The sequence below is a fragment of the Hyperolius riggenbachi genome, chromosome 4 (genome assembly GCF_040937935.1).
Source record: "Hyperolius riggenbachi isolate aHypRig1 chromosome 4, aHypRig1.pri, whole genome shotgun sequence".
Taxonomy (NCBI): Eukaryota; Metazoa; Chordata; class Amphibia; order Anura; family Hyperoliidae; genus Hyperolius; species Hyperolius riggenbachi.
In genome coordinates, this window is record NC_090649.1 from 393,548,473 (window position 1) to 393,620,561 (window position 72,089).

The 72,089-nt window shown below is 46.7% G+C and overlaps 1 protein-coding gene across 2 annotated transcripts; it reads left to right on the plus strand.

Moving 5' to 3' along the window:
• The first annotated feature begins 18,021 nt into the window (after positions 1–18,021).
• On the plus strand, positions 18,022–50,257 carry LOC137570869 (cystatin-2-like). 2 transcript variants are annotated; one of them, XM_068279576.1, is made up of 4 exons: positions 18,022–18,176; positions 35,830–36,041; positions 37,900–38,007; positions 50,124–50,257. In XM_068279576.1, the coding sequence occupies exons 2-4, from the start codon at positions 35,838–35,840 to the stop codon at positions 50,199–50,201; spliced, it is 390 nt and encodes a 129-aa protein (XP_068135677.1). In that variant the 5' UTR covers positions 18,022–18,176; positions 35,830–35,837; the 3' UTR covers positions 50,202–50,257. The 2 variants fall into 2 exon arrangements, with proteins under 2 accessions (XP_068135677.1, XP_068135676.1); XM_068279575.1 differs by lacking the exon at positions 18,022–18,176 and adding an exon at positions 27,541–27,656.
• Positions 50,258–72,089: the final 21,832 nt, after the last annotated feature.

The following is a 72,089-nucleotide window of genomic DNA, read 5'->3' on the forward strand; positions in this document are numbered from 1 at the left end:
TAGGTAGTGACAAGTGCACCACAGTTTAGGTAGTGACTGGAGCCCCCCAGTTTAGGTAGTCACAGGTACCCCCTAGTTTAGGTAGTGACAGGTGCCCCCTAGTTTAGGTAGTGAAAGGTGCCCTCTAGTTCAGGTAGTGACAGGTGCCCCCCAGTGTATATAGCGACAGTTGCCCCCTAGTTTCGGAAGTAACAGTAGCCCCCCAGTTTAGGTAGTGACAGGACCCCCCAGTTTAGGTAGTGACAGGTGCCCCCCAGTTTAGGAAGTGACAGGTGCCCCCCAGTTTAGATAGTGAAAGGTGCCCCCCAGTTTAGGTAGTGGCAGGTGCCCTCCAGTGTATGTAGCGAATGGTGCCCCCAGTTTAGGTAGTGACAGGTGCCCCCCAGTTTAGGTAGTGACAGGTGCCCCTGAGTGTATGTAGTGACAGGGACCCCCAGTTTAGGTAGTGACAGGTGCCCCTGAGTGTATGTTGTGACAGGGACCCCCAGTTTATGTAGTGATAAGGACCCCCAGTTTAGGTAGTGACAGGGACCCCCAGTTTACGTAGTAATACATGACATAGGTTTAAGTAGCGACAGGAGCCCACAGTGTAGTGATAGACCTCAAAATCAGCCGGTGACCAGTTAGAGCGGGCGCACGGTACTCTGTGGACACTGCTATGCATATGCGGAAGTGATGTCATTTCCGCATATCAGTGCGGCATCTGCGAGGTCCTTGTGCCTGCACTCACTGGCTGCCGGCTCATCAGAGGTCTGATGCTGGGCTGCCTGCTGTGACTAAGCAGCAGGGGGAGTGGCAGCTGGTGGCCTCACCCCTCCCATTTTGCCCAACGTGCGGATGCCCATGGGTAAATCGTTTATTGGTTGGGGGGCTTGCATACACCTGATAACTGGCCACATACACCTGATAACTGGCTGAGGTGGTCGTTATTGGCTGCCTCAGCCGCTGGAGAGATACGTAGAGGGCGCACTTCTCTTAAGCAGACTGTCCGCAACTGGAGGAAGTTACAGGACCCGGTACCAGAGCTGCAGGCAGCAGAGGATGGCGGCGTAGGAGCAATCTGTGCACATAGGGCTGGCGAAAGCCCAAGGTACGTATAAAACTTTTTTTTTCCTGTCTCTGGTACACATTAAGTTAGGTGTGTGTAGGCCTTTAAGCCCCATCTACACCATACAATTTTTTGTCCGATTCGATTCATTGATTCAATTTGATTCAAGCCGACATGTCCGATTGAGATTCAATTCAATTTGCCATTGTTTAGCAACAGCAAATTGAATCGAATCGAATACCGATCGGACATGTCGGATTGAAGCGAATCGAATCAATGAATCGAATCAGGCAAAAAATGTATGGTGTAGATGGGCCTTTAGAGTTCTTTCAGAACACCTGATCTGCATATGTCTTCTGTGTCAAGGACTCACAAGACATTACATGCAGAAGATAAACCAGGCAATTAACAATTCTCAAAAGGCAGAAATGGTGCTTTTCATAGTTATTTTACTTTAGGTATTATTAAAAATGTATAACTCCAGCCAAGGAATTTTCTCAAGATTTTCTCTAAAGGAGGCCAATAGGCCATACTTAAAGTTATCGATTTTTCCCATCGTTATCTGGCTGAATTGTTCATTAAGCCAAATCTGCTGGAAATCGATGCTGCGGCCAGCCTGATTGGTCGATAATTACATTTTTGGCCAAAATCGAATGAACCGGTCGATCACTTTAGATGGAACATTTTGATCATCAATGGGCAAATCCAACAACCATCACGTGCCCAAGGCCAAATGTATACTTTTTCCTCCCCTACACCAACCTTTTTGTTAGTCCCCTTCCATGTGCAGTAGCGCGCCTCTTCAATGAGAATATATCTGTCCAGCAGCCCTTCTCTTGTTTATTTATTTCTCTTCCATATATGTGCCTTGGACTGCAACACCCCTCCTTCATGTTTTTACTCCACATTTGCAGCCTCCTTCATTCTCTTCCAGATAGAGCAACCCTTCCTCCATTGCCAGCTGCCCAAGGGCTGGGGTTTTGGTGGCCTTTCCAGAAATCCCACCTGTGTGTGCCATAGCCATGCACCCTCTCAAAGGAAAAAATAAGAGCAAATGAGTGCTTCTAAAAAACAAGTCCTGGCTTCCATTTCCAACAGCAGTAGAATGGCAGTGAGTGGCAGCATGCGGAAGTTGTCATCACTGAACCTTTAGGCTGGGTGCACACATAGCAGAAATGCTATCGTTGCAGAAAATGCTGCGTTTTTGCCGCTAATGGAAGTCTCTGCGCTGCAGGAAAAATGCATATAAAAATGCATATGCGTTTTCAAACCTGCGTTTTTAACCCTCCTCTTATGTTAGGATCAGAACCGACCCGTTTTCAGGTTTTGAATGTCTATAAGTATCACATAAATTTGTTTATTGCATCAATATTTTTTTACTTTGTCAGGAACCTCTATTTAAACAATGTAATAGAAAAATAATCCTTTTCACTAAATTAGAAAATACTGTGGTGAAAATTATGACGTTTATGGTGTTAGGGTCAATTCTGACCCAGTTATGATATAGGATTATAGAACACTAATAAGTGCCAAAACAGAGATACTAGAGCAAAATCTGACAAGCTTGCTCCCATAAGGGATGTCTGGGAGAAATGGGTTCAGCTCCTTCCACTAATGTTTCACCCTGGGCCTCAGGTAACAGTAGATGAACGTTTGATCCCTCTCCGTGGAAATTGCCCCTTCCGGCAGTATATGCCCAGTAAGCCAGGCAAATACGGCATGAAAATCTGGGCAGCCTGTGATGCAAAAACAAGCTATGCATGGAACCTACAGATTTACACCGGCAAACCCCAGAGCCGGATTAAGGCCAAATGGGGCCCTAAGCAATGTGGCAGATTTGGGCCCCCCCTCCCTCAACCCCCCCATCCCCCCGCCTCTTTGTAGTAAACCCAAGGGAACGCCTTTAGCTGCTCATGGAAGAATAACCTTATGCTGGGAATACACGGCTTGATTCTGAGCCATTCAGATGGCTCGATAGATAATTTCCGACATGTCCGATTTCCCGCCCGATCGTTTCCGGGCTCCATTCTGCATTGGGGACAATGGAAAAAGATAAGAAAAACGAGCGGAAGATAAGAGAATCGCCTGCAGAATTGAGCGCGGAAAACGGTCGAGCACAGAATTGAGCAGCATAATCAAGCCGTGTATTCCCAGCATTAGTCTGTGAAGCACCAATGTGCTACATACACATGATATATATATATATATATATATATATGTATATATATATATATATATATATATATATATATATATATATATTTTGTGTATATAATCTATACATATTTATATTTTACACATATACATATATTTCCACATCAGTCACATTATAAGTTTGATTGAAATTATTTGACACCTGCTGACTGTGGCTGTTGTGTTGCCTGTCTCCTCTCACACTGACCTGCGCTGTGCTCTACACCGAGCTGAGGCTGAGCGCTAACTGAGAGGAGGGAGGGCGAGGGGCAATGACGTCAACAGCAGCTGACATGATGAAGAAGAGGGTGGTATGTACGTACAGGGAGGCGCACGCTGATTCGCTGAGGACTTGACTGGAGTGGAGAGCGTCTGTTTGCCATAGCAACAGCGATGCTCAGCCAGCAGGGTCGGTCTGGGACCTTTGGGGCCCACCAGAGGAATTTCAGTCTAGGGCCCACCCAGCCCATGACTCGGAGGTGAAGCACACATACCCAACCTTAAGCATCAGAACACTGTAACGTGCTGCAGAAGCTGCCAGAGCTATAGAAATACATAAAAGGGTGGGACATTAGACTGCGCCTATTGTAGGGATTAGATTGTGAGGACAGTCAGTGACATGACTATGTACGCTGTAATGTGCTGCAGAAGATGTCAGTGCTATATACATTAATAATAATTATATGGTAGGACATTAGACTATGACTATGGTAGGATTAGAGTGTGAGCCCCTCTGAGGACAATCGGTGACATGAATATGTACTCTGTAATGTGCTGCAGAAGATGTCAGTGCTATATAAATACATAATAATAATATGGTAGGACATTAGACTATGACTATGGTAGGATTAGATTGTGAGCTCCTCTGAGGACAGTCAGTGACATGACTATGTACTCTGTAATGTGCTGCAGAAGATGTCAGTGCTATATAAATACATAATAATAATATGGTAGGGCATTAGCCTATGACTATGGTAGGATTAGATTGTGAGCTCCTCTGAGGACAGTCAGTGACATGACTATGTACTCTGTAATGTGCTGCAGAAGATGTCAGTGCTATATAAATACATAATAATAATATGGTAGGACATTAGACTATGACTATGGTAGGATTAGAGTGTGAGCCCCTCTGAGGACAGTCAGTGACATGACTATGTATTCTGTAATGTGCTGCAGAAGATGTCAGTGCTATATACATACATAATAATAATATGGTAGGACATTAGACGATGACTATGGTAGGATTAGAGTGTGAGCTCCTCTGAGGACAGTCAGTGACATGACTATGTACTCTGTACAGTGCTGCAGAAAATGTCAGTGCTACATAAGTACATAATAATTAATACATTCAGAGAGGGAAGTTTGGCACAAGATGAGGGTTGGTGGACATAAATATATATTTATTTTATTGTATTTATAAAGCGCCAACATATTTGGCAGCGCTGAGAGTATAGAGTGAGAGAAAGAGAAATGGTGAGCAAAAAGTCCAAGAGTAGATGGAAAGTTTGGTGGACACAGGGAGCTAGAGCAAGAGGTTGCCAATAGCAAGAAAGGAGGACAGCAGGGGTTGGGTCTAATCTCAGCTAGGGCACTACCTGCATGGAGTTTGTATGTTCTCCTTGTGTCTGTGTGGGTTATCTTCCGGGCACTCTGGTTTCCTCCCATATCCCAAAAACAAACAGATGAGTTAATTGGCTTCCCCCCTGAAAAAAATTGGCCCTAGACTATGATACATACACTATATGATACATACATAGACATTAGATTGTGAGCACCTCTGAGGGACCGATAAGTGACAAAACAATATACGCTGTACAGCGCTGCAGAAGATGTTGGTGCTATATAAATACTAAATAATAATAAGAGAAGGTTAGAGAGGGACAAAATGTAGAGGGAACACAAGAGAGTGTGAGAAGAGAGCAGGAGGTAAAGTGGAAAAAGACAGAGAGTGGACTAAGAGCAAAGAAGGCTAGAGAGTATACTTTTATATACTGTCTGTAGGGCTAATACAATACTATACCAGGCACAATGCTGCAGAGTATAACAAGCCTGCTTCCCACCAAATCAACTCCCTTTGCCATTACACTGTGTGGAAGAGCAGGGTGCTGGACATGACTGCACATTCCACACATTCCATCAGAGCAGAGGCTGTGATAAAACAATTAAGAGCACACAGAACTCTTATTTACCTGACTTGGCAGCCAAGTCTGCAAGTCTGCTCACTCTCTCCCTGTCTGTCACATAAGGAGCTGTCACTGCAAGCTGCCTTCCTTCTCTTCCTCCTCCAGTGACTGCTTCTCATCCCACGCAGCACAGAGGTCTGCTCCAGAGTATGAACACTGCACACAGTGGGCAGCATGTGCAGTCAGTGATGAGCAGGCACATAGGAATCATTATGGACAGAGGATCAGCAGGCATGGCAAGACAGCATTCAGCTGTACACACTGCTCCACACACTTCTCTACAACGCAGAGCGTAGCTCCTCCCTCCTGTGTGATAGGCTGGAAACAGCAGCACAGTATTGGCTAGAGGGAAGCTAGCGCTGTTTCTATTGGCTAAATTCTCCTGCTCTTTGTCTAGGGCAGGACAATTAGTTCCCTGGGAAGTTCCCCGCCGCTCAGTACCAGCCTGTCAGCCAGTCAGCCTCAGTATTCCCCCGGTAACTGAGGCCCGATGATGCAGCAGAGCAGAGCGGGCAGCCGGGCAGGATTAATGCACATACAATTGCCGAGGCCACTTAGCCACACACAGCGCAGTGACAGCCTGGGGGATTACATGCTGAGGGGCTCTCAAAGGGGGCCCTCTAGACCACGAATGGGGCCCCAATCGGGTGCTTGAGGTGCCTGGTTGATGGTCCGGCTCTGGCAAACCCGAATGTGGCATCCCTGAGAAAAAACAAAGACAACGTGTAGTCCTTGATATGACTACTGGACTGCGGGGTTACAATATCACATGTGACAATTTTTTTTACCAGCTATGACCTTGGACAAGAACTTCTCAGGAGGAAACTTACCATGGTAGGCACAATAAAAAAAATAAACCTGAGCTGCACACTGAAATTTTGCAAGTGAAGGACAGAGCTCCACTTTCTTCAAAATTTGCTTTTACAGACACCACCACTGTTTCATATTGTCCAAAAAAAATAAAAATGTGATACTTATGTAAACTTTTCACAAAGATGCAGCTGTGTCATCAAGAAGTGACAAAAAGCCCACAATTATCCTGGATTACAATAAAAACAAAGGGGGGATGGACAACCTGGACAAGCTGACTGCTACCTATACTTGTCAGCGAATGACCAGGAGATGGCCGATGGTTGTGTTTTATAACATCCTAGATGTGTCTGCATACAATACATTTGTGTTATGGACCCACATCCACCCAGGTTGGAACAAAAAAAAAGACTAACAAGCAGAGAATATTTCTCGAGGAGCTAGGAAGTTCCCTTGTCAAGGCACACATTGAGCAAAGGAAACGGGTGTCTCGAGATCCAATCGTTGCAGCCATGATCAGACAGATGCAGAGTTCATCAAGCACTCCATCCACACCATCAAAAACACAAAGAGAATCAGTGCCAGCATCCTCATCATCATCTAGCCTTACCACAACATCAAGCAGCACAGCCACAACTCCAGTGATGCCATCTGATTCTAAAAGAAAGAGGTGTCAGGTCTGCCCCAGCAATAAGGACAGAAAGACACACACATTATGCTTCCACTGTAAAAAATATATCTGCAAAGAACATGCTAAAAGTGTCAGCTTTTGCCACACATGCATCTAAAAACACCCACACAAACACATGCAAGTTCTTGCACAAAGATGCTTTGAAACTAGTACTTGATTTCTATTGGTTTGCCTTGCTTGATTGTGTGTTGTTTGTTTGACCTTGCAAGTCTACATTTTGTATTATTACTTGCTTTTCATTGTTTATGAATGTTTTATGTAAAAAAAAAAAAAAAAAAAAAAAAAAAAGACTTTTGGCTATATTCTTGAAGTAAATATATATGTGTCAAAATTGGCCCTAACACCATCAATGTTATTATAGTTAATGTTATTAAAATAAAAATATAAAAAAAATATTTAAGAGGTGTGTTCAAATACTCCTCAGCAACATTCTGGTGACATAACAACCTTTTATTTACTTATAATATTCTATTTAGGTTTATTTTACTATTTTTTAAATTTGAAAATGAGAAGTATGCTATCAAAAGAAGGGTTAAAGGGGATACACCAAAAATATTAAAACCAATCTTTTCAAGGATAAAGAAGCCTAACAAGGTAACCAAGAGGTAAGAAACAAATTGGATGATAAATATTTGTTCAGAGGGTATTTTATGGCTGATTTAAGACAGGGGTCAAAACCGACCCGTTAACATCATGGATAGTAACAGAAAGCTAACATAAGAGTAGGGTTAAAAACGCTGGTTTTGTTGCATAATATTCATGAACGCATCAAAAACGCACATAATGAAAGTCAATGGGAACGCAATGGTATGCGTTTTTTTCCCAAAAATATTTTTTTTGCTGTATTTCTGCTTCCTGTTGTCTTTCAAGTGATTTGTATATATGGAAATATAAAAATGCATGGAAAATGCATACAAAAGACATGCGTTTTGTATATGCGAACTGCAAACACATTAAAACGCACACAAAACGCATGAAAAAAGCATCGCAAACTCACCAAAAAAGCAGTAAAAACGCACAAAAAACGCACACAACATTACCCATCTAATACTTTTAGCATCAGTAAAAACTCTGCTTGAAGTGATCCCCCAAAGGAGCTCAATGTAGACGTATGTTTTTGAGTCCGGTGGATCTTTCTCTGTGACTGACTGTCCTTTGCCAGAACAGTGTTATAGAAATAATACACATACTGTATAGGCTGGTGCACACCAAATCGGTTCTGGAGTGTTTTCAAAAACGCTAGCAGTTTGAAAACCACTTGGCTAATGTATTGCAATGGGCTGGTGCACACCAGAGAGGCTCGTTTTTTCCACAAACACAAACTCAGGGGCTGCAGCATTTTTTAGATTTCGGAGGCGTTTCTGCCTCAATGTAAAATATAGGAAAGTGGAAAACAACTCTAAAAAAAATGCTAGAGTACAGCGGTTTTCCAAGTGTTTTTGTTACAGAAGCTGTTCAGTAACAGCCTTACTGGAACAATATATGAAATCTGCTACATAAAACGCTCCAAAAAATGCTAGGCATGTTTAGAGAATCTCTCTAAACATGCCTAGAATCGCTCTGATAATCTGCTTCAAAAACCTCTAGTGTTTTGCAGATCTGCTAGAGGTTTTTGGTGTGCACTGGCCCTAAATTAGATCTCCAACTTCTGGAAGAAATCTGCTCTACAAGAAAAGCAGACCACATGTGAATTTCTTCAGCAATGTATGGGCAGTACATTCAGCAGCAGTAGCAGATAATTTTCTAACCACTCTAATACAATATAAGATAAATATCCTGGGAACTTCTATTTCATTTTGGGAATAGATCAGCAATATCAAGGTCTTCAATACTACAGACCTTACACCATTTACAGTAATGTAAGCAGCTGAGGATCACCACCTTGTGGCTGCTAAACTAACTGAACAATTCCACATTATCTACAAAGTGGCACACGAGCTACCTTTGTTTCTGATGACATATCATGCTATTTAATTATTACACTGTCCGTGTCATGATGTGCCAGTTTCTCAAATACTATAAGGAAGCTTTATACGGATCCCCTGCAATTTGCATACAAGGCTAACCGGTCCGTGGAGGACACTATCAACATCAGTCTAGCACACATCATGGAACATCTGGATAAACCAAGCTCCTACGCCAGGATCCTGCTCCTAGACTTCAGCTCCGCTTTCAACACCATTTGTCCAACCATCCTGTATGAAAACCTGGCACGACTCGGTGTTGACCCTAATCTGCGCACCTGGATCAAGGATTTCCTGACCAACAGGTCGCAGTTAGTCAGGATCGGCGGCTACTCTTCCAGTGCTAGAATCACCAACTATGGCGCCCCGCAAGGGTGCGTGCTGTCCCCGATTCTCTTCTCACTGTACACGAATAGCTGTACCTCATCCGCAGACTCTGTCAAGGTCATCAAGTTTGCAGATGACACCACCATAATTGGCCTCATAGATGAAAACGGTGAGCACGAATATCGTAAGGAGATTGAGCGGATCCTCAGGTGGTGTGAGGAAAACAATCTCGTATTAAACACAGCAAAAACCGTGGAACTAATTGTGGACTTCAGAAGGAACGCTCCGTCTCCCAGTCCAGTCTCCATTAATGGTACAGAGGTCTCCAGGGTACACAGCGCTCGGTTCCTCGGTACCACCATCACAGACAACCTGAAGTGGGAGGCGAACTCCTCCGTAATTCAAAAGAAAGCCCAGCAGAGGCTGTTCTTTCTCAGGCAGCTGAAGAAGTTCGGGATGTCGCAAGAGCTAATGATCAGCTTCTACTCTGCCACCATCGAGTCTATCCTTTGCTCCTCCATCATTGTCTGGTATTCCGGGGCAAATGCAAGGGACAAACATAAACTCCAAAGGGTAATCAGTGCTGCTGAGAAGATCATCGGGTCACCCCTGCCGCCCCTGGACATCCTGCAGTCATCTAGAATGAGGTCCAGGGCAAACAGGATCATTCAGGACCCCTCCCACCCTGGCAGTCGCTTCTTCGTCCCCCTCCCTCTAGGTTGCCGTTATAGGACCATTCTCACCAAAACCACGAGGCACAAAAACACCTTCTTTCCCCAAGCGGTTGCTCTACTTAATTCTACTTAATCATACACTCTCCCAACTGATCTCCCTAATCTCTCCCAGCCACCCCCCTGCGGAATACGCGCACAGAAGGAACTGTCTCCAGCTGGCCACGCAGTACCACATGTCACCGTACAGTATGTCCACTTTGCATAAGATAGTCCTGCCAACCTGATCTTTGAACTGCTGCTGTCTGTTAAACTGACGTATGGGTGTCTCTGTAGCTAAGAATCTGTACCATGTGTGTTATTGCTGTCACTGTCTGTCAAACTGTGGTTATGTCTATGTAGCCATATATGTACCATGTTGATGTTGCTTTTTATGCCAATTGTTTTGATGCTTTTTATGCCAACTGCCGTGTGTTCACAAAAAATTCCGGGTGCGGCTTCGGCCGCACTTGGCGAATAAAGTTGATTCTGATTCTGATTCTGATTCTGGAGAAAAGTCTGTATTTGTCTGCTGTGCAAACTGAGCCTGCTAACCTGTTTTGAATGGATCAGGCCAAGGAAAAAAAAATAGGACAGTCCGAGGTAGTAAATGGGAGACAGTGCAAAGAGAGTGAACATAAGTGAGGCCCAGTGCACACCAAAACCGCTAGCAAATCCACAAAACGCTAGCGGTTTTGGGTGCGGATGACAGACATAAGGGCCAGTGCACACCGAGCGGATTTGGATGCGATCCGCCGGGCGCATCCGCCTGAGCATCCGCGTGGCTAATGTAATTGAATTGGGCTGGTGCACACTGGCGGTTTGAGGTTTTTAGCAAACCGCAAACGTGCAGCAAGAGGCACGTTTGCAGTTTGCTAAAAACCTCAAACCGCCGGTGTGCACCAGCCCATTCAATTACATTAACCACGCGGATTTTCAGGCGGATGCGGCCGGCGGATCCGCTCGGTGTACACTGGGTCTTAAAAAAGTAGAGAAGATGGTAAAAGATGTTAATGTAGAGAGGACATAGTAAAAAAAAAAATTGACCCACAAAAGAAATAGTTAAAGGGAAGGATGCAGAGCAGCCAGAGATTATCAAAGTTGGGAATTGATGTTACATGTCATAGGCAAACGCAGGGGGGAGGGGGGGGTGTGGAGATCTTCAATCAATGTATCTATGCAAGATAGAGGATATTGGCGTGGGACCTTTTTAGAGGATATTGGCATGGGAACTTTTTTTAAAGGTACAGGTAAGTAGAGATGTCCCGAACGGATCGCCGGCGAATGGTTCCAGGCGAACTTTGGGTGGTTCGTATTCGCCTGCGAAGGCGAACTTTTGCGGAAGTTCGATTCGCCCCATAATGCTCCATTAGGGTCAACTTTGACCCTCTACATCACAGTCAGCAGGCACATTGTAGCCAATCAGGCTACACTCAGTCCTGGAGCCACTCCCCCCCCTTATATTAGGCAGGCCCCCGCCGACCATTACACTCACTCATGTGCCAACAGTAATTAGTGAAGGGACAGCTGCATCAGACTCTCTCATAGGGAAAGATTAGTTAGGCTCTTGGCTTGTTTGCTTGCTTCTGGCTGATGGTTATTGCTAAAATAGCACCCCTCAACAGCTCTTTTGAGAGCTAATGTTCTCATGATATGTTTTTTTTTTGTGTTGCTCACTGACATTTTACAGCCCTATCTGTTGCAGCTGGACCTTGGTAATTGTTATTACTGTGCCAGCCAGGCCCTGCCTAACTATCTATATTGGGACACCTACCTATGCCTACCTAACTACTGGGGCACCTACTTACCTATATGGGGACACCTACCTACTTACCTATACTAGGGGACCTACCTATGCCTACCTACCTATACTGGGACTCCTACCTATGCCTAGCTAACTACTGGGACACCTACCTATGTCTACCTACCTATACTGGGTCTCCTACCTATGCCTAGCTAACTACTGAGGCCCCTACCTATGCCTATCTACCTATACTGGGACACCTACCTATGCCTACCTACCTATACTGGGACACCTACCTATGCCTACCTACCTATACTGGGTCTCCTACCTATGCCTAGCTAACTACTGTGACACCTACCTATGCCCACCTACCTATACTGGGTTTCCTACCTATGCCTAGCTAACTACTGAGGCACCTACCTATGCCTATTTACCAATACCGGGACACCTACATATGCCTACCTACCTATACTGGGACACCTACCTATGCCTACCTACCTATACTGGGACTCCTACCTATGCCTACCTACATACAAGAAGATAATAAGGTCGTTGCTTCATTGTGGACAGAGCAAATTTGATCAGTTGGACAGTCACTGTTGTTCTATCATTGAGCTACCACAGCCCGGCGACCATATGAGCTGGAAAACCGCCATGGCCTGCACTCTGGCCATATTGCGCACCAGTCCAGCACTGCCGTCACTACGCAAACAGCTGTTTGCGGTGCATTACACAGGGAGTTTGGTGTGTCAGTGTGAAGCAGTTCTCTAATTACACTCCCTGATTGATGTATTCACATACAAGATGTTTGAAAGCACTTTAGGCCTGCAATTTAGCATTCAATGTGATTTTTGCCCTTAAAACGCTGCTTTGCGTCAAATCCAGATTTTTCCCTGGGACTTTTGGCGTCTATCCCACTCCGCCACCTGGAGGTCCAGGTGTTAGACCCCTTGAAACATGTTCTCCATCACTTTTCTGGCCTGCATAAGTGTTTCTAGTTTTCAAAGTTTGCCTCTCCATTGAAGTCTATTGTGGTTCGCGAACTTTTGCGTGAACCGAACCCGAAAATCGGAGGTTTGCGACATCTCTACAGGTAAGTATTTCTGGTTAATTAAGATTAATAAAGGACTATTTTCGTCGTTGTGTTTTTATTATAAAGGGGTAAGGGGTGCTTTGTACCCCTACATTCATTTCTCCGGGGAGGGGGGTGGGCATCTGGGGGTCCCATTCTTAAAGGAGTCATCGCTCCCACCTCCTCCTGGGGCGCCAGAGGTGGGGAAGAGCCCCTTCTCCATGGATTGGACAAGGGCTCTGAGGGGAGGGGAAGGCTTGGCCGCCCCTTGCCCCCGGAGCCCACCCATACCATGGACCATGCGGGCTGGTATAGCTCAGGGTGTGAAGCCCCATTCAGCCGGGGCTCCGCATTCTGGCTATCCCAGCCTGCATGGGGGACAATGGGTTAAAGAGCCTCCGGAGGGGGGATCCCACGTCGTTTTTTTTTAAATTATTTCTCACCCTCTGAACATAAAAAAAAAGAAAAAGTATTTGTGCGTTTACAAGTGTGCTCAATTACCATTCAGTAAGTCTGACTGTAACTAGGCTGGGAATAACCTGTTGCAGAATCCACCTAATTCAATGAACTTGACAACCATTTTTATTTTCCCTGCGTAATATCACATCCAGACGCACAGGACAGACTCAGCTAAACAAAAATAATGACATGTGTCACACGCCCCCTAGTGGCCAGACCGCTCAGTGCCTTCCAATCTATTTCAACCCACAGACTGTCCAACCTCATGGATGCAATTGATGAGCTGAAACCTCTGGAATTGGGCAGCAGACAGGCTAGAAGGGAGCGTGTGAGCTACAAAAAAACTCTTTACTACACACGATTTAAGTAACAGGGCTGCCACCAACTTTGTAAAGTACAGAGGACCTACTCTGACTGATTCTAAGCCTGTGAATAAAAAAAGTTAAAACACTCTACTCTGGCTAGTAGTACAAGGGTAGCGAATCTTCAGGAAGGCTAGGATTTCTTCTGTTTGGCTGAAAGCAGGTTTGCTGCTGAGAAACTGGCTTGAAGCCGATTATTGTAAATGCAAAATAAATAATTAATATACACAGAAAATTATTAAAAAGTAACAATTAGGCCTTGTTCACATTGCGTTCCGACAGCGTTAGCGTTCGCGCTGGGTGTTTTTGTGACGCAATTTTTTTGTGATTCCCCGCGCTTGGGTGGGCAGAGCCTTTTTGTTAAAATCGCTTTTCAAAGCGCTCTTCTAGAGCGTTTTTTTAATTCACTCCCTGACGCAAGTCAGGAAAGAATAAATAAAATGTATTTATTTTTAAAGACACGAACACAATCGTTGCACAAAGTGATTTTGTGCACGTTTTGCACTTTTCCTATACCCTCCTTTATTGCAAAATCGCCCTGTAAATGGGCCATGCAGCGCTTTTCAGATCGGAATGCGAACCGAATGCCCCAATCTGAACTAGCGCATAGGAAAGCATGGTGTAAGCGCTTTCAAGGCGATTTTAAATAATCACCAGCGCTTAAAAGACTTATGATGCAAGAATTGTAAAAAAAAGTTCAATACCTGGCTGCAAGTTTTATCCTCAAAGGACGCCAACCGCGCTCTCTATTTCATTTCGCCGTGGTCCCTTGCTTATTTTCACCCTGAGGTCGGGACCCGACCCGATCCCTCAGGTCATCTGCATTACCTCCATCAAATATGGCCGCCTGGTCCTGCTGTGCCTGCGCAGTTCTCATAGCTGCAAGTGCAGCTGCGCAACTCTGAGTCCTCTTCCAGCCCCGTTATGGCTCCCGGCAGTCTCATGGACGTGAAGCGCGCGAGACTGCCGGGAGCCATGACGGGGCTGGAGGAGGACTCAGAGCTGCGCAACCGCACTCGCGGCTATGAGAGCTGCGCAGGCACAGCAGGACCTGGCGGCCATATTTGATGGAGCTAATGCAGATGACCCGAGGGATCGGGTTGGGTCCTGACCTCAGGGGGGGAAAATAAGCAAGAGACCACAGCGGAATTAAATAGAGGGCGCGGAAGGCGTCCTCTGTGGATAAAACTTGCAGCCAGGTATTTAACTTTTTTTTTTACAATTCTCGCATCGTAAGTAGAGTTGGGCCGAACGGTTCGCCTGCGAACGGTTCCATGCGAACTTCAGTGGTTCGCGTTCGCGTCCCGCAGGCGAACTTTTGCGGAAGTTCGGTTCGCCCCATAATGCACCATGAGGGTCAACTTTGACCCTCTACATCACAGTCAGCAGGCCCAGTGTAGCCAATTAGGCTACACTAGCCCCTGGAGCCACTCCCCCCCTTATAAAAGGCAGGCAGCGGCGGCCATTACGCTCACTCGTGTGCCTGCGTTAGTGAGAGTAGGGCGAGCTGCTGCAGACTGTCTCTCATAGGGAAAGATTAGTTAGGGTTAGCTTGTTCCTGGCTGCATACCTGTTATGTTCTGTGAACCCACCACTGTATACCTGTTCTGTAAACCCACCACTGCATACCTGTTCTGTGAACCCACCACTGCATACCTGTACTGTGAACCCACCACTGCATACCTGTTCTGTAAACCCACCACTGCATACCTGTACTGTGAACCCACCACTGCATACCTGTTCTGTGAACCCACCACTGCATACCTGTTCAGTGAACCTGCCACTGCATACCTGTTCTGTGAACCCACCACTGCATACCTGTTCTGTGAACCCACCACTGCATACCTGTTCTGTGAACCCACCACTGCATACCTGTACTGTGAACCCACCACTGCATACCTGTTCTGTGAACCCACCACTGCATACCTGTTCAGTGAACCTGCCACTGCATACCTGTTCTGTGAACCCACCACTGCATACCTGTTCTGTGAACCCACCACTGCATACCTGTTCAGTGAACCTGCCACTGCATACCTGTTCTGTGAACCCACCACTGCATACCTGTTCTGTGAACGCACCACTGCATACCTGTTCTGTGAACCCACCACTGTATACCTGTTCAGTAAACCCACCACTGCATACCTGTTCAGTGAACCCGCCACTGTATTCCTGTTCAGTAAACCCGCCACTGCCGTCACTACACAAACAGCTGTTTGCGGTGCGTTACACGGTGAGTTTGGTGTGTCAGTGTGAAGCAGTACCTTAATTACACTACCTGATTGATGTATACACATGCAAGATGTTTTAAAGCACTTTAGGCCTGTCATTTAGCATTCAATGTGATTTCTGCCCTTAAAACGCTGCTTTGCGTCAAATCCAGATTTTTCCCGGGGACTTTTGGCGTGTATCCCACTCCGCCATGCCCCCCTCCAGGTGTTAGACCCCTTGAAACATCTTTTCCATCACTTTTGTGGCCAGCATATTTTTTTTTTTTTTTTAAAGTTCGCATCCCCATTGAAGTCTATTGCGGTTCGCGAACTTTAACGCGAACCGAACCTTCCGCGGAAGTTCGCGAACCCGGTTCGCGAACCTAAAATCGGAGGTTCGGCCCAACTCTAATCGTAAGTCCTTTAAAAAATGAAAAAGCGCCTCTAGTGTGAACGAGCCCTTATAGAGACAATGATATCGCAGTGTGAAATAAAAAGGAAAAACAAACGAAAATGGACACTTAAAGTTTGGAAGAAATATATCCTTTGTGGAAACTCCAAGCAAAAAGAGGTGTGATGGGATGAGGGTCCATACACCACGAGCAGACCGACAGTTGTATTATAACTCATTTATTCCATCTCAACTCAAGCAGTAGTCAGTCTCCATCCGGGTCAGATAGCCTCTATTACCGCCACTGTTCATCACACCTGTGGCCAGCTATCAAGTACTTTCGTTTTCAGGGACCCTGGAGTCACAACGCTGCAAGCTCTGCTCTGCATTGTGTCTCGTCACAAAGCAGAGTGCCGGGAGGAGGGGGAAAAGCAGAGCTGCCCAATGAGAGCTGGGGAAGGGGCGTTAGGAATGCCCTCAGTGGGTGTTTTGCAGGAGAGCCTCTCCCGAAAGGGACGCCCCTTTCCATCCAGATTGCCGGCACGCTGCATTTCGGCAATTTGGGGGAGTGACATCTTGGTGGGGGGGGGGGGGGGGCGGTGCAAAGGGAACATGTGGGCATCTCATGGACCAGGTAACATGCTTCGGTGTCCCATCTGACACCCCCTGCATCGGGTACTCTATAAGGATGCCATTGGTGGGAGTGTGGGAAAGATAGTACCTTTTGCGTGACCCTATAGCTAAAGTGTACCTGAACTGGCATGTGACACTGGGTCTCCTTCACTACTGTGTGTGTATAGTCATTTTACCGATGTTTAGTAAGTATGTCCATGATTAGATAAAGATAGGTACATATAGTGCTAGTCATACTAAAATCTTGTTAAGGTCCCTTTCCATCTTTTGCACAGCAAGTGTTCAAAAACAGTGCTGTTATTTATGCAAATGAGGCAATTGAACAGCAAGCTATATTCAACTCTCAGCTTGTGCCAACAATTTAACTCCTTAGAATTAGAATAATAATATGAAACACCATGATAGTTCTAGAAACTTTTCCTACTACATATAAACTGACTGTAAGCAATAATTGCAGATTCATGTAACTAAGTCTTCATACACACACTAGATAGCGCTTGGCCGATGTATTGGCAAGAAGTCTGGATTGCCAGATCATCTTGTCTGAGAGCAGTCCAAGGCTATTATTGTACTTCTCCTTTCATTTCCCCCCCCCCACCCACCCATCGTGGTTCCATCATGTGTCATGCTGCTGTTGTCCCTCCATCCTACCCCTCCATAGTACCATAATGTGTTGCTAGCCTGCAAACTAGCACCGCTCTGGACGGCTCCCGAAGCGTGCATGTGACCCAATGTTGGTCAGGTGATACCCCAGAACCATAGGAGGATGCAGCACACCTGCAGCAGGAGTGAAGAGGATTGGCACCCAGAGGTTTTATAGGTTGTTTCCCCAGAGACCCACAAACGATACTTCACTTCCAAAGAACCGGCACCACAGTCAAAGTGTAGTTGCTGTCACGCTTGATGCAATAAAAGAGTTTTAATTACACTTTGACTGTAGTGCCGGTCCTTTGGAAGAGAAATATATAAAATACAAATGCTTGGAAATGACTAAATGTGTTTAAGGTACTGCATGAAGTAAAGCCAAATAACCTGTGTAATGTTGCCAATGGTTATTTTAAGGTTACAAGTCATTAAAAATAGGAACCCGATGAAAGGCTAGGCCTGACCCACATATGTAGCAGAAGTCAGTCTGTGCAGCTTTGGCCTAAGAGCACTGACGCCCAGCACTTCAGCCTCATAGTTCCCGTATGTCTCATCAGTGGGTGGAGTCAGGTTCTTTCCTGTTTTCCTGTCAGCGTTTAGGTGGAACACCTGACAATACTTGAAAAACCTGTTATACGCATTCACCTCCTACACAGCTCTGTTTATCTCTGAGCAGTCATCTCTTGTAACTGCTGATATATGCAAATTTCCTTAGAAGGACGTGAATATTTTGAACCGTAAGTAAGAAACGCCATGGAAATGTTTTAAATAAAACATGTAATATATCTGTATATCTCTTTTTAAGGGGGGCACTCTGAGTGTATGAGGCAATATAAAAATAAAATAGAAAGTGAGAAGAAAGCTTTTGCTGGAGGCAACATCTTGGTTTTTACTCAGCTTTTATTGAACAACTGCAAAGCTTCATATTTCTCTGAAACTTAAAGGAGTTGTCAAGCAACTCCTGCTACCCATAGTACTACTTACCCGGGGCTTCCTCCTGCCCCTGGCAGCCGCTATGTCCCTCGCCGCAGCTCTGCTGGCCCCCGTTCCCTGACGGTGCGCTGGAAGACCTCCAGGTCATCCTCTACTGCGCCTGTGCAAGCACCTCCACATGGTCCGGAACATACTGTGCAGACTCCTTTAATGGGCAGAGTCCGGGCTGTGCTGCTTTAATGGTTATATCTGTTGTGCCACATGGGGACCAAAGGTCCAGCATATGTCTGACACATGTCTGTATGGGCACACCTCAGTGCAGTTTGTAAACAACATCACATGGCTGAGCTCTGATCGGGACTTACTCATCAGTCTCTGAGGGCTCTTTCATACTAGCTAACGCGTGCATGAAACTGGGTTCTTGCACGCATTATGACCTACAGCACGACCACCGGCTTAACTACCGGGGATGTGACCCCATCAGCCGCAGGGGGGCCCGGGGCCCCTCTAGGGCCCGCCAGCTTTGTGCGGGGGGAGCGCTGCCGCCCGCCCAATTCTAGGACCCCCCCCAGCTAGGTGTTCAACTAATATCAGCCAGTTCATTCCCCACAGCCCGCAGTCTCCCGGGAGGCAGAGCAGAGCTACGGAAAGATGGCTGCCGAAGCCCTGCACTGGAGACTATTTGTGTCCCCAGTATAGGGCTTCGGGCGCCATCTTGCCATAGCCCTGCTCTCTGCCTGTCAGCCCGGGAGATGTGCGGCAGGAGGATCGTCGGGGGAGCTGCGCGCCAGAGGCCAGCCGGGAGAGGAGATTTCTGCCAGGTAAGTGAATTGTTTTTTACAGGTGGATTTTATTCTAACAACTGCTGCCCACATTACGATTTTCTGGTGACTGCTGCCCACTGTACAATTTTCTGGTGACTGCCCTCCAGGTTACGATTTTCTGGTGAATGCTGCCCACATTGTGATTTTCTGGTGACTGCCCTCCATGTTACGATTTTCTGGTGAATTCTGCCCACATTGTGATTTTCTGGTGACTGGTGCCCACATTGCGATTTTCTGGTGACTGGTGCCCACATTGCGATTTTCTGGTGACTGCTGCCCACATTGCGATTTTTCTGGGGACTGCTGCTCACATTGCAATTTTCTAGTGACTGCTGCCCACTTTACGATAATTTTCTGGTCACTGCTGCCCACATTACGATTTTCTGGTGACTGCTGCCCACTTTACGATTATTTTCTGGTCACTGCTGCCCACATTACGATTTTATGGTGACTGCTGCCCACATTGCGATTTTCTGGTGACTGCTGCCCACTTTACGATGGTTTCATGGTGAAATTCTGCCGACATTACGATTATTTGATGGTGAAATGCTGCCCACTTTACAAATATTTAATGGTGAAATGCTGCCCACTTTACGATTCATTTCTGGTGAAATGCTGCCCACTTAACGATTAATTTCTGGTGCATTATGATTATTTGATGGTGAAACGCTGCCCCATTCCAATTATTTTATAGTGAAACGCTGCCCCATTACGATTTTTTGGCACCTATGGGGGGGGGGGGCATCCAAATTTTTGCAGGGGGGCCCAGTGATTGCTAGTTACGCCCCTGAGCATGACATCAGGAAGTTGCGGTTTGATGCTGCTCAGCGGCTCTAGTTCTAATACACCCGACGGAAAAAGCTTGCGCCATATGATTAAAAGATCTCAGATGCGTTACAACTTAACGCTCTGGAATGCTTTATCTAATGTGAACTACAGTAACATGAAAGTCAATAGACTTTCATGTTACCTTGCTTACTGCATCCTAGGAGAGAGCCTTCAAAACAGACGGACCTGCTCCTAGTGTGAAAGAGCCCTAATAACAACAAACAGGACATCATAGCATGTCATATAAATGCATAGGTCACAGTTGTTCTTCTTAAAAGGAGTCCGAAGTAAAAATAAACTTATGAATAATAAATTGAATGTTTACTACAGCTAAAAAATAGAGCATTAGTGGCAAAAAAAGTCTCATAATGCCCTTGATTCATTAAAGGCTGTTTGAAAAAAAAAAAAAAACAAGTCGTTAAAATACTGCATTCGGTATTTTAGACTTTTTTTTGCTAATTCATCAATATTTGCACAGGTAGAACATTGGTATTTTACCGAAGCCCATTCACAAAGTAACAGCAGAGCATCCATGCAGAGACAAAATTTCAATAGTAAGAGGCATCCCGACATCCCTTTAGATGCACATGTTGTGTTATACTGTTTGTTATACTGCCTCTGCTCGCTTTGAATCTGTCTATTAGTTTTTCTTAACATTTTATTTATTTGCCAGAGCTTAGATGAACTACCTGGAGACATTAAATATGCCATGCTTATTTGATTTCCCCACTAGCTCCTCCGCATGTTCAAACAGGAATCTAAGAGGTTAAACAGCCGAAGGGAGGCAAGGGAAGCCTCTTTTGTTCCATGATGTATCTGCTTGCTGCCTGGGGGGTAGGAAAGCTAGACCCACTGGAGAAGCCTGCGGGTCATATCAACGGGACTTGCAGGAGACAGGGGCTGTTTCTATTGGCTTCTGCTCCGGTCAATCATTGGGATATCCACATGGAAGGCATTCGGAGCTGGTTTTCACCACCACAGAGCAGCTGGTAAAGATTGAACATAAAACTTGGCTTTACTGCATGCTGTAACCTTGATGAATTGACATTTACTGACATGTGTTAAGTTATTTACGGAAAAGTTGGTCATTTACCTCACTGCTCCATAATTTTAACTTGTCATGTGGTAACAGCCTCGTTGAATTGCCATTTTCCTAAATGCTCTGTTAACTCAGCTGTTCTCAGCATTACCGAATGCGGTAACGCTTGATGATTGGAGGCCATTGTTTCCAGAGTTTAGATACCCCACGTGTTGTCTATACAAGAGAGCTTCTCTGAGCTCTCTGACTCAACTTGTGTGGGCTACAGTGCTATTATCTGAAGCACATATCAAAGAAACAGTGAGGCACAGCTTCAGATAAGGTTTTACTGCAGGGGAGTTCAAAGGGTAATTAGCTCAGCTCTGTTCCATGTAAAATACATTCCTAGTTGTTAATATTTCAGGTATTTATACATACAAAAATCTGATGCAAGGAAAGAGGGGCACATCAAAACCGAGGGCGAGTGGGGCGACACAACAGATTTAGTGTTCAAGAATTCAAGAGCCCCTAGATGTAGGTTTCCACAGTATCCCCAATACTTTGGTCACAGCTTTCTAATGCCCCAGTCCTACATAATGTATTTTGGTATCCCAGCTTTTCTGTGACCCTGTGCGGTGCCCCAACTTCCTCTCCTAGTGACCCCTAATTGAGTCCAGGGCAGGCTTTCTAGTTTTACCACAGCTGGTTCTTATATTTGTAGGACCCTCTATGGTAATGCACATAGGACTGAAGGTATCTACCTCCTCTCTACATAGCATCACCATTACACTACTATAACTAATAAATAATACAAATCACAAATTTGACTTCCAATCACCACAGGAACTTTTTTCTTTCTCACCACAGGATTATCTTTACTTAAAATGAAAAAGTTTACCAAGTAAATAATTTATTAATAAACTATTTCAATCATAAACCAAAAGCTTGAGTGAAATAATATCAGTAAATTCTACAGTGTTCTCCCCAGAATATTTTTCCCGCCGGGTGGCATGAAAAAGTAGCTGGGTGGGGCGAGACGAGAGAATACAGGGCCAGTGCTTCTCTGCACAACTCTCCTTTGTATAGCCTTCTTAGTATGGGTAGCCACTGTAAAGATGGCTTGAACCTCAGATTTTCGGTTTGCAAACCTCAAACGCGAACTTCCGCAATAGACTTCAATGGGCATGCGAACTTTGAAAACTAGAAACATTTATGCTGGCCACAAAAGGGATGGAAAAGATGTTTCAAGGGGTCTAACACCTGGAGGGGGGCATGGCGGAGTGGGATACACGCCAAAAGTCCCGGGGAGAAATCAGGATTTGAAGTACAGCAGCATTTTAAGGGCAGAAATCACATTATATGCTAAATTGGAGGCCTAAAGTGCTGTAAAACATCTTGCATTTGTATACATCAATCAGGTAGTGTAATTAGTGTACTGCTTCACAATGACAGACCAAACTCACTGTGTAACGCACCGCAAACAGCTGTTTGTGTAGTGACGGCCGTGCTGGATTGGTGCGCACCATAGCGAGAGTGCAGGCCAGCCCATATTGTCGGGGTGAGGTAGCTGAATGACAGAACAACAGTGACTGAGTGTCCAGCTGATCGAATTTGGTCTGTCCGCAATTAAGCAACGACTTTATTATCTTGGGTATGCCCCCCCCCCCCGAGACACTCATTTAGGCGGCGGTCATCGCTTCATTGTGATATGCAAGCCCCTTCACCGCGGCAAGGTAACAGTCATGAAGGGGAAAGCCTGAAAAATTAGGAAGGCATGTACACGCACCAGAAAAATTAGCGGCATTAAAAATTCAGGAATCCGCCTGGAGTCCTGGACCCTGTTGGTGGTGGGCGGAGAAGGCAGTCAAGTGGCCTGCAGGCAGAGATGATGTGTGGAGACCGACTTAGTCTTGGGGCAGGCAGTCACACGGCGTGCAGGCAGAGATGCTGTGTGTGGGGACTGACTTAGTCTTCAGGCAGACCTGACCATGCTTTGCAGACCAAGTGGTCAGATGCAGGGGTCTAGTCCTGGAAAAAGAGGTGAGTGGACTCACCATAAAAACCTTGGTGAGTGGACTCACCATAAAAACCTTACCTCTTCCTCTCCGTTCCGGCGAGTTGAAGCTGTGCGTGCTGCTGCTCTGGTCTTGACTAGACCAGACTAGCTGCACGCACAGCTTCAACTCGCCGGAACGAGGAGGAGGAGGTAAGTCCCGCCCACTGATGCCCACTGTCAGCCACCGCCGCTGCCATTGTTCTGGAGGGGAGAGCCAGGAAGAGGAGCCTCAAGGTGAGGGAAGGGGGGGAGACGTCCGCCCTTCCCCGCTGCTCTGCACAATGCTCCTCTCCACTGCGCTGCTCCCCTCCATCTCTACAAAAAAAGTAAGTGGACGTCGTCCACCTGCGTTCACGCAGGACTCGACCCCTGGTCAGATGGACCCTTGACCCAACGCCACTTGCCTTTCAACATCACGGTACCGTTTGGGTATCACCATTTTTGAGAAATAATTGCGGCCTGGTATCTTCCACTGTGGTGTGTGGCTCTGCTTTTGCGTGCTGGTTTTCCTCAGGTGGTCATCCCATTGCAGTTTGTGCTTTGTCATCATGTGCCTTCTTAATCCCTACGCGGGTCTTGGTCTTTCCATGGCTCAATTTTTGGTGGCAGAGAGTACAAATGGCATTGCACACAAAAATTTCCACACCGCTGAGCCCTAGGCTGATGGCACTTTGGTGGTGGCGGCCGACTGAGTGTTAAGTGGGGTGCCAGAATCAGAGCAGGAGGAGGAGCTGAGGAAGATGATGTGTTCTGTGTTAAATAGTCAATTACGTCCTGACAATCTTGGGGGTTGATGGCACACGTGCCTTCTGAACACTGTACTTTGGTCCAGGGCCGCACAAAATCACGACAGCACGACCTCGAACAGACCTGCAGGGTGGCCTGCCTCTGCCTGTTTTGCCCATATTGGGGGGGATGAAGTGAAAGCTATGCACTGACTTGACTAATACAATGTGCAGTCACACAGGTGCAGTGAACAGGTATACAGTGACTAGTATTACAAATGTGCAGCTGTCACACACACAGATACCATGAACAGGTGCAGTGACTGATATAACACTGCGTGCAGTCACGTAGGTAGGTGCACTGAACAGGTATGCAGTGATTGGTATTACAAATGTGCAGCTGTCACACACACAGGTACCGTGAACAGGTGCAGTGACTGGTATATAACACTGTGTGCGGTCACGTAGGTAGGTGCACTGAACAGGTATGCAGTGATTGGTATTACAGATGTGCAGCTGTCACACACGCAGGTAGTCACTGAATGTCATGGGCCTGGCAGTGGCACAGTAGGAATTACCAAGGGGCCAAGAGCCAGCTGCGACTGACTGACAGGGCTGTATATGCAAGTGTCTGTGGGACACACACACACACACACACACACACACAAAAATAGATCACAAGAACAACATTAGCTATCAAAAGAGCTGCTGAGGGGTACTTTTTAGCAATAAGTATCAGCAAGGAGCAAGCTAACAAGCCTAACAAGAGCCTAACTAAGCTTTCCCTATGTCTCTCTGCAGCAAGCTCTCCCTTCTCTAATTACTGCAGCCACACGAGTGAGTGAAATGGCCGACGCTGCCTGCCTTTTATAAGGGAGGGGGGCTCCAGGAGGGAGTGTAGCCTGATTGGCTACCATGTGTCTGCTGACTGTGATGTAGAGGGTCAAAGTTGACCCTAATGATGTAGTATAGGGGGCAGATCAAACTCGCATATAGTTCGCGCTCAATCGCAATCGCGAACCACCGAAGTTCGCATTTGCATGCGAACCGTTCAGGCCATCTCTAGTAGCCGGGTGGGCGCCAGTGTGGGTAGGCAGAGGGACCACCATATAGGTAGCCCTCTTAGTATAGAAAGCTGGGGGGGGGGGGGGGGCAGTGTAGGTAGGCAGAGGGATGCCAGTGTAGGTATCTTCTTAGTATAGTAAGTCGGGGGGCAGTGTAGCCCCCTTAGTATAGGGAGCTGGGGGGGGCAATGTAGCCCCCTTATTGTAGGTAGTGGAGGGGCCTGTGTAGCCCCCTTAGCATAGGTAGCCAGCGGGGGGCAGTGCAGCCCCCATAGTATAGGTAGCCGGGCATCCTCGTCTTTAGGATTAGCACCCTCTAAAAGGCACTGTAATCATAGAGACGGGAATGCCTGGAGAAGATAGCTCATCGGTGGAAACGAGAGGGGAGTAACTTCTGCCGCACTGCTCTGCTTTTCAAGGTGAGGGTGCCCACTACAGGTCACCATGAAGCCCGCTAAGGACCCCAGTTTTGCCCGGCACACAGAGTCCCCCCGTGGCAGGAGGCAGAGGTATGCATTTTGACTGGAACAGAGAGCCACTGAGGGATCACAGGAGGAAAACCACTGGCCAGCTGATAGGCTGTAACTGTAGGGGGGTGAGGAGCAAAGCCCATGGTCATGCAGCTGGATGGCCCAGTGGTAGACCATATTATAGATAAACAAATACTTTTTGGATTCTGCAGATCAGCTTAAAGTGTACAAGCGATCTTGGAACAAAAAGATTTTATATTCACCCGGGGTTTCCTCCAGCCCCATGAGCGCTGATGCGCTCCTCACCATCCTCCCCAGTGCCTCAGTTCAGACACAATTAGCCCTGGTAATCTGGCTCAGTCACGCAGCTAAGCCAGATTACCGGGTCTAACTGCAGCCAAGCAGAATCACTCAAGAGGAGGGCAAGGGGCACATCGGAACTAATGGGGCTGGAGGAAGCCCCGGGTGAGTATAAAATCTTTTTATTTTGAGATCTCAAATACACTTTAACCCTGGTCGTTTCTTAATTAAAGTTTTATTCAGTTCAAAAATTGAACTTAAAGCGAACAGAGTCGAAGCTTGGGTTCAAAATCTTCTACTTACTATTTAGAGAGGGAAGCCTCAGGATCCTATTGAGGCCTCCCTCGGTTATAATAAGCCCCCTATTGCTGAGTGCGACCCCCTTCACTTCGGGGCCGCCCAACTCCTCTTCCTGGTTTGAGTGCGAACAATGGCCACGCGAGCCCGTCCGTGCATGAGCAGTAGCATGGAGCGGACTATTTTGCGCATTTGAACCAGGAAGAGGAGCTGTTTGGCCCCAATGTGATTAGCGACAATGCATTGTCACTAATCTTCCAAGGGGCCATGCTCAGCAACAGGGGACAAAGCAATAGAGAGGGAAGCCTCAAGAGAATCCCGAGGCTTCCCTCTTTTTAGGTAAGTATCTAATTTTGTGTACCCGAGCTTTGGCTCGGGTACACTTTAAGTTTGGCACTTAAAGTGAACCTTAAGTCAGAAAAAAAAATGAGTTTTACTCACCTGGGGCTTCTACCAGCCCCCTGCAGCAGTCCTGTGCCCTCGCAGCCACTCACTAATCCTCTGGTCCCCCACTGCCAGCTAGTTTCGTTTTTGCCAACAGGCCCATCAGGACTGGCCACACGTAGCTTTTTCCGCATTCCCGACTGTAATTAGCGCTGTTGCGGGCCGCAACTCGTACAAAAATATGCGTTGCTGCATTACGAACGCATAGATTTGCAGCAGCGCGTATTTTTGTACGCGTTCCGTTCCGCAATAGTGCTAATTACAGTCGGGAATGCGGAAAAAGCTACGCGTGGCCAGTCCTGACGGGCCTGTCGGCAAAAAACGAAACTAGCTGGCAGCGGGTGACCAGAGAATTAGTGAGTGGCTGCGTGGGCACAGGACTGCTGCAGGGGGCTGGTAGAAGCCCCAGGTGAGTAAAACTCATTTTTTTTTCTGGCTTCAGTGTCCCTTTAAGGCCATTAAAGGCCAGCTGAAGTGAGAAGAATATGGAGGCTGCCATATTTATTTCCATTTAAACAATACCAGTTGCCTGGCAGCCATGCTGATCTATATGGCTGCAGTTGTGTCTGAGTCATACCAGAAACAAGCATGCAGGTAATCTTGTCAGATCTGACAATATTGTCAGAAACACCTGACTGATCTGCTGCATGCTTGTTCAGGGTCTATGGCTAAAAGTATTAGAGGCAGATGATCAGCAGGACAGCCAGGCAACTGGTATTGCTTAAAAAGAAATAAATATGGCAGCCTCCTTAGCCCTCTTGATACAGTTGTCGTTTAAGAACCCTGGCAATTTGAATAATAATAGCCTCTGTGCATAATGTCATTGCGTTAGCATAGAATGATAAAAAACAGCCTGAAACAGTAGAAGTACTACCATATCCGTACATGGATAACTGGATCAGTGGTTTGGGTTATGTGTGAAACATACTGTACATGGCATAGTACCAGAGCTACTGTATAGAAACAGCAATGAACTCACCTTACAAAATTCCACTATATTGGCTTTATTCAGCTTCTGGTTTCTTCTGTGTTCTCTAAACTGTTTTTGGTTCATCTAACCTGGCTGTAGGCCATTATGCTAATTGATCCTGTTATGATATTTGGGTACTGCACTTCCTTGAGCAGGAATGGCATAACAGAATAGGTGGTGTAACAGGTTGGTCGATGAGTCATCATCTGCAATATTACTGCCCTGCACAATAATAGGCAAAACAGACATAGCCAAACTATATTCAGAGACGGAAGATAAGCTGCAACTGTAAGTACTAACTTAAATATACTGTAGTTGTAATGATCTAGGTCTCCAATGAAATTCCAATTTTTCCCATCTACATAACCACATCGTCATAAAAAAGAAATACCATACTTAAATTCTAACAATATATATATTGTAATGATCTGCTCAGCTGTCTGCACGGGCAGACAGCTGTTTGTCCATTCTTTGGGTCTGAGTGTTGCAGGTCTCTGGAAAAGAGACCTGTCTTCGCTTTGCAACTTTCAGAGTTGCTCTGCTGGTGAGGAATTTGCATATACTTGTCATGCAAATTGTTTAGCTGCCTCCTTTGATGGCTTGCAGTATTACCTTTTGCTCCCAGAATTCCTTGCTGGTCGTGATGGTTTGTTCCTGCTAAACTCTCCTAGAGTGTCAGCCTTGCTATTGTTTGCTAAAGATTATCTTAGAGTATTCCTTGGGACTGCACTAGGCATCCCTTCTAGTGCAGTCAGGTTGCATTATCTGTATTGCCTTGTTCTGTCTCTCTGTCTAGATTGTCTTGTCGCCAGCGGCGGTCGACAGGAAATCGTTCTGTCTGTCTGGGAGTGTAGGCCAGAGCTGCGGTTGCTACTGGCTGCTCCATCTGTCTGGATTGCATTCGCCCTAGTGGTAGTGGCTGTGCTTCCTTCTGTATTCTGCCTTAGGTGTGCTAACCAGAGCAGCGGTTGCTACTGGTAGCCCCATCTGTTTGTCTGTCTGGATCGCATCCGCTCTAGCGGTAGCAGCGGGGGTTCCTTCTGTATTCTGCCTTAGGGGTGCTAGCCAGAGCAGCGGTTGCTACTGGTAGTCCCATCTGTCTGTCTTGTCTGGTATGAACGCTTGCTGTAGGCTTGGTGAGGTAACCGTTTAGCAAGTGTTCGCGTTCTCTATTTCATGTTTGTTTTTCATTGGTTAGTTAGGGTGGCAACGCTCATCACTGGGCGCCTAACGCGCGGTGATCGTGTCTTAAACGCGTTCGCTGTTGCGAATGAGTGCGGTGTTCGCGTTTAGCTAGCGTTTGTTACTTTCCTTGTTGTTCTGATCGTTGTTTTGTGCTATGTCTTTCTTGTTGCATTTGTGCTCTATCTGATTCAGTCTTGTGTCACTATTGGCAATCGCTACACTTGCGATTGCATTCCCACTTCGTTTCCGTTGTTGTGTGTTCACCGTCGCTGGGTGGCGACTAGATTGGTGGACACACATACATTCTGTCTCTGTGCTCTCTTGCTACTCTCGTGCTCTGTCCTGCTCGGTCTTGTGTCACTGTTGGTAATCGCCAGTCTTGCGATTGCGTTCATACTTTATTTCTGCTGATGTGTGTTCACCGTCGCTGGGTAGCGACTAGATTGGTGGACACACATTCATTCTGTTTCTATGCTCTCTCTCTTTTAGGGCTATCCAGCCCTGCATTGCTTCAACTCGTGCAATTCCCATCTGGCATCTGTGGCAGTACAGAGGCTGTGTCCGTCTGTACTCCACAGCTCCATCTGCCGGTGGGAATCTCCCTCTACAGGTGCATTGTAGAGATGTCGCGAACCGCCGATTTTCGGTTCGCGAACCGGGTTCGCGAACTTCCGCGGAAGGTTCGGTTCGCGGAAAAGTTCGCGAACCGCAATAGACTTCAATGGGGAGGCGAACTTTGAAAAATAGAAAAAATTATGCTGGCCACAAAAGTGATGGAAAAGATGTTTCAAGGGGTCTAACACCTGGAGGGGGGCATGGCGGAGTGGGATACATGCCAAAAGTCCCGGGAAAAATCTGGATGTGACGCAAAGCAGCGTTTTAAGGGCAGAAATCACATTAACCACTTGAGGACCCACCCTTTACCCCCCCTTAAGGACCAGCGCTGTTGTAGCTGATCTGTGCTGGGTGGGCTCTGCAGCCCCCAGCACAGATCAGCGTGCAGGCAGAGCGACCAGATCGCCCCCCTTTTTTCCCCACTAGGGGGATGATGTGCTGGGGGGGTCTGATCGCTCCTGCCTGCCGGGTGTTGCGGGGGGGGGGGGCACCTCAAAGCCCCCCTCCGCGGCGAAATCCTCCCCCTCCCTCTCCTACCTGGCCCCCCCTTGGAGATCCGGGCTGCACAGGACGCTATCCGTCCTGTGCAGCCAGTGACGGGACGTCCCCTGTCACATGGCGGCGATCCCCGGCCGCTGATTGGCCGGGGATCGCCGATCTGCCTTACGGCGCTGCTGCGCAGCAGCGCCGTACAAATGTAAACAAAGCGGATTATTTCCGCTTGTGTTTACATTTAGCCTGCGAGCCGCCATCAGCGGCCCGCAGGCTATTCACGGAGCCCTCCGCCGTGATTTGACAGGAAGCAGCCGCTCGCGCGAGCGGCTGCTTCCTGATTAATCAGCCTGCAGCTGGCAACGCAATACTGCGTCGCTGGTCCTGCAGCTGCCACTTTGCCGACGCGCGGTATGAGTGCGCGGTCGGCAAGTGGTTAAATGCTAAATTGCAGGCCTAATGTGCTTTAAAACATCTTGAATGTGTATACATCAATCAGGGAGTGTAATTAGAGTACTGCTTCACACTGACACACCAAACTCACTGTGTAACGCACCGCAAACAGCTGTTTGTGTAGTGACGGCCATGCTGGACTACTGCGCAACATGGCGAGATTGCTCTTCCTCACTCAGTGATGTCAGGTAATGTGTGACTTCCTTCTCAACTTTCCATGGCATTGTTAAAAAGCTTACGTTTTGTTTTTAAATTACATTTTCTACTTGCTGTGCACTTGTTCAGTACCGCTACAATGAGAATCCTGTGGAGGCGGGCAAGTCTGCCATTGTGACCCCGGGTAATGGCCAGGGAATGAGGGGTTTGAATCCGGTGTGGAGCCTGAGCAACGGCTACCACTACACATCCAAGGAGGGCAGCAGGCAAGCATGCACGCCCGCCCGCCCCGAGGTAGTGACCAAAAATAACAATACAGGAGGAGGACTTTCGAGGCCCTGCTGTGTATTTGAAATGAATGTACTTTAAATCCTTTAACGAGAACCAGTTATGGCAGGCAAAGATGACACCACATTCCTTTCACGAGAATCATATGGAGGCGGGCAAGTCTGCCATTTGTGACCCCGGGTAATGGCCGGGGAATGAGGGGTTTGAATCCGGTGTGGAGCCTGAGCAACGGCTACCACTGCACATCCAGGCAAGGAGGGCAGCAGGCAGGCAGACATGCACGCCCGACCTGAGGTAGTGACCAAAAATAACAATACAGGACTCAGGAGGACCTTTTGCGTCCCTAATTGTCATGAATCAACTTTAAATCCTTTAACGGGAATCCGTTATGGCGGTCAAAGATGACACCACATTCCTTTCACGAGAATCATATGGAGGCAGGCAAGTCTGCCATTTGTGAGTGACCCCGGGTAATGGCAGTGAGCTGGGTTCACTTAACACAACAGGTAGTTATGTGCAGTGATGAGTTGGGTTAAGTAAACACAACAGGTAGTAGGTATATGCAGTGAGCTGGGTTCACTCAACACAACAGGTAGTAGGTATATGCAGTGAGCTGGGTTCACTCAACACAACAGGTAGTAGGTATATGCAGTGAGCTGGGTTCACTCAACACAACAGGTAGTAGGTATATGCAGTGAGCTGGGTTCACTCAACACAACAGGTAGTAGGTATATGCAGTGAGCTGGGTTCACTCAACACAACAGGTAGTAGGTATATGCAGTGAGCTGGATTCACTCAACACAACAGGTAGTAGGTATATGCAGTGAGCTGGGTTCACTCAACACAACAGGTAGTAGGTATATGCAGTGAGCTGGGTTTACTTAACACAACAGGTAGTTATGTGCAGTGATGAGGTGGGTTAAGTAAACACAACAGGTAGTAGGTATATGCAGTGAGCTGGGTTCACTCAACACAACAGGTAGTAGGTATATGCAGTGAGCTGGGTTCACTCAACACAACAGGTAGTAGGTATATGCAGTGAGCTGGGTTCACTCAACACAACAGGTAGTAGGTATATGCAGTGAGCTGGGTTCACTCAACACAACAGGTAGTAGATATATGCAGTGAGCTGGGTTCACTTAACACAACAGGTAGTTATGTGCAGTGATGAGGTGGGTTAAGTAAACACAACAGGTAGTAGGTATATGCAGTGAGCTGGGTTCACTCAACACAACAGGTAGTAGGTATATGCAGTGAGCTGGGTTTACTCAACACAACAGGTAGTTATGTGCAGTGATGAGGTAGGTTAAGTAAACACAACAGGTAGTAGTAGGATGCAGTGAGCTGGGTTCACTCAACACAAAGCTAGGTATATGCAGTGATGAGGTGGGTTAAGTAAACACAACAGGTACTGGGTATATGCAGTGAGCTGGGTAGTACAATGTGCAGCTCCCTGTCTGTCACACACAAAGGTAGTCAGTCACTGAATGTGCTGGGCTGCTGGCAGTGGCACACACACACTATCAATTAGCAAGGCTGTGCATACAACAAAAGTGTCAGTTTGACACACAGTAAAAAAAATAAAGTACAGGATGAGCTCTGAAAAGAGCTAGGGTGCTATAAAAGCAATAACAATCAGCCAGGAGCAAACTAAGCAGCCAAGAACCTAACTAATCTGTCCCTAGAAGAACAAGTCTGCAGCAGCTCGCCCTAGTCTGTCTAATAGCAGGCACACGAGTGAGTGTAATGGCCGCCAGACCCTGCCTTATATAAGGGGGGGGGGGGGTTGGGGCTCCAGGGCTTACTGTAGCCTGAATGGCTACAATGTGCCTGCTGACTGTGATGCAGAGGGTCAAAGTTGACCCTCATAGTGCATTATGGGGCGAATCGAACTTCCGCAAAGGTTCGCCTGGCGCAGGCGAACGCGAACCCCAATGTTCGACTGGAACCGTTTGCCGGCGAACCGTTCGCTACATCTCTAGCACTGCATTGAACCATAGCTTGGTTCTCTCTAATTACACGCTTGTGGAGGATTTCCGTAGTGTCGGTGTGCGTCCTGTGTGCTGACCACGGAAATAATTCCCCATTCGTTATGTATATATATATATATATATATATATATATATATATATATCACACACTCGATCTCACACACATATTCCATCTACAGTATACACAAGCACACTCTAACACTCATTCATCTATATACACTCACATTCCATCTGTAATCACCATAGTCCATCTATACACCCACATGCATACAGTCAAAAATGGCGCAGAGTAAAAAATGGCGCACCGTTCTGCCGATCATAAAACGCTATTTACCGTTTTAATGTAAATACATTAAAACGGTAAATAGCGTTTTATAAAACAGAACAGTGCGCCATTGAAAAATTCAGGGAGCTAGTCAGAGGAGTTCGGGCTGGAGGAGAGGCAGCGGGTAGTGGGCTGGCAGCGGGGGTCGGGCTGGAGGAGAGGCAGCGGGCAGTAGGCTGGCAGCGGGGGTCGGGCTGGAGGAGAGGCAGCGGGCAGTGGGCTGGCAGCGGGGGTCGGGCTGGAGAGCAAGCGGGGTGGAGGGAGTAGGATTAGGTAGCATGTGTATACATTACCTTGTCCCGGCCGGCGATCGCTCCTCACTTCACAGCTTGCATGAGTCCTGCATCCAGCCAATCACCATGCGGCTTCAGTTTCCACATGGTGATTGGCTGGATGCAAGACTCCTGCAAGCTATGAAGTGAAGGAGCGATCGCCGGCCGGGACAAGGTAATGTATACACATGCTACCTAATCCTGCTCCCTCCACCCCGCTGCCTCTCCACCCTGACCCCGCTGCCAGCCCACTGCCCGCTGCCTCTCCTCCAGCCCGACCCCCGCTGCCAGCCCACTGCCCGCTGCCTCTCCTCCAGCCCGACCCCCGCTGCCAGCCTACTGCCCGCTGCCTCTCCTCCAGCCCGACCCCCGCTGCCAGGCCAGCCCACTGCCCGCTGCCTCTCCTCCAGCCCGATCCCTGCAAAAAAAAAACAAACATATAAAACGATAAATATCGTTATAAGTGCAGCACCATTCTGACACTATTGACGCTGTGCGCCATTTTTGCCTGTCCCCACCCACATACCATCTCTCACATGCACTCAGGCTGGGTGCACACATAACATAATGTGAAAGGCTACGTTTTATGTCATGTTTTATGTTAATGTTGTGTGCCTTTTTTGTGCATTTTTACTGCGTTTTTGGTGCAATTGCGATGCGTTTTGCATGCATTTTAGTGCTTTTGCGGTTCACATATCGTTTTCCATGCTTTTTTATATTTCCATTTATGCCAATCCCTAGGAAGACAACAGGAAGCGGAAATACAGCAAACAAAATATTTTGGGGGGGGGAAACGTATATAAAAACACATGGAAAATGCATGAAAAACGCTTTGCACGCGTTAGAACACGCATTTAACGTTTTGCACACGCAAAACGAGAATTTTCACGCAAAAACGACCTTGAATAAGACCCTCTCCCTTCACCTACGCACCAATCCAGGCATATTTTTGCTTGGTTTAGAATTATCACATGCAAAACATAAATTAATACGGTTTGCAGCCAATGCTGCAAAAACGTATATAGCTTCTCAATGGTGTCAGCAGTCCTTATCCTTCGGTTGTGTTGTAGAACGGATCCACAAAACCATGCTAAATGACAAAATTAAACTCTTGAGGATTTTATTTCCCCCCTCCCCCCGCCAGCCAATCCCCGTGATCAGCTGTCATAGGCTTCAGCTTATAACAGCCGATCACCCCTGTGCCTCTGGAGGGGACAAAAAGGTAGATGGAGGCTGGCACTTCCAAAAATAAGCTCTTTTATTGAAAGATTAAAAGCATGTGGCTATACGGCGACAGCCCGCTGTTTCAAGACTCAGCCCTTCTTCAAGCCGAAGTATCCACCACTCCTCTGGAGGGGACAGACATGTCATACAGCTGTCCCCAGTACAGAGCTGCTGCAGATCGCAGCGCTGTACCAGTGATTAGACGGCGGTTCCGCCGTCTAGCAGTCTCCTGAGCGGCAAGCCACTCGGAGACTGAAGGCGGAGCTCCGCTCTGCCAACCTAGCAGGAGATGCGCGATCTCCTGCAAAACAGAGCCCCAGGACTTTACGCCGATCGACGTTAGGCAGTTCTGGGGCTTACGCCCACCCAAGCCCATCAGCGTGACGCGTCAGCTAAAGGTTAAAGCCAACCTCGCCAACAGGGTCCAAACTTGGCAACTCTGGCCAGGGCAGGATCATCCACAAGGCAACATAGGCAGGTGCCTTGGGCCCATTGGGTGTCAAGGGGCCCAGATGTCCCCTTTTTTGAATCTTTTCTCACTTCAGATTACCAAAAAAACCATTTGAGCAAGTCAAAGCTTACTACCTTGCCTAGGGACCCCTTTCATCTAAATCCATCTCTACTCTGATCCTGGCTTCAGAATGTCGCCTCACTGGGAATTAGACAAACGTTATCACATTTCTGACTGATTGCTTTAAAGTTAAATGCAGTAATGTTATGTTTGCTACGTTTAACGGCTGAAACATTTTCTCTTCCCTCTCTCATCTCTTACGTGTTCCCATGCATGCTCCTGTTTAACACTTGTATTATTTATTTGAAAGAACTTACTATAACAAGATGTTTATTTAATTGCTGCTCTGTTGACAGAGGTAGGTTGTCTGGCAACCCTACACCAGTTATTTACCCGTACCATGTATACCTCAATAATAAGTGTTTTTGAAACTAAACATAGACATTGGAACGCAATATAGAATTGGTAGACATAGTAATTACAGCGACAAATGTAGCATGATTAACAAAAAGTATAGCAAATTCCAAGACACAAAAGGGTGAGAGAGCCCTGCCCATGCGCTTATCTGTTAGTTTTGAGATGTGGGAGATAACCAGAATACCTGGAGTAAACCCACACAAACACAGAGAGAACATGCAAACTCCTTGCAGATAGGGCCCTGGCTGGGATGTAAACCAGGGATCCAGCACTGCAAGGCAAGAGAGCTAACCGTTATGCTACTGTGCTATATGTCCCTTGCAGGCTTTTTTCACTTCAAAGTGAGATTTGGGAACCTCAATGACCTGGACCTCCTGCAGCCAGTCTGTACTGGCCTAATGGAAGCTCTGCCACACTGCATATGACATATAGATTACATAATACTATAAATATATATGTTGGGGGAGGGGGGGATGGAAAACCTTTTGGTAATATATTCATTTGTATTCATATTTTTATGAATTTCTTTAAGGTGACATCATGGCTGCTGGCACTTACCTATGCATCATTGCTGGACTATGTTTCGTATCTACTATTGGTCAAATGGCTGGAGGATGGAGAAAACGCAATACTGATGATAAAGCTATTATAGATGTTGCCAAAATTGCAGTTACTGACTACAATCATAGATCAAATGATATATATTTTATCAAGTTTATGAAGGTGATCTCAGCCCAGTCTCAGGTAATACACAGTACTATGAACCCTTAAAGTGGAGCTAAACTCAGAACTCTCTGCTCTAAAAGATTAGCAACCGCATGATAACCTTTAGGTGAAAACATTTTTTCATTACAATTTATGGAAATCCTGGAAAAAAACTCAAGTTTTAACAGGATGAACTGTGCAGGGAGCACAGAAAGGGTTGGGGCCTATTTTCACTTGTGTAGAATTCACAAGCTGTCAGAGCTGGGAAACACTGCCTTTTCTGTCAATAGGCTTGCCGTCCAAATTGCATGTTGGCACAATTCAGAAGGCATGCTGCAGTTTACCGCAGCATGCATCTGAATCCCTTTAGCCGCACTTTGCACAGCTACAGGGATTCGGGTGCATACTTGCATCACTGCAAGTGCTGTCCCGTAACACACACACCAGCATAATGCCCTAAAGCTTCTGTCTTTCCTGCAGAGGCAGAGCCGTGTGGTGCTGTGTGAGTCACAGCTACTGATGAGGCTAATTTCACTGTGATGTGGAATAAAGGGGAAAGAGGTGCCCAGAGAAGATAAAATGCGTTAAAAACAAATCAAATGAAAAAAAGTGAGGTGGTTTACCTCAATGAAGACAAATTCACTTGTTACTAGAATTTTGTTGCACTGGCAATGCATTTTGTAGGTGCATACCCACTTCCTCAGGCCAAATAGCAATGCCTAATAGTGTTTGTAGCCACAAATAAGGCACAAACAAGAATTCGCTTACAAATAGCCTGCTAGCCGCGATCGGTGGCTAGCAGGCTAATCACGGAATTCCGTGAAGTGGCAGGGAAAGATTGCGCGTGCGCACGGCCGTTTCCTGTAAAACTGCAGCCCCAGGACTTGAAGCCAATTGGTGTTAGGCGGTCCTGGGGCGGTCGCCGTGGTCACGCCCATTGGCGTGAGGCGGTCTTTAAGTAGTTAAAGAGATCCTTAAGCCCAATTAAAAAAAATAGTTTTACTCATGTGGGGCTTCTACCGGCCCCTGCAGCCGTCCTGTGCCCTCGGGGATCCTCCTGTCCCACGCCACCAGCTAGTTTCGTTTTCAGCCCACGGGCTCACTACGCCTGCGCAGGCCTGGCCAAGCGCCATCTTCTTCGCATTCCCGACCGTCTGCAATAGTGCTATTGCGGACGGGAACACAAAGAAGACTACGCGTCTCTAGATCCGTCGGTGACTCAAAACTACCTGGCGGCGGGGGACAGGAGGATCCGCGAGTGACTGCGAGGGCAAGGGACTGCTGCAGGGGGCTGGTAGAAGCCCCAGGTGAGTAAAACTAATTTTATTAGGCTTAAGTGCCTCTTTAAGTTCAGATGGGAGGATCAGAGAAGGAGGAGCTTTGTAGAATGGAAGAATGAAAATCACACCAGCTGGCATGTGGTACAATTTTACTATTAGTTTTGTGAAGCAAGTGAGTGAGAAGCTCCAGCAGGGGGGGCATCATGCTTCACTGATTAGTGCAGACACTGCTATCTGATCTCCAGTGATGACACATTTACTTTTAATGTTAAGGTGGCCATACACTCGTCAGATTAGCAGCAGATAGATCATTAGATAGATTTCTAATTTATCTGATGTGTTTAGGACCATTTTTTACTAGGAACAGATTTCCAATAGATTTCAGTTTGAAATGTATTGAAAATCGATCTGATGGCATTTTTTTTGCCATCAGATTTGCATTGGGGCCAATGCAAATTGATAAGCAATCTCTTCAGATCGATTTTGACTTTCCACCCTGGCCGATGGATTGAAATCGATCGAAATCGGCCGCAAATCGATTGATCGGCCAGAAAATCGGCTGAGTGTATGGGCCCCTTTACAAGGTTGTTTTGATCAGAACTTTGTGTTTGTTACAGGTTGTTGCTGGGACAAATTATGACCTACATGTGAAAGTTGGAAAAACAAATTGCAGAAAAAATGGTAATGCCGCCAATGCTGATTCTAATTCCTGTGTGGTAAACCAGGTAAGTCAGATTTTACTATATATTTGAAATGGCTTCTTGTTGACACTATGCCAATCTGGGTATCTGGGTAAAGAAAAATAAGGAAACTAATAGGGTGATAAAGTTTTTAGATTCAAAGGGCTTGATTCACAAAGCCGTGTTAACTCTTATCACGGTCACGCTAGCACTATAACGTTTGTAACGTTTTCGCGCTTACGCAAATTTGCGCATGAAATCGCGGCCCTTTTCACATAAAAATTCACGTTTGCGTGCAAAAACGGCCGTGATTTTGCGCGCAAATTCGCGTTTGCAAGAGCAAAACGTTACGCACATTATAGTGCGCAAAAGAGTTATCACGGCTTTGTGGATCAAACCCAATGTGAAGATACGGTATAAGTAGCATATGTGCTAGTACTAACAGAGTAGCATAATATGAGTTTTAAATGGAAAGGGAACTTGTTGTCTCATTAAATACATGTCTCAACCAGTGTTGCTCTCCACGGCCTCGTGATCACGGGTAACCAATGATCGCAAGCTGTTTTTCCTGATCATGAGGTTGGATTCCGAATTCGTGATCGCCTCTTAATCACAAATTTAGTTCCCGAATGCACTCGGGGTCGTGGTCCAAATCCGGCTCGTGATCACGGAATTAGCCGTGATAAAAACCGCCAAAACCGTCTGACTTTAGCAGTTAATAGCAAAGCCCCCTTACATGATATAAACACCACATTTGCAGGATATGTTAACCACTTGAGGACCACAGTCTTTCTACCCCTTAAGGACCAGGCACTTTTTTTCCATTCAGACCACTGCAGCTTTCACGGTTTATTGCTCGCTCATACAACCTACCACCTAAATGAATTTTGGCTCCTTTTCTTGTCACTAATAAAGCTTTCTTTTGGTGCTATTTGATTGCTCCTGCAATTTTTACTTTTTATTATATTCATTAAAAAAGACATGAATTTTGGCAAAAAAATGATTTTTTTTAACTTTCTGTGCTGACATTTTTCAAATAAAGTAAAATTTCTGTATACATGCAGCGCGAAAAAAATGTGGACAAACATGTTTTTGATAAAAAAAACCCCATTCAGTGTATATTTATTGGTTTGGGTAAAAGTTATAGCGTTTACAAACTATGGTGCAAAAAGTGAATTTTCCCATTTTCAAGCATCTATGACTTTTCTGACCCCCTGTCATGTTTCATGAGGGGCTAGAATTCCAGGATAGTATAAATACCCCCCAAATGACCCCATTTTGGAAAGAAGACATCCCAAAGTATTCACTGAGAGGCATAGTGAGTTCATAGAAGATATTATTTTTTGTCACAAGTAAGCGGAAAATGACACTTTGTGAGAAAAAAAAAAAAAAGTTTCCATTTCTTCTAACTTGCGACAAAAAAAAATGAAATCTGCCACGGACTCACCATGCCCCCCTCTGAATACCTTGAAGTGTCTACTTTCCAAAATGGGGTCATTTGTGGGGTGTGTTTACTGTCCTGACAATTGTAAGCACCCCTGTAAAGCCTAAAGGTGCTCATTGGACTTTGGACCCCTTAGCACAGTTAGGCTGCAAAAAAGTGCCACACATGTGGTATTGCCATACTCAGTAGAAGTACTATAATGTGTTTTGGGGTGTATTTTTACACATACCCATGCTGGGTGGGAGTAATATCTCTGTAAATGACAATGTTTTCATTTTTTTTACACACAATTGTCCATTTACAGAGTTATTTCTCCCACCCAGCATGGGTATGTGTAAAAATACACCACAAAACACATTATACTACTTCTCCTGAGTACGGCGATACCACATGTGTGGCACTTTTTTGCACCCTAACTGCGCTAAAGGGCCCAAAGTCCAATGAGTAAGTTTAGGATTTCACAGGTCATTTTGCGACATTTGGTTTCAAGACTACTCCTCATGGTTTAGGGCCCCTAAAATGCCAGGGCAGTATAGGAACCCCACAAATGACCCCATTTTAGAAAGAAGACACCCCAAGGTATTCCGTTAGGAGTATGGTGAGTTCATAGAAGATTTTATTTTTTGTCACAAGTTAGCGGAAATTAATTTTAAGTGATTTTTTTCACAAAGTGTCATTTTCCGCTAACTTGTGACAAAAAATAAAATCTTCTATGAACTTACCATACTCCTAACAGAATACCTTGGGGTGTCTTCTTTCTAAAATGGGGTCATTTGTGGGGTTCCTATACTGCCCTGGCATTTTAGGGGCCCTAAACCATGAGGAGTAGTCTTGAAACCAAATGTCGCCAAATGACCTGTGAAATCCTAAAGGCACTCATTGGACTTTGGGCCCTTTAGCGCAGTTAGGGTGCAAAAAAGTGCCACACATGTGGTATCGCCGTACTCGGGAGAAGTAGTACAATGTGTTTTGGGGTGTATTTTTACACATACCCATGCTGGGTGGGAGAAATAACTCTGTAAATGGACAATTGTGTGTAAAAAAATCAAAAGATTGTCATTTACAGAGGTATTTCTCCCACCCAGCATGGGTATGTGTAAAAATACACCCCAAAACACATTAGACTACTTCTCTCGAGTACGGCAATACCACATGTGTGGCACTTTTACTGCGCTAAGGGGCCCAAAGTCCAATGAGTACCTTTAGGATTTCACAGGTCATTTTGCGGAATTTGATTTCCAGACTACTCCTCACGGTTTAGGGCCCCTAAAATGCCAGGGCAGTATAGGAACCCCACAAATGACCCCATTTTAGAAAGAAGACACCCCAAGGTATTCCGTTAGGAGTATGGTGAGTTCATAGAAGATTTTATTTTTTGTCACAAGTTAGCGGAACATGACACTTTGCGAAAAAAAAACAATTAAAATCAATTTCCGCTAACTTGTGACAAAAAAATAAAAACTTCTATGAACTCACCATACTCCTAACTGAATACCTTGGGGTGTCTTCTTTCTAAAATGGGGTCATTTGTGGGGTTCCTATACTGCCCTGGCATTTTAGGGGCCCTAAACCGTGAGGAGTAGTCTGGAAATCAAATTCCGCAAAATGACCTGTGAAATCCTAAAGGTACTCATTGGACTTTGGGCCCTTTAACTCTGTAAATGGACAATTGTGTGTAAAAAAATCAAAAGATTGTCATTTACAGAGGTATTTCTCCCACCCAGCATGGGTATGTGTAAAAATACACCCCAAAACACATTGTACTACTTCTCCCGAGTACGGCGATACCACATGTGTGGCACTTTTTTGCACCCTAACTGCGCTAAGGGGCCCAGAGTCCAATGAGTACCTTTAGGCTTTACAGGGGTGCTCAAAATTTAGCACCCCGCCCACTTGCCAGGACACAAATGATCCCATTTTGGAAAGAATACACGCTAAGGTATTCCATGAGGGCCATGGTGAGTTCATAGAAAATTTTATTTTTTGTCACAAGTTAGCGGAAAATGACATTTTGTGAAGAAAAAAAAAAAAAAAACACAAAACCGCAATTTCTGCTAACTTGTGACAAAAAATAAAACATTCTATGAACTCACCATGCACCTCACGGAATACTTTTGAGTGTCCTCTTTCCAAAATGGCATCATTCGTGGGGTCTGTCCTGGCATTTTAGGGTCTCTGCAATCATTACATGTATGGCCAGTATTAGGAGTTTCTGCTATACTCCTTATATTGGGCATAAGGGTAATGCACTGTGGGCTGAAAGGAAAAATGAATGTCAAACAATCAATCAATATGGATGAAAAAAATATCTGCCAAAAAATTTTGAAAAAAAAAAAAAAAAGAGGAGGAAGGCGTCTGCCAGGACATAGGAGCTGCCGCCCCAAAAATCCAAACCCACCAGCTCGTATGCCCTGGCAAACCTGATTTATCCATTCACACCAATCGATGTGGATGAACAAATCATTGCCAGAGTTCTTTTTTGATACAAAGTGTTTGCCAAAGCATATGAATCCCCAACACCACTCCTCGGCCCATATGCCTCGGCAAACGTATCTTTTTGACTGCGGAGGAGAAATCTCGTCCTGCAGCGCTGCATGCACCGACTTATGTGTAAGCTGACAGACGCGCAATGTTCTGTCAGGATGCACCATCAGTGCTGCAGCTGATTGGTCGGTCTGGATAGAAAAAAGAGAGAAGAAAAAAGACAAAACAATACAAAAAGGAGGGGAAGGCGTCTGCCAGGACATAGGAGCTGCCGCCCCAAAAATCCAAACCCACCAGCTCGTATGCCCTGGCAAACCTGATTTATCCATTCACACCGATCGATGTGGATGAACAAATCATTGCCAGAGTTCTTTTTTGATACAAAGTGTTTGCCAAAGCATATGAATCCCCAACACCACTCCTCGGCCCATATGCCTCGGCAAACGTATCTTTTTGACTGCGGAGGAAAAATCTCGTCCTGCAGCGCTGCATGCACCGACTTGTGTGTAAGCTGACAGACGCGCAATGTTCTGTCAGGATGCACCATCAGTACTGCAGCTGGTTAGTCGTTCGCTCGGTCCACCTGGAAGGTTATTGGATGGAAAAAGAGAAAAAAAAATACAAAAAAACCCAAAAAACAAGCAAGCAGCAAAGCAATTACTTCATTAACATTAATAACCTTTGAACTTTTTTAATACAAAACTTAACATTGCAAACCAAACATTAACTTCTTTGCTTACCTGTTTTTTGTTTTTTTTTTAACTTACCTCCCGAGGACAAACCTCTCCTCCCCCATGGAACAATGTGCGAAGTGCAAATCGCACAGAGTTGTGGCGAAATACATTACGCAATTTGTCCCAAGTGAAAGGAGAGGTTTCTGACAGCCCTGTGTATTAGGGTCTCTGGAAACCCGATGTTTGGTTTCACACTGCATATTGACATATCCGGTGGGTCGAGCCCGCCGCACCGTATTGTCCAAAACAGACCTTCAGGCAATACCACAAGAGTAGCATTCGGCCTAGTAATGAACTGCGTTGCCATAGACTAACATGACTTCCGGGCCGATCGATATTGCCACAGAAGCCACGCAGTAACGTAGGCATGCACTAGCGTTAAGTCAAGCACTTCCGGCGTAGGGGGAGACCGCAAAGTGTGACTTTTGCTAGGCATTTTGCCCTAACGCATCGCAGCAGTGTGAAATAGCACTGAGAGACCCTTGTGTGCCTACCGCTGTGTGTGGAGTTCCCTACTCTCTAATAGTGTACCTGCTCGTGGTACCTCTCAAAACACTCCCCTAGGCATAGGCCAGGCTGGTCAGGACAGGTGGGACAATAAACAGTGGTGTCACGCCTTATTCCAGCCCTGCACGACAGCGTTTTCTTCGGATTCGTTGACCTGGGGTAGTCGGAATTGGATAGGCGTAATGCCTTCCATGCAGCCGGCTAGTTGCATCTTGGGGTTGGGCCACGGCACCTCCTGGATACAGGAGTTCCATCACGATCTGTTTATTAAATTGAATAAACGAGCCAGTTCTCCCAGCCTTACTGTAGAGAACAAAGCTGTTGTAAATTGCCAATTGAATGAGGTAAAAAGACACTTTTTTATACCAGCGTCTTGTTTTTCGGGCAACTAAATAGGGCGCTAACCTCTGGTCATTGAAGTCCACCCCTCCCATGTTAGTATTATACTCGTGGACGACAAGGGGTTTTTCAATGACCTCAGTTCGCCGTTGAATTTCAACTGTCGTGTCTGCGTGAATGGTGGACAGGAAGTAAACCTCCCTCTTGTCCTTCCATTTCACCGCGAGCAGGTCGTCAGCACACAAGGCGGCCCTCTGCCCCCGTTGAAGTCTGGTGGTAATGAGCCGTTGGGGCAAGCCCCGGCGACTAGGCCGCACGGTGCCACAGCATCGGATTTTTTTTCTATTTTTAAGTGCTGAAAGAGGGCCACACTTGTGTAATAATTGTCCACAAAAAGATGGTACCCCTTCTGGAACAAGGGTGACACCAAGTCCCACACAACCTTTCCACTGCTCCCCAGGTAGTCAGGGCATCCGACCGGCTCCAATTTTGAGTCTTTTCCCTCATAGACCCTAAAATAAGATGTATAGCCTGTGGCCCTTTCACAGAGCTTATACAGTTTCACCCCATACCGGGCGCGCTTGTTTGGGATGTACTGTTTGATGCGAAGGCGCCCGGTAAAGCGTATGAGGGACTCGTCTACGCAGATGTCCTGGTCAGGGGTATAAGCATCTGCAAATCTGGATGACAGGTGGTCTATGAGGGGTCAAATTTTGTGGAGCCGGTCAAAAGTAGGGTGGTCACTTCGATGACAGGTTTCGTTGTCATTGAAGTGCAGGAAGCGCAGGATGTTCTCAAATCGTGTCCTGGACATGGCAGCAGAGTACAGGGGAACATGATGTGCTGGGTCCGTAGACCAATAAGACTGCAACACATTCTGCTTTACTAGTCCCGTGTGAAGGAGAAGGCCCAAAAAAATTTTCATTTCGGAAACTTGGACTGGTTTCCACCGAAAAGGCTGGGCAAGGAACTTTTCCGGATTGCCGGTTATATATTGTGTGGCCTTACGGTTGGTCTCTGCCACAATTAAGTCCAAAAGATCCTGGGTGAAGAACAGATAGAAAAAGTCTAGGGCCGATCCTAGATTATCTGTCTCCACCTGGACTCCAGACTGGGCGGTGAAAGGGGGAAGTACGGGTGCGGCGGAATCAGGGGATTGCCAATTTGGGTTTGCCAGCACCTCTGGTAAATTAGGGGTAGTACGGGTCCGTCTTCTTGGTGGCTGCGACTGGGATCTTACTGCACGTGCCACCGAACCAGTTTCAACTTCCATGCTGGTGCTCGCCACTTCACCAGGGTTTACGGAAGTACTGGTGCTAGGTCCAGGAGATGTTGTGCTGCTGGTGCCTGCCCCACCATGAAATCTCAGACCAGCACGAACACCACTCTGCTGCCCTTGAGGCTGATCCTGCGCCACCTGCGGTCCAACAACATGGGGTGTGGTACGCCTGGCTTTAGCCGGGACCTCAACCTCGTCATCACTATCGGTCAGTGAGCCACTGCTCAATTCAGGTTCAAACTCTGACCCGGAAGATTCGTCGAATGAGGCGTCCCAATCGTCCTCATCCGACTGGGCCATGTACCTGAGAACCTCATCATCGGAATACCCCTTTCTTGCCATGGTGGGCTGCTAAATTTAGGGGGTATTCCTCTGAGACTACGCAGAAAAAAGAGCACCTACCTAGCAAAAGGGAGTATTTGAGAGGTAGAAAGCTGTGGTCACTGAGTTTTGATGAAAAAAATAAATCAAAACTGAGGTTTACAGTGCCACAGCTATTGTACAGTGTTTTTTGCAGTGATCAGAAAAAAAATTCTGTCACTGCGGTGGGGCGGGCTGAACGCAAGTGCAGGCGAGCGATCAGGCCTGATCGGGCAAACACTGCGTTTTTTTTTGTGGATCCTAGTGACCCTAATAGATCTGACTGCGATCAGTAATGATCACTTACAGATACTATATAGTACCAATGTTGATTAGCGACAGTGATGACGCTAATTAGTGACTGTGGTGCAGTGGGCTGAGTACTAACTGACACTTACAAAGGGGCCTAGCTAACTGGCCTAACTGCTAACACTAGTGATACTAAAAAAGTGACAGTTTTCACTGATCACTGTTTTTAGATCACTAGGATAGTGACAGGGGGGTGGTGGTGAGTGGGGAATCAGAGGCAATCAGAAACAATCACAGGACAATCAAAGGCAATCGCAGGCCAATCACAGGGCACTCAATTCACGGGACAATCAAAGCCAATCACGGGACAATCAAAGCCAATCACAGGCCAATCAAACCAATTACGGCACAATCAAAGCCAATCGCGGGACAAAGCCGATCACGGGACAATCAAAGCCAATCACAGGCCAATCAAAGCCAATCACAGGCCAATCACGGGACAATCACGGGACAATCACGGGACAATCAAATACAATTACAGCACAATGAAATTGAATGTCAGCACAATGAAATTGAATGTCAGCACAATCAAATGCAATTACAGCACAATCAATTACAATGCACTGGGAAGGTGATTGGGGGGGGGAGGGGGGGTCTGAGGGCGATCAGAGGGTGTGGGGGGTTGACTAGGTGTCCGCACGGGGCAGACTGGGTCCTGATCTGGTGGGTGGCAGACACAGGGGGTGACGATAGGAGATCAGTGAGGGATTACAGGGGAGAATAGATGTAAACAATGCACTGGGGAGGTTATCAGCAGGGGGGGGGGGGGCTGAGGGCAATCTGAGGGTCTGGGTGGGTGATCAGGTGCCCCCAAGGGACAGTTTAGGGTCTGCTCTGATGGGTGGTGGTGACAAGGGGTGATAGGCAGGTGATAAGCAGGTGATAGACAGGTGATCAGTGTGTAAGGCAGCTGTATACAAACGTATACAGTATACAGGGGGGTGGTCTGGAGGTGGTCTGGGGGGGATCTGAGGGTAGGGAGGGTGATCAGGGAACCCTAGGGGGCAGTTAGGGACCTACCCTAGGGGATAGCGTCCCTAGATAGTGACAGGGAGTGATTGATGGGTTTTTAGGTGGGTGGTGGGGTGCAGATACTGGTGTGCTGGGGTGGTCAGGGGGGGTTCTGAGGGCTGGGGTGGGCGATCGGGGGGTCTGGGTGGGCTAAAGTGTGTGTTGCTGTGCTTACTGTCAGGGCTGCCGTCCTCTCTGATGGTCGCACGACGAGTGACCATCAGCGGAGGAGGCAGCCAGTATAATACACTTTGTTACAATAACAAAGTGTATTATACACTCTGATTGGCCAGATCGAGCAAGTTTGAAACCCGCCGGCGCTGCTAATTGGCCGGCGGGTTTCCGAGTAGGGTGGGCGGAGCCTATTGCCGGCGGCGATCGCGTCATTAATGACGCGATCGCCGCACAGCCACCGCTGATGCCGCCCCCGCCGATGGGCGTATTGCGGTCGTTTGGGCCCGGACTTTGCCGCCGCCCATCGGCTGGGGGCGGTCCTCAAGTGGTTAAGTAGAACAGTGGGAACCAGGGGAAAATTTGTTTTTCAAAAAGACCTTATAGTTTTTGAGAAAATTGATTTTAAAGATTTAAAGGAAAATAGTATACATTTAAATGCGGTAAATGACAGTTAGGGCTAGTTCACACTGGGCGCTTTGATATCGTTTTGCTGATCAACAGCGTTCAGCGGAAAGCTGATTTTTCACTATACAGGAGAGCGATTTAGGAGTGATTGCATTTTGTGATTCTAGAACATTGAAATGCAATCGCACCAAAATAGCTGCATGCACCATCAGCAAATTGCTAATCACTGGCGATTGCTACAGTGTGAACTCTACCATACCATTGACTTGCATTAGCACCAGCATTTTGCTGATCGCCAGTGAACAGCAAATTGCTGACGAATCGCCCAGTGTGAACTAGCCCTTAGGGCCCTTTTCCACTAGCAATCGCTAGCGTTTGCGTTAAACACTAGTGATTGCGATTCAGCAAAATACCAAATTTTCCCAGTGATTGCGATTTTGCTATGCAATGCACTGCATAGCAAAATCGCTGCAAAAATCACTCCGCGGCGCGATCACACTTAAGTAAAAAACAAATTGCGGTAGTGGAAATTACCTACAGTGATTCCTATGTTATTAGGTAATCCATAGCGATTTAAAAATCACTAGCGATTTGTGATTTTGCAATTCAGCATCGCAATCGCCGCTAGTGGAAAAGGGCCCTTAATGTATTTACCATTTACATGTATACTGTTTTCCTTTGAAACTTCCTTTGAAATTTTTTTTTCTCAAAAACTATAAGATCTTTTTGAAAGTTGTAGCCACTGTTCTACTTAACATATCCTGCAAATTTGGTGTTTATATCATGTAAGGAGGCTTTGCTATTAACCGCTAAAGTCGGCGGGTTTGGGTGGTTTTTAATCACGAATACTTTTTTCCTTTGAAACTTTAAAATCGATTTTCTCAAAAACTATAAGGTCTTTAAAAAAAAAAATGTTATAAGTTGTAGCCACTGATCACCTTTATAATCCATGCAATTTTGGTGATTGTAGCATGTATGGGGACTTTGCTATTAACGTTAAAGTCAAATCCGTGATCACGGATTCTACATGTAATCACGGCTAAAATCTGAGTCGAATTCGGAGCTCCGATTCAAATCGGGATCACGGTGTATCCGGATTTCGATTCTGCTGTGGCCGGATTTACTTTAATTCATGATTGGGGGTATCCGAGCATCACTGGTCACAACTACTCAATTAAACATTAACAATATTTGTATTTATTCTGTTGTTTGAACATTATACCAAAACTGAGCCCATCACCAATACATGAAATAAATAAATATTTTTATTTAGAAAAAAGAAAAGTGAGAAGCTGTAGGCACGAATATGACAATATTATATATCTTGTCTTTGTCTTTACTATTGTAAAAGGCTACTGGATCTATTAGCCCTTCAGAATCAGGGTACAAGGGGATGTACCAACTAGCTGCTGGATTCATATGCCCATTAGAGTCTGGGTACCAGGGGGTGTACTGAACTGCTGTTTCCATCTGCCCTTTAGAGTCAGGGTAGAAGGGGATGTACCAAGCTGCTGGATTCATATGCCCATTAGAGTCAGAGTACAAGGGGGTGCAGTGCACCAAGCTGCTAGATTCATCTGCACCCAGTCAGGGTACAAGGGGGTGTGCCAAGCAGCTGGACCCATCTGTCCTTTACAGTCAGGGTACAAGGGGGTGTGCCAAGCTGCTGGATGCATCTGTCCTTTACAGTCAGGGTACAATGGGGGGTGCCAAGCAGCTGGATGCATCTGCCCTTTACAGTCAGGGTACAATGGGGGGTGCCAAGCAGCTGGATCCATCTGTCCTTTACAGTCAGGGTACAAGGGGGTGTGCCAAGCTGCTGGATGCATCTGTCCTTTACAGTCAGGGTACAATAGGGTGTGCCAAGCAGCTGGATGCATCTGTCCTTTACAGTCAGGGTACAATGGGGTGTGCCAAGCAGCTGGACCCATCTGTCCTTCAGAGCCAGGGTACAAGGGGGTATACTAAGCTACTCGAACCATCTTTCCTTCATAGTTTGGGTACAAGGTGGTGTACCAAGCTGCTGGAACTATCTTTTCTCCAGAGTTCAGGTAAAAGGGCGTACCAAGTTGCTGGTTCCATCTGCCTTTTAGTGTCAGGATAAAGGGGTGTGTACAAAATGTTGGATCCCTCTGCCCTTCAAAACAGTGCCGATTCTAGGCACAGACATTGCAGGCCTGAGCCTGGAATGCAACTAAGTGCCAGGCCACACTTGTTACCCATGCCCCCACAACGCGGTCCCTTTAATTAGTGGGAGCTCTGCTAGTTTACTAGCTTGCTATGATTTTTTGCAAGCAGTTTCCTCCCCCTGCCAGTGATTAGATAATGTCAGGTCAGGCGGGGGGGGGGGGGGGGGGATATTCTGACGAGCTGCACAAACTTCAGCTCTCATCGGAGGTGAAAAAGAGGCAGTGCACAGAGTTCTGTCTACTATATAACAGCCAAACCCCGGAGCGTAAATTGTACATTGCGGTTTATGGCGGTGCCCAATTTACAAGCCAGGTTACACGGCCAAATTACCTGCTTCACCCACCAGCAAGTGTTCCTTCCGCCAGTTTTGAACCTTAAAGGGAACCTAAAGTGAGAGTAATAAAGAGGCTGCCATCTTACTTCCCTTAGAAATAATCTCAATCTGCCAGAATGAAGATGGCAGCCTCTGTATTCCTCTCACTTCCCTTTAAATTCAATTGCTGGGTCAGGAGAGATGAGATGGGGACATGCAGCTGCAGCATGTATCCTTCCGCTGCCTGCAGCTGCCCTGAGGGATGAGAGAGTGGGATTATTTTGTCCCAGCTCAGAGGAGGAAGTGGGATTTTTTAATCCAACGTGTCAGAAAAGACACATTAACCCCAAAAGTATCTCACAGAGCCATGATTGAGAATCCCTGGTCTAAAGACTAGGAACTAAGCTGCAGAGACTGCATACTGCAATTGTTATGCATAGAAGAGCCCCAGCTTATCAGGTGTATGTAAAGAATAAAGCTCGCCTGCCTCTAGAAATCTATTTTTTGAATGTGGAACTGTTTAGTAATGGATTTGGTAGTCACAAATGACTTCTAGCCTCTGTGTTTGTAACATTACTTCTTTCTACCCAAAATTCTCTCTCCTTTTTCCAGGTGCTCACATGCTATTTTGAAGTTTACCAGAGATCATGGGAGAATTATAATGAAGTGACAAAGTCTTCTTGCTCTTAATCTGTAAATTCACTGAAGTTACAGCAGCAATGCAATAAATATACTTCATTCATTTAGTGCCTGTGTGTTCATGTACCTTCAGTATTAACCCTTGCCAACCTTTAAACAGATCAACCACACCCCCCCTCATCTCCAACACTTACTTTTACATCCCCCGTGCGGGGGGGGGGGGGAGGAGGCATGGGTGATCTGTCTGTGGGGTCTCTACCTCCTTGTGTAAGGAGGTGACCCATCTATCAGGGATGAGGGGGTCAAAGTGTCAGACTTCGGGACTTTGATCTAAGGGGTCTGATGCCATGTCAGAATAGATCCAATGGCCGTGCAGGGCAGTGGGAACCCAAATGCGCCCAAATGATATTTATAATATGTGGTACAGCAGTGCAGCGTGGTGGATCAATGTGTCAGACTTAGATGCAGTCCACGGGGCCTGACAGCGAGCCAGATTATATCTGATGATAACGTGGTCAGCAGCACCCATAAGGCCCTTTGTCTGACATATTCCAACATCAGTAGCTGGTGAAGAACGCTCACTGTCGGACCAAGTCCCCCTTGAGAAGGTGTTAAACTTTTGTCATGAGTGTGAAGAAGAATGGAAACCGAGAGCCCAATATAGTGTAGTATGTATTGGAATAGGGAGAATGATTAAATGTAAGTAAATATACTCACAAACCAGGGTTACCGTACAGGCATCATACTAATAAAAGGATATCTGTAGCAAAAAACTGAAGAAACTTGAGGAGTTTATATGCAAAAATGCAAAAGATTTTTATTGAAGACAACACTTGTGCAAAAATATTTATAAAAAAAGTATCCGTCAGGAAACATTTTCCATAGCAGAGAATGGCAAAAATGCATCAGTTGTTAACATCAAGATTAGTGCAATTGTGCAAATTGAGGCGACAACGTCGACTTGTTTCGGGATAGACCCTTCATCAGGCCTTCACAAATAGAGACAAATCTGTATAGTTAACACAAGTTCTTAATAAACATCTGGACAACATGAAGCCAGGTATAACCACTCATCCAATTTTCAAACACGGGAACACAAGGCAGGAGCTGGAGGAGAAGGGCCATAAACAGGCCATAGCTATGCAGTTCTGGGAGCATGCCAGGCTTTTCAGAGACATAATGCAAATAACTAAAGTTAGGCATGGAAAGTGCATGTGAACCACCTTAAAAAATAACTTATCTTCTAAAAAATACTGTAAATTAAAATACTTGACACATGAAGCCATATAGAGGCCCCGTTCCTTGATTATCAGTGGTTTAAACCAGTGTATAAATAATGTAGCTTTCTAAAAGCAATCCTGTAACTTTAATGGTAGGAAGAGTTAGATACTTGCCTCGGTAGAAGAAAGTCTCTGGATTCTCCATAGGCTTCCCACATCCTCCTCCAGATCACGGCTTCTTGCCGGGACCCTCTGAAGGCTCTCGGCAGTGCTCCCATATGTGAATGAGCATGGCTGCGCTGCTCATTAGAGATGGCTCATACCTCCGATTTTAGGTTCCCGAACCGCAAACGCGAACTTCCGCAAAAGTTCGGGGTCACGCAAATTTTTGAACCCGCCATAGAACTTTGGCGAACTTTGAAAACTACACACATTTATGCTGGCCACAAAAGTGATGGAAAAGATGTTTCAAGGGGTCTAACATCTGTAGGGGGCATGGAGAGTTCTGTTGGTGGGGAGAAAAGGGGGGTGGGTATCACTCGTGTGCCTTGTTGTGTGGCCCTGCAGCTTGGCCTTAAAGCTGCAGTGGCCAATTTACTGAAAATAGCACTGGTCTACCTGGTTTACCACTGCAGTCTTCAAGAGGTTAAAACATCTTATATGTGTATACATCAATCAGGTAGTGTAATTAGTGTACTGCTTCACACTGACAGACCAAACTCACTGTGTAACGCACCGCAAACAGCGGTTTGTGTAGTGATGGCCATGCTGGACTGGTGCGCACCATGGTGAGATTGCTCTTCGTCAGTGATGTCAGGTAATCTCTGACTGCCTTATCAACTTTCGATGGTTCTTTCTCTACCATTGTTAAAGCTTACATCTATTTTTTTAAATTACTTTTTCTGCTAGCTGTTCAGTACCTTAAAGGAAAATCTGCTATGGAGGGCAAGTCTGCCATTCATTCAACTGTGTGACTGATAAACTTTCCATATTACTTTCTCACTCAGTACCATGGTGACCACAGGTAATGGCCGGGGAATCAGGGTTTGATTCCGGTCCGGAGTGGGAGCCTGAGAAACAGCTACCACCACACATCCAAGGAAGGACCCAAATGTGCCGTATAAGTAATGTACCTGCCTTAAACCGTGCTTTGCAGACCAGGCATCCGTGGTCAGATGGACCCTTGACCCAACGCTGTGTGCCAGAGATGACACCACTTGCCTTTCAACATCACGGTACAGTTTGGGTATCGCCTTTTGAGAAAAATAATTGCGGCCTGGTCTCTTTTACTGCGGTGTCCCAATCGCCACAAATTTTCGGAAGGCCTCAGAGTCTACCAGCTGGTATGGTAACAGCTGGCGAGCTAACAGTTCTGCCAAGCCAGCTGTCAGACGCCGAGCAAGGGGGTGACTGTCAGACATTGGCTTCTTCCGCTTAAAGATTTCCTTAACGGCCACCTGACTGCTGCTGTGGGCAAATGAGCAGGAACGGCTACAACCACACATCCAAGGAAAGCAGCAGGCACGCTGTGGGCAAAGAAGCATTAACAGCTACCACCACGCATCCAAGGAAGGCAGCAGGCAAGGCACGCGGAGGAAGTGACGAAAAATAACAATACAGGAGGACTCTTTCGAGGCCCTGCTGTATATGAGACAAATCAACTTTAAATCCTTTAACGACAATCTGTTATGGAGGGCAAGTCTGCCATCCATTCAAGTGAAAGGTATGCACTGACTGCCAGGTATAATACAATGTGCTGTCACAGATGCAGTGAAAGACGCACTGACTGGTATAATAATACAATGTACAGTCACACGGATGCAGTGAAAGGTATACATGACTGCAAACAGCTGTTTGTGTAGTGATGGCCGTGCTGGACTGGTGCGCACGATGGCGAGAGTGCAGGTGATGGTGTGATGGTGGCTTTCCAGCCAATATGGTCGGGCTGAGGTAGCTCAATGACAGAACAACAGTGACTGTCCAGCTGATCAAATTTGGTCTGTCCGCAATGAAGCAACAACCTTATTATCTTGGGTGTGCCCCGACCCCGCCGACACTCATATATCCGGTGGTCATTGCTTCATTGTGATACGCAAGCCCCTTCACCGCGGCAAGGTAACGATCACGAAGGGGAATTGACACATGTACATGCCTTTTGTTTTGTTGTTGCAGCTGCAGTGCAACCAGAAAAATTAGGCAGGCATGTACACACACCAGAAAAAAATTGTTATTGGTTCTGTTAGCAAAAAATTCAGGAATCTGCCTGGAGTCCTGGACCCTGTTGGTGGTGGCGGAGAAGGCAGTCAAGCGGCCTGCAGGCAGAGATGCTGTGTGGCGACCGACTTAATCTTGGGGCAGGCAGTCACACGGCATGCAGGCAGAGATGCTGTGTGCGGGGACTGACTTAGTCTTCTGGCGGGCAGTAGCCCTCCGGGATTCATGCCTCATTCATTTTGATAAAGGTGAGGTACTGAACACTTTTGTGACCTAGGCGAGTTCTCTACTCACTGACAATGCCTCCAGCTGCGCTAAAGGTCCTTGCTAACAGGACACTTGAAGCAGGGCAAGACAGAAGTTGGATGGCAAATTGTGACAGCTCTGACCACAGGTCAAGCCAGCGCACCCATTAGTTCAGGGGTTCATCGCTGCTCATAGTGTCTACATCCACACTTAAGGCCAGGTAGTCGGCTACCTGCCGGTTCAGGCGTTGGTGGAGGGTGGATCCGGAAGGGCTAAGGTGAGGCGTTGGAGAATGTCCGCATGTCCGACATCACCATGAGATTCCTGGAGTGTCCTGTCCTTGCCTGCACGGACATGGGAGAAGGATTACTGGCAGTGGTACCTTTATTCCATTGTGCTGTGACATCACCCTAATCGCACGGTAAAGCATAGTTGCCAGCTTGTTCTGCATTCTTTCTGCCTTCAGGTGAGTTGGTAACAACTCCGCCACTTTGTGCTTATACCGCGGGTCTAGTAGCGTGGCCACCAAGGAATAATCCTATAATAATAATCCTAACATTTATATATATCGCTTTTCTCCTGTCTGACTCAAAGCGCTCAAGAGCTACCGCCACCGGGACGCACTCAGGAGGCCACCCTGCAGTGTTAGGAAGTCTTGCCTTGAACTCCTTACTGAATAGGTACTGACCCTAGCCAGGATTCAAACCCTGGTCTCCTATGTCAAAGGCAGTGCCCTTAACCAGTACTCTATTCAGCCACTGCAAGTACAGGTCATCGCCCTTGAGTTTTTTTATATGGGGGTCCCTCAACAGGCTGGACTGCATGAAAGCCGCTATCTGTACAAATGGATGCAGAAGTACTATCCATCTCCTCTTGCACTTCCTCAGTAATGTCAGGTAAGTTCTCCTCCTCCCCCTCATCATCTTACTCTTCCCCGCACAATTCTTCCTCCTCCGCCTCCTCCTCTGTGCTGCCGCAGGTGTTGAGGAAACATCTGGTTCTGCTGAGAATTGATCCCACAACTCTTCCTTCCGTCCCTGTTCCTGTTCACGCTCCTCCACAGCTTGATCCACCACTCTACGCACGGCATGCTCCAGGAAGAAAGCATATGGGATAAAGTCGCTGATGACGCCTTCACTAGTGTTGGGCGAACATCTAGATGTTCGGATTCGGGCCGAACAGGCCGAACATGGCCGCGATGTTCGGGTGTTCGAGCCGAACTCCGAACATAATGGAAGTCAATGGGGACGGTCTGCATTTTCTGTGGAGAGGCGGATACGCCGATCTGTGACGATGCCTCCGGCAGCACTGAAACAGCGTTCCGACATAACGCTGGCTGCCGGGCAAGCCAGCACCTCTATTGCGTACATTGCCAGTTTGTGCCAGGTGTCTAGCTTCGATACCCAATAGTTGAAGGGTGCAGATGGATTGTTCAACACAGCTATGCCATCTGACATGTAGTCCTTGACCATCTTCTCCAGGCGATCGGTGTTGGAGGTGGATCTGCACGCTTGCTGTTCTGTGTGCTGCTGCATGGGTGTCAGAAAATTTTCCCACTCCAAGGACACTGCCGATACCATTCCCTTTTGGGCACTAGCTGCGGCTTGTGTTGTTTGCTGCCCTCCTGGTCATCCTGGGTTTGCGGAAGTCAGTCTGTCGGCGTACAACTGGCTAGAGGAGGGGGAGGATGTCAATCTCCTCTCTAAAGTCTCCACAAGGGCCTGCTGGTATTCTTCCATTTTGACCTGTCTGACTCTTTCTTCAAGCAGTTTTGGAACATTGTGTTTGTACCGTGGATCCAGAAGGGTATAAACCCAGTAATTGGTGTTGTCCAGAATGCGCACAATGCGTGGGTCGCGTTCAATGCAGTCCTAGGCCGAAGAGGTTATAGCCTAGGGTCACAAAAACCTGTTTATTTGGGCAATTTCAATGGTAGTGATGCTGACGTACATAAATCTCAGCCATGGCCGTTAGCAACGTCTGAATTTCACGAAATGTCTCATGCAGGTAGAAGACATATTGTTAGACTTGGATTCCAAAGATGGGGTCCCTACATCTCTGCAAACCAGAGTTACAGGGGTCCAAAATTGGTAAAATCCCCCATAGGCTTTCATTGCCTCCCTATTTCACTTTCCAAAATCTCACATTTTTCAAAGGGCAATTGCTCAGCAGTGGCAAATTTTCTAGCGTTGTAGGGACCATTAGGGGGAACATGACTGGTGAGTTTCGGGCCCCTAGGCCGAAGAGGTCATAGCCTAGGGTCACAAAAACCTGTTTATTTGGGCTATTTCAATGGTAGTGATGCTGACGTACATAAATCTCAGCCATGGCCGTTAGCAACGTCTGAATTTCACGAAATGTCTCATGCAGGTAGAAGACATATTGTTAGACTTGGATTCCAAAGATGGGGTCCCTACACCTCTGCAAACCAGAGTTACAGGGGTCCAAAATTGGTAAAATCCCCCATAGGCTTTCATTGCCTCCCTATTTCACTTTCCAAAATCTCACATCTTTTCAAAGGGCAATTGCTCAGCAGTGGCAAATTTTCTAGCATTGTAGGGACCCTTAGGGGGAACATGACTGGTGAGTTTCGGGCCCCTAGGCCAAAGAGGTCATAGCCTAGGGTCACAAAAACCTGTTTATTTGGGCAATTTCAATGGTAGTGATGCTGACGTACATAAATCTCAGCCATGGCCGTTAGCAACGTCTGAATTTCACGAAATGTCTTATGCAGGTAGAAGACATATTGTTAGACTTGGATTCCAAAGATGGGGTCCCTACATCTCTGCAAACCAGAGTTACTGGGGTCCAAAATTGGTAAAATCCCCCATAGGCTTTCATTGCCTCCCTATTTCACTTTCCAAAATCTCACATCTTTTCAAAGGGCAATTGCTCAGCAGTGGCAAATTTTCTAGCATTGTAGGGACCCTTAGGGGGAACATGACTGGTGAGTTTCGGGCCCCTAGGCCGAAGAGGTCATAGCCTAGGGTCACAAAAACCTGTTTATTTGGGCTTTTTCAATGGTAGTGATGCTGACGTACATAAATCTCAGCCATGGCCGTTAGCAATGTCTGAATTTCACGAAATGTCTCATGCAGGTAGAAGACATATTGTTAGACTTGGATTCCAAAGATGGGGTCCCTACATCTCTGCAAACCAGAGTTACAGGGGTCCAAAATTGGTAAAATCCCCCATAGGCTTTCATTGCCTCCCTATTTCACTTTCCAAAATCTCACATCTTTTAAAAGGGCAATGGCTCAGCAGTACCAAATTTTCTAGCATTGTAGGGACTCCTAGGGGGATCATGAGTGGTGAGTTTTGGAGCCCTGTAACTCTGTTTTGCAGAGATGTAGAGACCCCTAAGGGTCCCTACAATGCTAGAAAATTTGCCACTGCTGAGCAATTGCCCTTTGAAAAGATGTGAGATTTTGGAAAGTGAAATAGGGAGGCAATAAAAGCCTATGGGGGATTTTACCAAATTTGGAGCCCTGTAACTCTGGTTTGCAGAGATGTAGGGAACCCATCTTTGGAGCCCAAGTCTAACAATATGTCTTCTACCTGCATGAGACATTTTGTGAGATTCAGACGTTGCTAACGGCCATTGCTGCGATTTATGTACGTCAGACTCGCCACCATTGAAATTGCCCAAATAAACAGGTTTTTGTGACCCTAGGCTATGACCTCTTCGGCCTAGGGGCCCGAAACTCACCAGTCATGTTCCCCCTAAGGGTCCCTACAATGCTAGAAAATTTGCCACTGCTGAGAAATTGCCCTTTGAAAAGATGTGAGATTTTGGAAAGTGAAATAGGGATGCAATGAAAGCCTATGGGGGATTTTACCGATTTTGGACCCCTGTAACTCTGGTTTGCAGAGATGTAGGGACCCCATCTTTGGAATCCAAATCTAACAATATGTCTTCTACCTGCATGAGACATTTCGTGAAATTCAGACGTTGCTAACGGCCATGGCTGAGATTTATGTACGTCAGCATCACTACCATTGAAATTGCCCAAATAAACAGGTTTTTGTGACCCTAGGCTATGACCTCTTCGGCCTAGGACTGCATTAAACGCGACCCACGCATTGTGCGCATTCTGGACAACACCAATTACTGGGTTTATACACTTCTGGATCCACGGTACAAACACAATGTTCCAAAACTGCTTGAAGAAAGAGTCAGACAGGTCAAAATGGAAGAATACCAGCAGGCCCTTGTGGAGACTTTAGAGAGGAGATTGACATCCTCCCCCTCCTCTAGCCAGTTGTACGCCGACAGACTGACTTCCGCAAACCCAGGACGACCAGGAGGGCAGCAAACAACACAAGCCGCAGCTAGTGCCCAAAAGGGAATGGTATCGGCAGTGTCCTTGGAGTGGGAAAATTTTCTGACACCCATGCAGCAGCACACAGAAGAGCAAGCGTGCAGATCCACCTCCAACACCGATCGCCTGGAGAAGATGGTCAAGGACTACATGTCAGATGGCATAGCTGTGTTGAACAATCCATCTGCACCCTTCAACTATTGGGTATCGAAGCTAGACACCTGGCACGAACTGGCAATGTACGCAATAGAGGTGCTGGCTTGCCCGGCAGCCAGCGTTATGTCGGAACGCTGTTTCAGTGCTGCCGGAGGCATCGTCACAGATCGGCATATCCGCCTCTCCACAGAAAATGCAGACCGTCTGACTCAAATTAAAATGAATCAATCCTGGATTGGAAACGACTACGCAACACTCCCGGACCTCAACCAAGTAACATGAACAATGAACATCTGTGATGGGTTAGCGTTTCCGGTCCCTGTTTATTGAACCTCTCATCTGTATTACATTTATGACTGCATGGCGACAAAATGCAAATTGCTATCCGCACGCTTCTTGTCCTCATGCAAGGCCTGGGTTGTTGTGTCTCAAAGCGTGACCTTCTCCTCCTGCGCCGCCCTCCTCCTGTTCCATCACGTGTGCTGCTGCTGGGTTAGCGTTACCGCCGCCGGTCCCTTTTCCTGGAACCTCTCATCTGTATTACATTTATGACTGCATGCCGACAAAATGCAAATTGCTATCCGCACGCTTCTTGTCCTCATGCAAGGCCTGGGTTGTTGTGTCTCAAACCCGAACATCTAGATGTTCGCCCCACACTACACGTGACCCGTTCGGCCAATCACAGCGCTAGCCGAACGTTCAGGTAACGTTCGGCCATGCGCTCTTAGTTCGGCCATATGGCCGAACAGTTTGGCCGAACACCATTAGGTGTTCGGCCGAACTCGAACATCACCCGAACAGGGTGATGTTCTGCAGAACCCAAACAGCGGCGAACACTGTTCGCCCAACACTAGCCTTCACTGCAACTCACCATGTTTGTCACCTCATCAAACGGCCGCATGAGCCTGCAGGCATTTTGCATGAGTGTCCAGTACTTCGGCCAGAACATCCCCATCTCCCCACAGCATGTCCTTTTACTGTAGTTGTAGAGATGCTGGTGGACGGCTTTCTCCTGTTGTAGCAGGCGGTTAAACATCAGGAGCGTTGTATTCCAGCAAGTCGGGCTATCTCAAATCAAGCGCCTCACCGGCAAGTTGTTTCTCCGCTGAATATTGGCCAAGCGTGCCATGGCCATGTAAGACCACCTGCCCACACACCTTCCTGGACTGCATTAGGATGTCCTGTAAGCCTGGGTACTTACACACAAATCTCTGAATTATTAGATTTAGCACATGTGCCATGCAGGGTACATGTGTCAACTTTCCCAAATTCAAAGCCAAAATGAGATTGCTGCCATTGTCACACACCACTTTGCCGATCTCCAGTTGGTGCGGGGTCAGCCACTGATCCACCTTTTTGCATACCTCCCAACTTTCAGCAACTCGTCTCCTCCTACTCCTCTCTGACTCCCCCTCTGAACTGTCCCCTTGGTCATCTTGTCTATTAGGATCCCACGTGGCATCCATGGCAGTATCATCATCATTATCATCATAATCATCCTCCCCAGCTTCGCTTGTATCAGACACCTCCAAAACTGCACCAACAGCAGGTACTTGATTATCCTCTTCCTCACACCTTACGTCCATAGTGTCGCCTAACTCAGACATATGAGGTGGTGTAACTTGCTTAGCGCCTTCATCTTGTTGTAACAATAATGGCTGTGAATCAGTTAATTCCCCACCAAATAACTCCTGCGAAGTGTCAAATGTAGCCGATGTGGTGCTTGTAGTAGCGCTGGTGGCTTCGGAAGATGAGGTGTTCTGTGTAAAAAATCAGCTACGTCCTGACAATCTTGGGAGTTGATGGCACATGCATTCTTCTGAGTACTGTACTTTGGTCCAGGGCCACATGAAATCACGTCAGCACGACCTCGAACAGACCTGCCGGGTGGCCTGCCTCTGGGTCTGCCTCTGCCTGTTTTGTCCATATCGGGGGAATGAAGTGAAAGGTACGCGCTGACTTGACTAATACAATGTGCAGCTGTCACACAGGTGCAGTTAACAGGTATGCACAGACTGGTATATAAAACAGCGTGTGGTCACACAGGTGCAGTGAACAGGTATGCAGTGACTGGTATTACAAATGTGCACCTGTCACACACACACACACACACAATTGCAATGAACATGTATGCAGTGAATGTTATATAATATACACTGAGTGCCATCACGCAGGTGCACGTGAACAGGTATGCAGTGACTAGTATTACAAATGTGCAGCTGTCACACACACAGGTACCGTGAACAGGTATGCAGTGACTGGTATATAATATAACTAGAGATGTAGCGAACGGTTCGCCGGCGAACGGTTCCAGGCGAACTTAGGGGGTTCGCGTTCGCCTGCACCAGGCAAACTTTTGCGGAAGTTCGATTCGCCCCATAATGCACTATGAGGGTCAACTTTGACCCTCTGCATCACAGTTAGCAGGCACATTGTAGCCATTCAGGCTACACTAAGCCCTGGAGCCCCCCCCCCCCCCCTTATATAAGGCAGGGTCCGGCGGCCATTAGCCTCACTCGTGTGCCTGCTAGAGAGAGGAAAGGGACAGCTGCTGCAGACTTTTTCTCCTAGGGACAGATTAGTTAGGTTCTAGGCTGCTTTGCTTGCTCCTGACTGATTATTATTGCTTTTAAAGCACCCAGCAACAGCTCTTTTCAGAGCTCAACCTGTACATTTTTTTTTCTGTGTGTCAAACTGACACTTTTGTTGCATGCACAGCCTTGCTAATTGATATTGTGTGTGCCACTGTCAGCAGCCCAGCACATTCAGTGACTACCTGTGTGTGCTGCACATTGTACTACCCAGTACTGCATACACCCCAGTACCTGTTGTGTTTACTTAACCCACCTCATCACTGCATATACCTAGCTTTGTGTTGAGTGAACCCAGCTCACTGCATCTAACTACCCAGTACCTGTTGTGTTTACTTAACCCACCTCATCACTGCATATACCTAGCGTTGTGTTGAGTGAACCCAGCTCACTGCATCTAACTACCTGTTGTGTTGAGTGAGAACCCACCTGGCCACCTCACTGCATCTAACTACCTGTTGTGTTGAGTGAGAACCCACCTCACTGCATCTTAAGTACCTCTACTGTTCAGTGAACCCAGCTCACTACATCTAACTACCTGTTGTGTTGAGTGAGAACCCACCCACCTCACTGCATATAGCTAGCATATCCCCGAGATGGACAAAATGGACAAATCAGGTAGAGGAAGAGGTAGAGGCAGACCCAGAGGAAGGCCACCAGGCACCGGCAGGTCTGTGGCTGTGCGAGGTGGTGTTGCTGTGATTTCGTGCTGACCTGCCCCAAAATACAGTGCTCAGAAGAAGGCACGTGCCATCACTTCCCAAAATCATAAGGAGGTGATTGAGTATTTAACACAGAACACCTCATCTCCCACAGCCACCAGCGCTACAACAAGCACCACATCCGCTGCATTTGACACTTCGCAGGAGTTATTTGGTGGTGGTGGTGAAATCACTGATTCCCAGCCACTACTGCAACAACAACAAGAAGGCGCAGGTACACCACCTCATATGTCTGAGTTAGGTGGCGATAGTATGGACGTAACGTGTGTGGATGGGGATGATGGTGGACCACCTGAAGTTGGTGCACTTGAGGAGGTGTCTGAGGAAAGCGCAGCTGGCCAGGAGGATTATGATGACGATTATACGGATACCACATATGTTCCCGGTAGAGGAGATGACCAGGGGGACAGTTCAGAGGAGGAGTCAGAGAGGAGTAGGAGGAGACGACTCCATGATAGAAGCAGAGGGAGCTCATCCTCAGAAACAGCTGGGGGCAGTGTCCGGCGCCATGTATCGCCCGCTATGGCCAGACAGCCAACATGCCCTTCAACCTCAGCTGCTGATGCCACCGTAGCGCCATCAGCCCAGGGAGGCTCACCGGTTTGGAAATTTTTTAACGTGTGTGTCTCAGATCGGAGCAAAGCCATTTGTTGTCTCTGCCAGCAAAAATTGAGCCGTGGAAAGGCCAACTGTCACGTAGGGACAAGTGCTTTACGAAGGCACCTGGAGAGAAGGCACAAACAGCTATGGCAAGAACACCTGAGGAAAAGCAGCACCCCTCAAAAGACAAGCCGCGGAGAACAACCGCGGCAGCCGTCACAGGGGGCTTCTGCTGCTCCACGTTCCCATGGTGTTCGTGGCTGGGGGGAGGAAGAATGGATACACTTTTAAACAATTTAAAAATACAACCATCTAAACTTTCAAACAATTTAAAAATACAACCATCTATCATTTTCAAAAAATTTAAAAAAAGGGCAAAAAAACTTGCCCTCCGTAAAACATTCTTGGCAAATGCTTTCGACTTGGTTTGTCTTCCACTGGCTCAAGGGTCCATCTGACCACAGATGCCCGGTCTGCAAAGCACGGTCAGGGCAGCTACAGCATGGGTCTCAGCAGGCTCCCACTTCGGGCCGGAATCCAACCTTAATTTCCGGCGGTGACAATGGCAGACTTGCCCTACATATCGGATTCCCGTTAAAGGATTTAAAGTTAATTCATTTCAAATACACAGCAGGGCCTCGAAAGTCCGCCTCCTGTATTGTTATTTTTGGTCACTACCTCGGGGCGGGCGTGCATGCCTGCCTGCTGCCCTCCTTGGATGTGTAGTGGTAGCCGTTTCTCAGGCTCCACACCGGATTCCATCCCTCATTACCCGGCCATTACCAGGGGTCACAAATGGCAGACTTGCCCGCCTCCATATGATTCTCGTGAAAGGAATGTGGTGTCATCTTTGCCCGCCATAACTGGTTCTCGTTAAAGGATTTAAAGTACATTCATTTCAAATACACAGCAGGGCCTCGAAAGTCCTCCTCCTGTATTGCTATTTTTGGTCACTACCTCGGGGCGGGCGGGCGTGCATGCCTGCCCGCTGCCCTCCTTGGATGTGTAGTGGTAGCCGTTGCTCAGGCTCCACACCGGATTCAAACCCCTCATTCCCCGGCCATTACCCGGGGTCACAATGGCAGACTTGCCCGTCTCCACAGGATTCTCATTGTAGCGGTACTGAACAAGTACACAGCAAGTAGAAAATGTAATTTAAAAACAAAATGTAAGCTTTTTAACAATGCCATGGAAAGTTGAGAAGAAAGTCACACATTACCTGACATCACTGAGTGAGGAAGAGCAATCTCGCCATGTTGCGCAGTAGTCCAGCATGGCCAGAGGCGTAGCTAGGGCTTTCAGCGCCCGGGGACAAAGACAGTTTATGCGCCCCCCCCCCATGGTAGCAAGAAAGGGGCGTGGCCCCACATCAGCATGTGAGCATGGTAATCAGTGCTGCTATAAAAAATACATGATACTAATATGGTAGGCCATTAGACTATGACTATGATAGGATTAGATTGTGAGTTCCTCTGAGGACAGTCAGTGACATGACTATGTATTCTGTAAAGTGCTGCAGAAGATGTCAGTGCTATAAATACATCGTAATAATAAATATGGTAGGATATTAGACTATAACAGGATTAGACTGTGAGCTCCTCTGAGGGCAATGTACTCTGTAAAGTGCTGCTGCAGAAGCTGTCAGTGCTATATACAGTGTCGAATTTACAGCTCAGGAGTCTATAAATAAAAAAGTTTTGGCACCCTAAGCCCCGCCTTCCCCAGCATAGACCACTTCCACAAATCATGCCCCACTTTTCTTATGAAAAAAGAAACATACAAGGTTATATAGACACAATACCAGCAATATGCAGACATTACCAACGCCATACAGAATTAACCTAATATTACCAACAAGCAGATAATTCAAATCACAAGATTTACTTATAAAACAAAAATTGTGAATAGTAATCAGAAAGGTTAAATCATGGTTAGGCAACGATTTGGTGTTAGATTTGTCTGGCATTCTACAAGGATGTTTATTAATAGCTCCAATACCCGTGGAACCACAAGCCTCAGCGTGGCATGTCTGTGAGATCTAGGGATGCGTGTTCTGCATCAAACGCTGTTCCGAACAACTTGGAACAGAACACGATTTTGAAGCATAGTGGACCCCGTCATGGGAGGTTAACTCACCCCTTGACACTGCCTTCAGTGGTGCGTTCCAGCTTACCAGCTACTTCCTCCTTAGTATTGTATTCCACCTTAGCAATATTGTGAGCTGGAACACACCATGGAGGACAGCACATAGAGGCAGTCTCAAAGTGTCAACTTCAAGGGTTACTTAAAAGCCCCCCCCCCCCCCATGCCGCAGCCCGCCTGTGCGCCAAATTCATTCTGTTCCAGGTTATTGGGAATAGTGTTTGGAATGCAGAACGCTCATCCCAAGTGTAAGATCAAACTGAAAAGCTGCATGATTTTACTGTACAGTAAATGTGAACAGCTTTTTTTGTAAGTCAGCATGGTCTGAGTGGGCAAATGCTGTCTCTTGTGAGTCCATAGGTTATGTATCCTCCAGTCCTTCACAAGGCTTAAAAAGAAATGAAGGGGGGGGGGAGAAAGAAAGCACGGAACAGCTTGATGGAAACTGACCTTAGGACTTAGGTCACAGCTTCTGTGCCAGGCTATCTGTGTCCATGTCTGACCTCAGATCAGACGGCTCCCTGCATTCAATGCTCCTGATTGCGTGTCTCCCTGCCGCCAAGACTTCCCTGTTCTCTGTGTGCAGAGCAGCTGGCTGCCGTCTTTCTGCTGGAACGCACGAACAGCCAGCAAAAGCCAGGAGGAAGTGAGTGACCTAGCTGGTCACCCTTCACTCCTGGTGTTGCAGCCTGACAGAAGTGATAGAAACGGCAAGTTAAATGGTGCTTGCCTGCTTCACTGAGGAGAGAGCGGTTCAGCTGTGCGGATTGGGTCATCGCAGTGCCCAGCCAGCTACAAAGGGAGAGCGTGGAATGCTTCTCTTCCGCACGCTGTGTGTGGCTTGTGACGTCACATAGGAAGAGCCCTGAGCAAGGAAGCAGCAGCGGCAGACTCGGGCAGTGGAGAGAGGGGAAAAAAAACAAACAAACAACGTGGCTGGGCGCCCTTAGGGAGTCGGCGCCCGGGGGCACGTGTCCTACCCCGACCCCCCTAGCTACGCCCCTGAGCATGGCCGTCACTACACAAACAGCTGTTTGCGGTGCGTTACACAGTGAGTTTGGTGTGTCAGTGTGCAGCAGTACTCTAATTACACTTCCTGATTGATGTATACACATGCAAGATGTTTTAAAGCACGTTAGGCCTGCAATTTAGCATTCAATGTGATTTCTGCCCTTAAAACGCTGCTTTGCGTCACATATCCAGATTTTTCCCCGGGACTTTTGGCATGTATCCCACTCTGCCATGCAACCCCTCCAGGTGTTAGACCCCTTGAAACATCTTTTCCATCACTTTTGTGGCCAGCATAATTTTTTCTATTTTTCAAAGTTCGCCTCCCCATTGAAGTCTATTGCGGTTCGCGAACTTTTTCGCGAACCAAACCTTCCGCGGAAGTTCGCGAACCGAAAATCGGCGGTTCGCGACATCTCTAAATATAACACTGAGTGCCGTCACGCAGGTGCAGGTACCGTGAACAGGTATGCAGTGACTGGTATATAATATAACACTGTGTGCTGTCACGCGGGTGCACTGAACAGGTATGCAGTGACTAGTATTACAAATGTGCAGCTTTCACACACACAGCTACTGTGAACAGGTATGCAGTGACTGGTATATAATATAACACTGAGTGCGGTGACGTAGATGCACTGAACAGGTATGCAGTGACTGGTATCTATACAATGTGCAACTGCCTGTCACACACACAGGTACCCTGAACAGGTATGCAGTGACTGGTATATAATATAACACTGCGCGCTGTCACGCAGGTGCACTGAACAGGTATGCAGTGACTAGTATTACAAATGTGCAGCTGTCACACACACAGGTACCGTGAACAGGTATGCAGTGACTGGTGGTATATAACACTGAGTGCGGTGATGTAGGTGCACTGAACAGGTATGCAGTGACTGGTATCTATACAATGTGCAACTGCCTGTCACACACACAGGTACCCTGAACAGGTATGCAGTGACTGGTATATAATATAACACTGCGCGCTGTCACGCAGGTGCACTGAACAGGTATGCAGTGACTAGTATTACAAATGTGCGGCTGTCACACACACAGGTACCATGAACAGGTATGCAGTGACTGGTGGTATATAATATAACACTGAGTGCGGTGACGTAGGTGCACTGAACAGGTATGCAGTGACTGGTATCTATACAATGTGCAACTGCCTGTCACACACACAGGTGCACTGAACAGGTATGCAGTGACTAGTATTACAAATGTGCAGCTGTCACACACACAGGTACCGTGAACAGGTATGCAGTGACTGGTGGTATATAATATAACACTGAGTGCGGTGACGTAGGTGCACTGAACAGGCATGCAGTGACTGGTATCTATACAATGTGCAGCTGCCTTTCACACACACAGGTACCCTGAACAGGTATGCAGTGACTGGTATATAATATAACACTGTGTGCTGTCACGCAGGTGCACTGAACAGGTATGCAGTGACTAGTATTACAAATGTGCGGCTGTCACACACACAGGTACCATGAACAGGTATGCAGTGACTGGTGGTATATAATATAACACTGAGTGCGGTGACGTAGGTGCACTGAACAGGTATGCAGTGACTGGTATCTATACAATGTGCAACTGCCTGTCACACACACAGGTGCACTGAACAGGTATGCAGTGACTAGTATTACAAATGTGCAGCTGTCACACACACAGGTACCGTGAACAGGTATGCAGTGACTGGTGGTATATAATATAACACTGAGTGCGGTGACGTAGGTGCACTGAACAGGCATGCAGTGACTGGTATCTATACAATGTGCAGCTGCCTTTCACACACACAGGTACCCTGAACAGGTATGCAGTGACTGGTATATAATATAACACTGTGTGCTGTCACGCGGGTGCACTGAACAGGTATGCAGTGACTAGTATTACAAATGTGCAGCTTTCACACACACAGGTACTGTGAACAGGTATTCAGTGACTGGTATATAATATAACACTGAGTGCGGTGATGTAGGTGCACTGAACAGGTATGCAGTGACTAGTATTACAAATGTGCAGCTGTCACACACACAGGTACCGTGAACAGGTATGCAGTGACTGGTATAAAATATAAAACTGAGTGCGGTCACGCAGGTGCACTGAACAGGTATGCAGTGACTGGTATCAATACAATGTGCAGCTGCCTGTCACACACACAGGTACCCTGAACAGGTATGCAGGGACTGGTATTACAAATGTGCACCTGTCACACACGTGCAGTGAAAAGGTAGGCACTGAATGTGCTGGGCCTGGCAGTGGCACAGTAGGAATTACCAAGGGCTAGCTGCGACTGACTGACAGGACTGTATATGCAAGTGTCAGTGGGCCACACAAAAAAAAAAAAACAGATCACAAGAACAACATTAGCTCTCAAAAGAGCTGTTGTGGGGTGCCTTTTAGCAATAAGAATCAGCAAGGAGCAAGCTAACAAGCCTAACAAGAGTCTAAATAAGCTTTCCCTATGTCTACAGCAGGTTCCTCTCCCTTCTCTAAACACTGCAGCCACACCGAGTGAGGGAAATGGCCGACGCAGCTGCCTTATATAAGGGGGGGCTCCAGGAGGGAGTGTAGCCTGATTGGCTGCCCTGGGTCTGGTGACTGTGATGTAGAGGATCAAAGTTGAGCCTAATGATGTAGTATAGGGGACGGGTCGACCTCGCATATAGTTCACGGTTAACCGCAAATGCAAACCACCGATGTTCGCGCGAATTGGTTCGTGGTCGAATCGTTCAGCCCATTTCTACTGCTCATGGCTTGTGCCTGTACAGTAGCATGGAGCCACTCAGGTTTGGTGGAATAGCTGAGCACGATCGGCTCTGTGCTGCTGCACAGGCACAAGACGTCTGCGCCTGTGGCCATGCTCTGTCAACAAGACCTTGTCAACTGGATTTGGGGGGGGGCCCAAAGCTTTTAACTCATAGGTGAGAAGTGTAAGGGCCCGTTTCCACTAGCGCGGAAACTGGGACACACCTGCGTGCAGCAGCTAGTGGAAACTGTAAAAGGAAATAAAATCACTCCGAGACCTTCTCCTTTTAGCCAGTGTAACAGTGTGATCTTTATTCACTCAGCTGAGGACTTTTCCATATGCCAGCATATAAAGACAGCAAGTCTAATTGCACGCCTTACCGACAAGGAAAAGTGCGTGTTCTTTGTTTGCTCTATTTTTATACCCCAATTAATATATTCCTCCTTTTAGGCAGTCTCTTTTATATAAGTCCAATGATCACTGTCTTATGGTAGCTTGGACCTCCTTGCTGGGTGGGCCCCATGTCTTTTGAAAGACTTCCTGTAAGATGACTTTCACTTTCGTCCTCAGGCCATGGTTGACTCCTAGGAAAGTTTCATTTTCCTCAGAATGACCTCAGAGAAAAACCGCCCCTCCAAATCTGGTTCTGACTGCCTTACAGACCCGCCTTTGTCTTCTGAAACAGGAATTCCACTGCAAGGGCATAAAAAAGCTATTCACAGTAATTGAGCTCCAAATACATATTCATCTAGTTATATTGTGATAATTCTTAAAACAATACTATAAACATATTCTTAAGGCATCACTCTAGCACGCTGGCTTGATTATATTTAGAATGATTATATTAGCAGCATAGGAATATAAAAAGCATACACACAATTATAAAACCTTCATTAATTCTTTTCACAAAACATAGCCTAATACTACTGTAACCCTGTGTGCGTGTCATTGCAACGGACACACACACCAAGGGTTAAATATGCATTAACTTTTTGTGGGGAGGGCTGCTATAAGGGGAATCTGCAGGTGCCGCCAGGGGGAGCCCATGAGCAGGAAAGAGGAGAGAGAAGCTGGGCATGTGCAGGGTGGAAGTAACAGGTTTTTGGCAGTTGTAGGCTAGTGAGGGGGAGGAGTCAAGTAGCCGTGGAGACTGAGCTGATGAGGCAGCAAGATATAAGCTTGATTTGTGAGGAGATATAGGAGAGAGACAAGAAGAGACCAGCTATTGGTGAGACAGTCTGAGCAAGGCAGAGCCACAGACAAGTGAGCACTACTGAAAACTAAAATAAGGAAGAGAGAGAGCTGCAGAGACATTACATGAGAGGAGAGAGATCATTCACAACTACAGGCAGGTAAAGAGCAACAATACTGGAGAGATAAGCCAGAAGAGAAACAGTAAGCAATAAGAATGAAAGACAAGGATATTAAAATGTACCTGTAACAGAGAGAGATAACAGAAACCAGCAGAGACATTACAGTGACACAGAGACAGCAGGACAGCAAAGCATACAAGAGTGAGACAGAGAAACAAGTGAAAAGCAGTGATGACTGCAGTGCAGTGTCTGAAGAGATTGTGTGACAACAGCTGTCAGACAAAATACAGTGGAGAGAGCGGTGCTTCTTATATGTTAAGTGATCATTCACAATCATCAATTTCACATATTCTGTCCTATCCTGGATGTTGCTAGGTAACCGCCAGACATTTCTCTAAGTTTCCTTCTGTCCTGTGCAAGAATTCAGGTCCACTTTAAAAAGACAGTGGTGAAGAACTGTCAGCTAGCGGAGCGCTGTGTGAGGAAAATTCTGGCAAGTTCATGCAAATAAACTGTATCACATATATGTTTCCTGAACTAGCCCTGATCCTAGCAGGCGGATGTATACAGAGGCCTACCTATACTCATCTGCTAAGAAGAAGTTTATGAATGTGTTTTGTCACTAAACTTTTTTTATCCATATGATTTAATACAAATATTTCTTAAAAAGAACTTAATTGGTGTCTGGAGGATTTCTTTGCAGTTCAAGCATTATAGAGGTGTTACACTACTACAACAAAGGTGATGAAAACCTTGCAAAATAAAATGTCTCCTCAACTTATTATTCGAAATTGGCTGTTACTTTCTGGACGACCATAGTATTATGTTTGTGACATACTTCACAGGTTGCATGGTTGGTAGACCCAAGCAAATGAATTAACAACAGTCCAAAACTGCCAACTGCCCGCCCAAGTTAGTGGGAGCTGGGAGGCAGTGACCCCCCCCCCCCTTCCCCCCCATAAATGAGTACTGGGATAATGGGCTCTATCCACAATCATACATGCAGTAAGAGATTTTTTTACTGCTATATTACCATCAGTGATAATTTCCACATTTTTATCACATTCACAAAACAAATTCTGCATGTTCTCCCCATGCGGGAACAATGCGTAAACAATTTGGGGAAACATGCGTAATTATGTGGTATATATGCAGAAACCATGTGTACAAAAAGTGGCATAAAAACAATTGTCAAAAAATTAGACTGAAGACTCCATTTAAGTCAATGGGAAGCGAAATATATCAAGTACTTGTAGGTGATATAAGATCGGTAGTAAAGTCAGAAATAATGTACCCTTTTTTCTTTGTGAATTTTAATTTTTGGGGGGAATTACCGAATTTTGCGGACTTTTACTGCATTTTTTACGCATGCGGGAAAACAATGTGGTAAATAACCATGCGTAAAATTTTGTGAATGTCAAGATGGTCTTATTTCAGTCGGGAATTTACCGCAAGTGCATTTCCGCATGTGGAAAATGATTGTGAATAGAGCCCAATGTCCTAAATCATGGTAAAAAAAAAAGGAGGGAAGGTAGGCAGGAAGCATGACTCCAGAATGTCTCTGGGCTCAGCCGAACAAATACCTTACAGACCACTAAACCACCAATCCCTATTAGCAGCCACCAAGTCCCAAATGACTGGACAGAAGAATTCCAGCATCCCTGATGACATAAGTCAGAACACTGCACCATATATACACAGAGCCGGGCCGACACATAGGCTGGCGAGGCTACAGCCTCTGGGCGCCTGTCAATCAAATAAATCATGAGCGCACTTCAGATGATCGGATCCGTGCCTGCACGCCCGCCCGCCCTGCAATGTACCGGCCGCGGGTGTCAGCGGCGAGAATGTCTCTGTGTACACTCTCTCTCTCTGAGAGAATGTACAGTTGCCATGGCCACAAAGCTGCCTGCACCGCCCCCCGCTCTCAAGAGCCGATGTTGTAGCCAGCGTGCAGCTCACTCGTAAGCCCAATCCATGTTCACTGTAGCTGACGCTTAGTGGCTCTCACGTGAGTCCCGCCCGTGGTGGCCCGCCCCTTCACTTGATTGATGTGGTCAGTCACGGACGGTTTCTGCTTGCTGAGTCCGCGTCCGCCCCCTTTCCTCAGTCATCATGACGACAGTCACGTGACAGGGACGTCAGTAACGTCCCTCGCAGGCGTCTTCTCTTCTCTGGCTGGGCTGGCTTCTGGCTGCTGCTGCGTAATGGGGAATGGACTGCACCTGCCGCAGCCATAATAATAAAGTAAGTTAGTTAGTCAGTGCTGTGAATGAAGAGACAGTAAGTCAGCTTCAGTGTGTGTCACATAGATGATAGATAGTGAGTGACTGAGTCTGAGTGAGGAATAGAATAGTATCCTGACTGACTGCCTAGTTGTTTGCTATTGCTAAGAGATCTGCCTGCAAGCAAGCAGCATAGTGTCTGTCACCTGTGTATATAGGTGCAGAATGAGTTTGTGGATATAGTATACAGTATCATTCATTCTACACCTATAAACACATGTGGCCAGAATTATGCTGCATGCCTTAAAGTAGTTATCAGGCAAATATTTTAAAAAAAGCTTTACTCACCTGGGGCTTTTTCCAGCCCCCAGCAGCCGACTGTTCTACACTGTCACCTCCGCTCTCCCGGTCTCTGTGCTTGG

Excerpts from the sequence above, each read along its gene's own strand:
- LOC137570869 (XM_068279576.1), top strand. The coding sequence starts at position 35,838 with ATGGCTGCTGGCACTTACCTATGCATCATTGCTGGACTATGTTTCGTA. Across the intron at positions 36,042-37,899 it reads TGATCTCAGCCCAGTCTCAG|GTTGTTGCTGGGACAAATTA; the intron begins GTAATACACAGT and ends TGTTTGTTACAG. Across the intron at positions 38,008-50,123 it reads ATTCCTGTGTGGTAAACCAG|GTGCTCACATGCTATTTTGA; the intron begins GTAAGTCAGATT and ends TCCTTTTTCCAG.